The sequence below is a fragment of the Colossoma macropomum genome, unplaced genomic scaffold, assembly GCF_904425465.1.
Source record: "Colossoma macropomum unplaced genomic scaffold, Colossoma_macropomum, whole genome shotgun sequence".
Lineage (NCBI taxonomy): Eukaryota > Metazoa > Chordata > Actinopteri > Characiformes > Serrasalmidae > Colossoma > Colossoma macropomum.
The window spans coordinates 22373835-22444842 of NW_023494786.1; the positions used below are offsets into that span (position 1 = coordinate 22373835).

Consider the following 71008-nt stretch of genomic DNA (forward strand, 5'->3'; position numbering starts at 1 on the left):
CTATGTGAAAATTAAATACATAAGAATTTTAAACAAAGTCTACATATGGAGATTAAGCTACAGCTCATTTTGAATTCATCATGGTTGTGATGTTACAACACCAACACATTCAGCCTACAGCAGTTTAGCCACTCGTCCATGTTGCAGCACTAAGGGCCTAGACACAACAAACTAATGTGGAAGAACTTGCTACTGAGGTTGAATGATGATCACTTTTCATCTCCTATGAAAATTTTCCACTCTGAACACACTGCTGACGGCTGACACACACGCAGCCAGTGCATCTGTGTGAGAGAGAACAACTCTCTATAGCAGCAGCTGCAATAGTCGGTAAAACTGAAAACTGCAACATTCAAAACTGTTTAAATGTCTTACAGGCTTTAAATGCCTGTGTTTAAGCTAAACATAGAGCATGAAAGTAAAAGTAAACCACTGTTATCTGGGCTGGGTGTGAGTGAATGTCTTGCGTTTTGTTTCATGTTGTTGTGTTATCAGAGCACCTTTAGACCTTTTGTGCATCTGAGTTAATACATAATTTTTCTCATTAGGAGTAGACTAGTCTAACGCTGTTTGTTTAAAAATGTTGACATTCGAATAATAGATGATGTGTTTATGTAGTAGTGATAAAATTTTGCTAACTGTACTGACACTAAAAAAATCAGGCTGTTCTCTGGGTTTGTCCTCTGGACGCTGTTGTCTGCTCGCTTTGTTTTCTTTCAACTCTCTCTCACTGCTGACCGAGCATGCCGATTTAACATGGTCAGTCAGCCAAAACTGCACCGACTAGTGCAAGACACACGGCACAAACTATGGGCGACAGACGCTCTCCAACAGACTGACCATATCTGATGGCTGGCTGCTTGGTTTGTTTGTCAGGGCCCTTAAAGATTATTTCAGCCTGGACTCACAACACAGGACAGCCAATGAGAAAAGAGGCTATTTTTTCTATATCTATCTTAAAGGCACAGTAACAGAAACAAGCTGTTTAATTAAGGGATAAAGATGGTGTTGGAGAGATGTAGATTATCTCCCATAATCAAATTTGAATCTTTTTAATATAGAATATTTTGTTTAAGAATATATTTATTACACTTTGGAATAATAGTTCATTGGCTTTTGTGTCTCAGTGAGGTCTGTGACATACCCTAAGAAGGATGCTGTGACCTGAGGTAAGGACTTTATGCCTATCTCCAATCTATCCCACCAGACATGGTGGCGGCCTGTACTGTAAACTTATATTAGTTGACTTCAAAAAAAATAATGCAAAATTATTGCCTCAGAAAAATTAGGTAAAGTTACAGGTTCAGGCTTAAAGAGCTTTATATATGAGTTATAGAGACTTCCTAATTTACAGTAATACACGCTTTTGTAGCAGCTAAGGAAATTCAAACAGCCCATTAATTATAAATGTTTTCTGCTAAACAGGCAGTACTCTGCTTTTTCAAGTACTGTTGAATTACTTAGCCTTGAAGCAAATATTTATTTTTGTGTATATGCTGTATTGGCATCAATTTAAACAACCCCTTCATATTAAATATACTGTTTTGTTCAGTAACAAATAAATGGCTAGATAACACTAGAATCCCCCATTTCTGAGAAAGTTTGATAGCTTAATGCCGTTTTGCCATCCTGATAGCATTCATAGTGATAGACTGAACTTGTAAACCTGAACACAAAAAAACATCATGGTGAGAATAACAAGCACATGTAAAATGCATCCAAACTTTACATTCAACATGACAGTATGCTGTGATACAAAACTAACATTTGCCAAGAGAATTATATTAATAAATTAGAAAAATAAGAGTTAATTAACAGAAACCAACAAAGCTAGGAATGCTGGGAAGCTTCTTGGGTACCAGACTCAAAAACAAATTAACTGATCTCAGCTAGATTTACCATAACTAAGGATTACATAGGAAATAGCAAGCATTACTAGACTTGTATTAGTCATTATCTGTTTAATTAGTTAGTGCGAAGTTAGTGCAATTATTTCGCTTTACAGTGTGTGTGTGCTACAGGACTTAGAACTGGGTATTTACATCTTCACATAACTGGGTGAAAAGTGACCATTTGGGAACCTTCAAGGCCTTTGGCCTGACTGATAGAGACTCTTGTTGATGTATTTAAGAGGGACAGTGTCTTTGTTAACTGAATCTCACCAATGACAATGTGTTCAGTTTTATTTCTGAACCCATCCAAATCTGCATTATAGTCATTTTTGATTTGTAATGATGAAACAGCAATTGTATAAGTAGAATATGTTTAATTTACATATAATTTGCATAAAGGTATGATTGCTTTGACCAAGTCTGTGTTAAGCAGGAAAGACACCTGCAGATGTTCTCACCCCAACCATTTTCTCTTTCTCTCTCTCTCTCTGCTCTTAGTTGTAGCCTGCTGATTTCCCTTAAGCTTTTGACACAGTTAAGCCTTAACACGTGAGGTCATGTGGGTTTGTGCGAAGGTGTCAACCTGTTGAGATATTTTTCTATTTGTTTCCTTTTTATGTTCCTGGAATACTGAAAAATATTTTTCTTAGTAAATGTTAGAATCTATTTTACTTTTAAAATTCAAAGTGTGGACCTCTCTGCTTTTTGGGGTATATTGCATCACAGAAATTATAAATGATTGTTTTTCAGTCATTTCAAAATTTTTATTTCAATCAACAGTGTTGAATGTGATCATTTATGAATTGTGACTATTTTTGGTACATAAACTCACACAAACAATCAAAGCGGACTTTAGGAAAAGAAATCAAATAAAACAACCTTTAAATACTAAAAATGCATAAAAGTGTAGGCCATAGCCTTAAGTAGTGCACTGAAAATAGTGCAAGGAAGCCAAAATGCTTCTTACTGCTGATTTAAAATGTTCTTCTATTTCTTGTGTGTTGATAAAGAGAAGGTAAATCTTAAGACCAGCTCTAACAGTTAAAGCACACCAGGCCATGTTTCCAGTTTTCGTGGTGATTACTGTTAGTTCCTCAAAGAGGTAGGTTACATCTAGGCATTGTTCAAAACTGCTGATTTGGCACAATGTTTCTGTTATAATTTGTAAAGCTGGATGTAAAAGAAGAAATTTTCTGCTGAGACCAGCATATCAGGATAACTTCTACCAGTCAGGCAAGATTCCTGTTCACGAGTGCCATATCCTTCTCAATGTGTAGAGTGAGACACCTCAAACTTCCTCATGAGGAAGCACCTGGTTCACTGGAAAAAAGTATTTGCTGAAGCAAATGAAAAGTATTCATCAAGTCCCCAAAGGACCGGATACATGTCTAGTGGATGACTGAAAAATTTACAGCTGAACACTAAGAGCATTCCCTGTTTGTTCTCTGCAAATGGTACATGAGCAAAATCTCAATATCATTAGTGATTATATATTTTTCCTCACAAAGAACTTACAAGATTTTAATAAAGCATTGTTATTAAAAAGACTGCCCGTTACTCTGTTGAGTTTCCAATACAGCTTTACTATTCAAAAGAATGACTACAGAAGAACTCTTCACATAATTGTGCCTTCTATGTGTTTCAGTTTCCAAGTACTTTTGTATTTAGTATACAGGAAAGTCTACTGCACTTAGAGCTGTCTAATGATATTTTGCGATTCTCCCAAAGAAACCTGAAGATCAACCCCTGGCACCATTCCTACATCACACCACCTCCACCCTCTGGAAAGTGACTCTGAGACTGACAGTGTGGGGTAAATCATTTCCCTGTTTAAGTCAAATGAAACAAAACAAAGACTCTTTGTTCTTTTATCTCTCATCTTTTCTTAAATTTAGTGTTTGTTTTCTCTGAGAATATTACTGGTATAAAAACTTTACAGACAGTAAAAAGTATCTGTTTTTTTTTATTTATTTATCCCTGCATGTTTAGGTAGAAAACAGAGAGGCAAAGAAAGCAAGGAGTCTGTGTGCACATAGAACTGCAAACAAAAACTTACTGGCTATTTTTCATTATTAAAAAATAAAATAAAATAAAAACATGATTTACTGTGATGATGTCTGATAAGTAAATGTGTGATTTTTTATTTGTGTGTTTGTAAATGCATGTGTATATTTATATAAACTTTGCACTTTGTACTGAAGATAAAAATAAACTGAACACTCCCCAAACATGTAGAAGTTTCCATGTAGAACAAAAAAAGCATTAGTCATGGCTGCCATTTTTAGCGTACAGAAAGATAAAACATTCTTCTGTAGTCATTATTTTCATACCTTCAGACGTTATCTCTTTGCTCAAGCTGTGGGCCTTACCTGTAGCACAATGAACAGACCATCTAAGAAAGAAACAAGCAAACAAAAACAGCATGTAGTTCAGACAAAAGAGAGTAGTTCGACATGCCTGGACTGTTCATTTACATCACTGTGTGCTCTTAAAAAAAATCCACCTGTTCTAGCTTCCACTAAAGTTGTATCTGGCAGAATACAGCAGCATTTAAAAGTAGCTGTCTGTCTCTTATATAGTCTAGTAAGAATTTAATAGAGCTATACCTAAACTCCACATATATCATTTGTGTGGGTAGATGTATAATGATTCATGTCATGATTCATTTTACCCAAATATTCTCCTATATCTCTTCATCTCTTAGAATTGAACCGAATGTTTTTTGTTACTGTGACTTCAAGGCTGATGTATGTAAATTACCTCTGTTTTGAATGTTTTTCATGTATTGTGCCCCATTCAAAAAGCAGTCCAGGCTAAAATGTTTAGAATAAGCTCTTAAGTTCAGACTGAAAACATAACAGAGATGTTTGGGGGGGTTGGGGGGTTGCGTGTGTAATCACTCTGTTTGGATGTATGAATCTTTTGGAAGTTTGCAATGATACACTTGCTTCCTAATAGCCAGGAAAAGCACAATGTTTACCACTCCAATAACCCTGCTAAAACTTTGTGTTTATCTAGCCTAACTGCCAGGAAAAAAGAAAAAAAATCATATTCTATGATGTAGCCAAGACACCCTTAAACCACACAGTTTTACTTGTGCAATATTTGGGAAATGTACACTCTCTTACAGCATTTCAGTTGGATTTAGATCTGATGATAGTACTGCCTAGAAATCAAGGCTTGATCAGAAGATCCACTCAAGCCACATGACATTTCCTCCACTGTCTGCAATCTCGGAGGTATATATTTAACCCCACACTCTCCTTTTATTCATTTGCATTGTTGTTCATTTCCACCCTTCATTCAACATTCATGGTGTTTTAAACTCTTATCCATACCTTCATGACTCTCATCCCACTCTGAAGCCAGATTTCTCACCCAAACCACAATTAGCTCACATAAGCAACTTCTTCTACACTGGCTTTCCATTTCAGTGTGCATATAGCCCAAAATACTCAGTACAACTAACAAAGCACACCTTTTTTAATCATTACCACAAAATCAGTCTTCACAATACTATTATGTTTTATTAGGTGCTCTGAGCACCCTGACCAATCACAAATGTTCTTTGGATACTGGAAAGAATAAAGCCATTAAAATCTGACAAACATTAATAATTATGGTCAAAAATAAATGCAGGCAAGTCATGCTTGCTGATATATTTTATATATCATCAATGTCCAAAGAAAAACCAGCATCTCCAAAACGTTAACTAAATGTTCTTTACTTTCAATTTAAGTTGACATAAAGAGATTTTATTTGAAGCCGTTTTGATGCACTTAAATCAGTCCAATCGTCATGACATTTCCATACATTGTAAAGACTGTTGAGCTCAAATTATGCAATGTATAAAACGTTGTGTTTTACTAGCACAAACAACCTGGGAAATATGTAGAACATGATAAAAGTAATTGTTTTAGTAATGCTACTAGTGCTGTTAGTGCTGATGCCATTACTTAATGCCTGGTAATGCTGACAAATCTAAACAAACTCTGATAGGCACCATCAATACTCGGAGCTTGCTTTGTGTGGATGGACGGGAAAGGGAGGCAGATCCAAAGGGTAAAATCATCACTAGAAATCATTCTAGCGTTGTAGTTCACCTATTTAACCAGAGGAGGCTGACTATCTTTAATCTTAACTAATGCACCTTTAATTCCCCTCTAAATGTATGCTTTCAATTTTTCTGGGTAGTATTGCTATGACCTTTTTGCAGTATCATTCAGCCATCGTCTTATTCTTCATCCAAACACTCCCAGGCCCTGACGCTCGTCTACCCACCATGTGTCTTACACCAATTTCCTCCTGGGTGGCATGTTGTTTAGCACAGTAGCTTAAAAACTCACTGAAATGTACTTCTCCACCACATCTATCATTAGTCCTTCTATTTGAAAGCTCGTCAACATACCTTTTCACACAAACATAACTCATACCCTTATCTGGAGTCTCTCTCTCACCCGTTAAGCCTTCCTTGTCTTCTTATCTTAACAAGTATGCATCTTCTACCCTTTTATCTAGTGCAAACATCTGTATTTTGTCTATGCTGTTTGTATCTACTGTCTTAGTCTTTCCGTGTAAAGCGTCCTAAGGTGTGAGAAAGACACTAGAAATACAGTGTTTATTCTTAAAGCAGAGGTAAAGCAAGAAGCTGGAAGGGGGATTTAAAGCTGGAGTTTTTGGACAGGAGAAATCAGTGTCCTGTAGCTCTCTACTAGATACTATTTTGTGATGTACACTTGACTAGCAGTACAGAAAATAGTAAGGTACACTTACTATGCCCTGGTGCTAAACATTAGTGGACGTTTAGCCCAGTCATGCTGATTTTCAGTAATGTTGCATGACCAGTCTTGTCAAAAGCCCACTCAACTCAATTACACCCACTCCAAAAAAAAGAAAACCTACAGATAGGGGTGGGCAATAGGGCAAAAATTTTAATAATATGTTATCTTTCTCAAGGGAGTACCATGATATTATATTGCATGGTGAACATATAGTTGTACACAAAAGTTTGGGCATCCCCTGCAATATATCACTTTTAACTCAACATTTACTCAAAAGGTACTGTAATACAGTAGCATTCAAAAGTCAAGGCATCAGTACTTTTATCGATGTCAGAAAATTTTGAACAATATCCAGATATATTGTGATATTGTCATATCACCCACCCACTCATGTAAAGGCATTAATAACAGATCGTACCTTCTTTGAGCAAGGAACAAAAACCGAAGATATTCCAGTCTGTGCCTACTCTCCCTGCTGCATAGAAGGGGGGCTGCAGTTAATCACTGGGTGAAAATTAAAAATTAATACCACCCATATGGCAATATTAAAGATGTTAAAGGTCCAAATGACTTGTCACAATAATGAAAATGAATCTAAACTTGCACTTTACACACCCAAAAAAAAAAAAGTCATCTGAATATTGCCTTGAAGAGCATTCGCTTCAGCCTTTTGCAGGTGGCACAGTTCTCATGGCTCATGTTTCAAAGGGTGCGAGAAAGAGGGATTCAGATGTAAATGTGCTGCTTCTCCTCACAAAAGGAAAATGAATCTACCAATAACAAGTTTGCACAATGAAGCGAGAGGCACAGAATGAGTACAGTCTGTTCACACGCAGATCCACAGGGCAAATGTAGGGGAAATATTCTGAGGCCTAGTGTAAAGGAATGCAGTTTTGTAGGCTATTCCTCAGTCAGTGTTAAGCATGAGGAACAGGGCAGATACAACTGATACAAGCAACAGAACATTCATGTATTCAACTGAATACAGAATCTATGTATTCTGAATAAAAGTACATATCAACCTGAAAGTGTGTGATAAATAATACACTGCTGATCATATTCAATCTTTTTACAAATGTGTACATCATGAAGCTACACTAGATTTTTTTTCTCCCTCCTTGATGTTTTGTTATTTTTTACTACTGCAACTGATTTCAGCCAATCATAAAACTGTACATAAAGTTAGCAAGTATAACTGTACTTATCATTACAGCAGGGTCCCGAAGATGCACCACCCTGCAGAGTTTTGCTCAAAGCCTAATTTAACACAACTGATCCACATAATGAAGGCCTTCATGAGCATCTGTATATTAGAGCCAGGTGTGTTGGATCTTAACTCTCCAGGGTGGTAGATCTCCAGGATCTGTGTTACATTACACTTTACATTTCATGATTATCAGCAGTAAAAAAACACCGATCCGAACGCATGTTTAATTACAAAGAGAGCATATTTAGTCCTGTTTATCTGGATCATCTCAGTACATAAAATATAGAATGTGACAAAAAAAAGTCTAGAAGCATTGTGATATATTTTTCCATGTAGCCCAGCTCTAACTGTACATATGTTTACTACTAATAACACTAAGATAGTACAAAACAGTAGCTATTACACCTTTAAACGCATAGACTAATAGTGAAAGTAATAAAACACCAAAAGAAACAGGTGTGACACTAGCCTGTAGATATCAACAAAATGAGTGTGGGAAAGGAAGCCAGTTGCTATCCTAGCTCACTCTTACGACAGCTAAGTGGAACAGAGGGAAGAGGCCTTGTCAGTTTGGATTTATGGGGTGTAGCTGTAACAAAGGAAACCACGTGATGCACAGTGGCTGAACCCACATTTCCACCACCCCCCTCCCTTTACACTCATTATTTTAGCATTATAGTCTATCAAGAGGGGAATATTTAGGTCTGCTGCCTTCACAATAACTACATTTTACCCTCTAGGGCCAGAAATAAGCATGGTTTCAGAGCTAAACAGTAACTTCTGCTTCCCTGTTCACCCAAGTGTTAAAGAGACTACAAGGTATGTCACAGTGTAAGCAATGATATTTACTCAAACAAGAGGGCGTGAACTCTACAGGACACTGGTCAATATGGGTGTGAACATAAAACACTTGTCAAACGGAGACAAAAAGTTCAAAAGGGCCATATAAGGGCTTATGCCTATGGCACCTACAATAAGTACACAAGTATTGGGAAACATTCATTTATTAAAATTTACTTCAAATAAATGTATTGCAGTATAAAACTCACGTGCAAAACATTTTCTTTCAATCTTCAGATTAATATTTTTATATTAAGTCAGTCTCAGAGTCATTCAAATAAAGGAGATCATGACTAAAGTGCTGTAAAGAACTTACATAGTTACAAATATACAGGAGAGAAAACTAGACTGTGACACAGGAAAATAAGAAAGCAGCTGATTCTTTTCCCAGAAAAGTTTTCTGGGAAAAGCATTTACAAGTACAAAACCATTCCTACCCAAGAAGGATGCACGATAATATCAGCATCATATCAGTATTGGCAGTTATTGCTTACTGGCAATCACTGGCATCTGACCGATGTTCAAAATTTATTGAAATTTTTATTGTTTTATTATTATATTGAACTACTTTGCTAAAATGTCTGCATTTTATTCATTTATGCATTTGCAGTCATGTATAAATATTATATTTGTTCAAAATGCTAATACAGGTGGATTTTGTCCCCATTTTGTCTTATAAATGTTTATGTATCAGCCTCAGCAGATATGTACATGAAAAATACAAGAGAGCAGCACTGGCCCAGTTCTCCCAAATCAGTACATCCCTACTATCAATTCCTTACTACTAGATATGAAACTATATAAGTAGTAATGTGTTATAACTTTCAAAGATAACAATACAGTGAATTAAAGATTCCTGTTGTTTAGCTGACCTGCAGTGTTCTATATTTACCTTAACCCAGAAAGGAAAGTTCTCAAATAATTTTGTTCTCATGACTAACACACACCTTACTACTCCCTTTTCCCCCACATTCATCCAGTAGGTTTCAGATAGGTCTGCACTTCTTACGTATGACATATATACGCACACATTTTCCACAAAATATCTAGTAATAAGATCAAGAAATGCAGTTTGCGCTATTTAGAACTACAAACTGTGTCTTTAGTGTCTGCTTTCATATGATAGGAACCTCCTTTAGAAAACCATGGGCTTTAATATGTGGTAAAATATCAGTCCGTGGAACTGATAAAACTCAGTCAACTGATAAATGTTCATACCTTCATAACACCTCTTCGCATAAAAGAAAGTGTTAGAAATAACACGTCTGTTCACTTCTTTTTCTGCAGTTTTAACATCTTCCTCCGTTTGAGAATCATGTCGTAGAGTCTTTCAAGTCCCTCTTTTAGACCATCACCTATTATGGCACAGGTTGGCTGCAAATGCCATGGCGTGGCGGCTCCTAGTTCACTGAGCGCCAGCATCTTCTCGACTTCCGTCACGGTTAGAGAGTGCCTAAGGTCCTGCTTGTTCGCGACAATAAGCACAGGAACGCCTTGAGTCTCTGAAGAGCGGGTAATCTTGTGCAGTTCAGTTTTGGCCTCCTCCATCCTCTCAGTGTCCACCGAATCCACTACAAACACAATGCCGTCCGTGCAGCGAGTGTATGACTTCCATAGTGGACGGAGCTTCTCCTGACCACCAACATCCCAGAAGTGAAATGCCACTGTAGAGCCCCCAAGCGCTAGTTTTACCTTCTCTGCATTAAATCCTTTAGTGGGGACAGTGTTCACAAATTCATTGAACTGCAGTCTGTACAGCACAGTGGTTTTCCCTGCAGAGTCCAATCCCAAAATAGCAATGTGGAGAGACTTGAAGAAGGGAAGATTTGAAAATATGCTGGACTGATCTGATATTCCGTTCCCCATTTTCCTCTGGTGTTGGTATCAGATCAACCAAAATAGATCCATAACTTTACCCAGACTCTGGCTTATCCTCCCAGAGGTTCTTAGGAAAAAGAAATAATTTAAGAGGTAACTTCTACCAACTATTAGGCATGTTAGTGGGCTGGATAACAGATCAGATAACACTATCAGACTATCAGACCAACAGAGAGCATATTAATAGCGACAACATTTTTTGCTACACTCTTAAAAAAAAAGATGGTTCTTCATGGGTTCTTTAGTAAAGGCAATGTTCTATTTGGAACAATGAGTTCTACGTAGAACCATTTCATGCTTAAATGATTCTTTGCATGGTGAAACGGTTCTTCAGATTAATGGAGAATGTGCTGCATATGGTTCTATACACAACATATATCAATCATCACCATCAATCTGAAGAACCATTTAACGTTAAGCATGAAATGGTTCTGTGTAGTACTCATCAATCATTCCCTTTAGTAAAGAGGTGTGCAGTTTTACAATACCAAGCCAGGTTAATTCACAATTTACCAGATTCAAGATCAGACTTCACACCTGTTGTTGATACAATAAGCCTGACCGCCAGATTAACTCAGCGTGGGCAACAACATGTATGACGCAATGCTAGCTCTGCACTGATGTAACATCTCAGTGTTTTGTATTTTAGATTAAAGGGTCTAAAGTTAGCTAGTCAACGACCTGAGCACTTCAATCGCAATGAAATAACGTTAACGCTAGCCATGATGTCGCACAGCTAGCAATGTGATAAGACACAAGCCAGACGTATCAACAAACGTATTATAACTATTTCAGTTATAATGACCTTTTTTATTTAGGAATCTGCTGCCAGATGTTTAACAAAGGAAAAACGAGATTCTGCACTGTTCTTCCACTTACCACTGAGACTTTACAGCCGGTTAAAACTTTTCAGGTGACTCCAGCAGCAGCACTTCTCCCCCACACCACAGCGCCGCTCCTCTCACACTGAAACCGCGACTGTTGGCACGTAGCTGCTCATTTGTTTACCTTTGAAATGATTGGTGGACATGCTGTGACGTAAGCTGCCACTCACGAGGCGTGACGAGTCGAGAAACTACTTTATTTGATAACATACAATGGAAAAAAAGTGTAATATAAATAATTATTGTTTTAATTTTAAGGTAAAAAAGTGTCATTTAAGGTATTACATAGAATTTATCCAGTGAGATATGTTTTGGAAAAATTCATTTAGATATGGACGATACTTTTTTGTTTGTTTGTTTGTTTGTTTTGTTTTTTTGTTTGTTTGGGTGTAGATTAGAAAAGTAAACGATTTTCCATTTGTTTTATGGTGGTAATAATAATAAAAAAACATATTTTTAAAGAGTTGTGAATTTGCTTCATTTGTTTTGGCACGGTGCTGATGAAAAGCTGTTTTGGAAAGGCTTGGATTTGTAATTGATGGTTCGTAGTGATGTTTATACTCATTGTGCTGTAAATTACCTCATACCACCTACTGCAACACCTGCGCTCATGTAAATACAACAAATCTGTCTTATATGCTATGTAAAATAAAATATATTCAAATAAAAAATAAAATAAAAACAATACATAAATGCATTGTAATATTGTCGTTTTATATAGCCTGTAAATACTGGCTACTTCCAAGTGACCCAATGAAAAGAATCACATACATAGTGCATTTTCTCCAATACTATCAGTGATGTTTAATTGAGAAAAATGAATAGTTTCAAATCCACGGCCATTATGAATTGAATCCCTTTTGCCCACTCCAGTTCCTACCATGCAGCAGGATAATGTCTGTGCCATAAGAGAAAGGTTATGTAATGGAAAGATTTTTTTCAAGTCCTGCAGGACCAGGTGAAAGATAGTTTAAACAATAAGTCACCTGCACCTGCCAGAACTGGTTTTGTCTGAATTGACTTGTGAATTTTTCCACAGTCAGAAAATATACTATTCTTTCATCCAAGATTTGGTGAGCTTCTCCTCCACACGGTCCATGAAAGCACTGTGCACTCCTCTTCTGCGCCGATGCCTCTGGAAAAAGTGGAGAAATGTGTATTTTTAGCCTGAAGATCATTCCTAAAATCACTCAGTCACTCCAAACTGAGGTTACTCTTATAGAAAGCTGCTGGGAATATTAGGCTGGTTGTTTAGAAGTAACTCCTCTGTGAAAGTGAAATATATTGTTGTGTGTTGTCAGTACTCCAAAACCTAAATAACATTGTAATGTGTTTTAAATACATTAGATGTCTTTTATGGGCAGAGCTATGCATTATTCAAATGCCATGTAGTCTTTTTAAAGTCCCTAAACACAGCCAGTCAAGCTGTGGTTGATTTCAGAGCCTGGTAATATATGTACATTCAACCACACCATACTCCACTCACTGTGTATGAAGCCGACTTGGGTGGCCAAGGAGGCTTTGGCAGTATGAGTCTTGGATCCCACTTAAGTTCTGCTGGTTTGAAGGTGTCCATGCTCCTTGTTGGCTCTCTTTGGGGATGGTCTGATTCAGCTCGGACTTCTGCAACTGTTTGAAATGTATAAATCTGTTATATTATCTCTTATCTTATATGCAACTTTTCCTCTGGTACAAAAGACATGAGTAGCTTTCCTGATACATCAGTGGCCTTCAATACATTTTGCTCAAAGGAATGCTTCACTGAAAAATCACAGGTTCTCAGTTTTCTTCTTTCTCCAAATGTAGATGATCGGCTAAGACATATCTGGGGTCTGAAGTTTGCATTTTTGGTTTTGCAATGGAAATATAAGGATAATGTAGCTAAAAGTAATGAAAGTATATATGCAAGCCATTCTGTTAACAGCTTTAAGCTGTGTTAAAAAATACTAAGCTTACTTGCACCCAAGGACTGAGTCTTAAACTTCAAGTTTCCAGGATCCTTTTCTATACAGGTCACCATATCAGGCAATTCTTCAGCACACTGCAGTTAAACACAAGTACAGGTAAAATCCTCTTAAAGGCCGCCATCTAGTGTTAATGTGGTACAATGGAGTGAAAAAAAGGAACAAAGCTCAGGGTAAACTTACAGGTCTGAAATTGTGAGGCTTTGGGTTTTTGTAAGGAATGCTGGGAAACTGTCCTGACTTCACAAACAGTATCCTCAATTCTAGCAAGCCAGGAGATCTGTATGATGTTATAAATGGTGGTTCTTTCCTGTTCTCTGGCAGTTTTGGTAGCATGAGTAGAGACATTTTACCAACCATCGAGAGACATTTCTGCTAAGCCATCTTTGAGTTTGGCTGGGTTGAGGGTTTTTTTCTTGGTCCGTGGTAAGTTTAGACACCGGTACAGTTTTGGGCTAAAGTCGGGTGGCTTTATTTTCCACAAGTCAGTCTGACTGACAGCTGTATTTGGAAGGATGAGCTTACGGCCACGGGTTGAGGTCAATTTTTGACTGGCGGAGAACAGGAGCTTTCTGTTGAAGTGAATGGATGTTTCTTGATCCGGTATATCCTCAGAGCTCATTGTTGCGTGCATGCTCTCCTGGATTCAATCAGCAGATAAAGGCAAACTTTGATATACATCTCATTTGTCAACAGGTTCAGTGTTTCTAAAGCACTTAATGCATACCAGATCTGTACATTTTTTATCCATTTAAATGTTAAATGGATGAAAATAATGGGATATAAATGTTCAGTGAAACCACTTTGACAACAACATTACACTCATGGATTCAAGCTAAAAATGAAATGCAACATAATTCATAGTTTTATGATTAAGGGCTGAAGATGTTAAAGCTAACACATCATGATATTCAATTATCAAGTGAACTTAAATATGATATTTATACAGCATACTACTCAGTCGTAGTGTAAAAAAACAGAGATGTGTGTAAAGAGTATGTGTTGACAGAACAAAATCAAAACTCTAGCAGTAAAAAGTAGTTGAATATTGGTTTGGGATTTTTTACCATTGAAAAAAGACACACATCAAATAAGGTTATATTTTAAAATAAAGCTAACTTACCCTCCCACTTCGGGCATCAATCATGTCTGAGGGCAGTAGGGAGTTGAGGTAGTTGTGTCTGTGGGTCTAAGCACAGCACAGCATGGGGCGTGGAGTCCAATACAAAGGTTGCTAGGAAGCCTTGGAGTTTGGAGCCTTTACTCAGAGAATAGGGTTATGAAAAAGCACTGTGGGGAGACTGTCAAGAAAATAAAGGAATGTCCTAGTAACTGCCCGACCATGCACAACGACAAGTTTAACAGCAAGTGCTTGAAACTGTCATGTAGCTATTTTTTTGGTGTAACAAACACACATAATTTAGGCTAATTTCACATTAAAACCAATAGAGGGCAGCAGAAGACACATTTCTATCATCTTCTTCTTTAGCTCTATGCTTAATATTTAATAAAATGTTGGTGAGTTTAGCTTGTTCCACTGGCAGTTCTGAGGTGGTTGTGGTTAGAATAGATTAATAGATTTAGATGGACTTTGTGACACTGTACATGTGAACATGGGCTATGCACATACCATCTTGTAGTGAGTGATGGGAAAAAAATGACGGTAACTTATCTTCAGGCTGTGGAATAATGTATAATCAGATGATTATCAGATTTTCAAGTGACTTTGTTACTGTAAATTGGACCTAAGGTGGAATTTGAGGAAACCGGTGCATTATATAGTCAAATAATTGCATTATATAGATGTACCAAGTTTAAATGAATGTACAGAATATATAGACCAACAGAGTACACAGAGTGCAGTATGCAATGCCAAATGAGGATGGAAGACCGGAATTGAGTCTAAAGTCTCTTCACAGGCTGTTCACTCAATAGGTCAGGGGTCACACCTGGGTTTTATTGGGTTAACGCTTAAGGGGGAGGAGAAGCCTGGAACAAACACTCATCTGCTGGTCACGGCAGACACACAGTTTTTGTGGTGCTAAGTTTATTTAGGAAGACCTGAAGTGCCGAATCAGTGTAGGGAAAAAAGGCAACTAGCCTCTGGGTCCTTTCAAGGATGAGTTACACTCAACTCCCATGACCTTCTTAAGCCTTTTGCCTTTAGAAGAGCTTGAAGAGCCATGCTTCAATTGACTTTCACAGACTTAGACAAGAAGAAAACGTACTTATGAACATTTTTGTGGGAGTTTGAAAACAAATTTACTGCACAAAGGTCACCATTTGACCCATGAAGGAAGAGAGGAAGAAATACACTTTACACTTTAATGCAATCCTTGGATTGACATACTGCATTTTGAGGCTGAGGAAACAGCTCAAGAATTTACCAACAGCCTTGGCCTTGGAAAGATAAAGGTGAAAGAAGGCAGTTCCACCATGCTGCTCATGAGGCTTCCTGTAACTGTGTAGGCATCATGACTGTGTTGCACTGTGTAATATGTATGTACATTTAGGTTGCCTTGATAACCAACAGCCATTTGGGCCCTATAGTCCTATGTCATGCCACTTTGGTGTATACAGTATATAGTGTATACAGTTCAAAGGCACCACCATAGCTCTGCCTGTTGTTGTAGCAGGGTTTAGGCTGACTTTGCCTTCTACTGAACAAAAGTTTCTTGGCAACAAGGTCACAACAGGACAGGCAGGGCATTGTCTGCCCCTGTGCACACACACCACTGAAAAGCAAAGTAATAACTAAAAGTAGTCATTGAACATTCTATGTTGTGGATAATTCCTGCATTTTCCTCTTATTGTTTATTGTGTGTGGAAACCAGCTTGCCAAATAACTTGTATCAGTCACACACTCTTAAAGGTCCCATGTCATGGTAGACTGAATGACCCTTTTACTTTTACTTTTTGAAAGTAAAAGAATTTTATGTATTATATAAACATGTTTGAAGTTTCCAAACATATCTTTCACTCCTTGGTCCATCGAGTCTCTGCACAAACAGTTCTTGCAATATATGAATTTACATATACATCTATTTAGCATACCACAGTTTAGCCCCCCCCATTCAAGCTGAAGTTATAAGGAGTGTTTCAGCCTGGACTGCTTTTTCAATGAAGCATGATACAAAGCAGCTAATCAGAATAGAGCTCATTTACATGTAACACTCATAAAGGCACAGTAATAAAAGCAACCTGATTAATTCTAAAAGGATGGAAATAGATTGGAAAATGATTGTGTGGAAATGAATTATGAATACTTTAAAAATAAAGATTTCTAAATGGTTATTGAATGGTCTGTATGGTTCTAGGAAAGTATTTGATAAAGATGTTGGTAAAGAACATTTACATTATGTGGAGGTTCTTTAAACTTTTAAAAAGTGTCTTCACACACATAGGCAAGTCAATTGCCTGATAATGCTTATTTGAGCTGATCACAATAATTTCCCCATTAGTTCGTTTTCACAATCATGAGTTCATGTCACAACAAACTGATTGTGAACTGGGTGCACTGTCATCAGTTGGGTTGAGGCAAATACATGTACATAAAAGAAAACCCATTTATTGAGATACATCATAGGTCTAACGAAAACAACAAAAGTTCTAACTTCTGACAGGTGATACAACACATTTAAAAGGCATCAGTGAGTTATGTTTGTTCGAGCTCAAGCTGTATCTTCAGTTGGTTTTGTTTAAAAAAAAGATGTTTGGAAGAAATCATGCTAGCTGTTAATATCAATCGTGGAATAATGAGGTCAGCCAGTAGATTCCTGACTAATGTTATGTTGGATTTTGGCAAAATAGACATTATTCTTGGATTATACCTTGGATTAACTTTCCTTGTCTGTGTGGATATACTATATTTTATGTGTGGCTTACTTTCTGATTACTAGAATAAAACATTGGGCCTTGTTCATCATCCAATCTTAAAAGGAAACCTCTTCTTAAAACCCACTTACGCAGTTTTCACTAAAATTCTTTTTTTAGTTTTTAGGTAAGAACAGAATCGACATACATTCAAGGGCACAAAGAAACAAACAATTCTGTGGTTTAAGAACACGTTGATGTGTCTGATGTAGACTGATGATTTAAGAAAAAACTTAGTAAGATATTAATGAATGAGGCCCATTGTCTTTGTAAAGAATAGTATCTCTTTACACTGAATGCAACCTTGCTTTGAAAGCCTAAAAGAGCCAAAACACATATGTGGGTATGTGCTGTACAGACACACAGTGCACCTGTCTGTATTTTGTATATCTGTGTTATCATAGACTTTGCAGTGTAACAACTGTGTCTATGAACATCTAATTGTTACAAATCAGTGCATTTCCATTCTGCTTATAAGTTTGATAGTGTGAATAGTGTGAGACAGTCATTTAATTAATTTCATACAGTGTATAAACACCCCTCGGTCTCAGAACAGATGGCTGCACGAGATCTCAGTATTCATCCTGTGAATGTTATTCACATCTTAGAGAGGGCCTGGGACAGCCCTGATAAAAACAGTTTAACAGATGCCTTCTGGTGATCTGACTCCTCACATAGTCTCATAGGCATCACACAACAGATTGTGTTCAGCTTTCCTTGAGAGAAAGTCTTTGGCTGCTGTGCAGTGTTGATGCATACAGTCAAACAATGAGTGATCAATAGTGTATAAAGCTGCAACAAAAGGTCACTTTGCTTCATTTGACAGAGCTGTTTTTTCTCTTTTATGGTCAAATCTCTGAGGTTTTGACAGTTTGCTTCCAACAAGGAAGAGACTCTCCAAATACAAAGCATTGTTTACTACTGATTTATAGAAGCCATTTGTGTCACTGTATCTTCCTGTAATCCACCATATCTGCTAGAGTACTAAAGCTGCTGAGACAAACTGAAGAGACTGTCATGTTTTGCCAAAGTCATACTCATATTTCCCTAAAAAGACACTGTGTGACATCTGGTTCTCTCTTTAAAATGTTACATGAAAATGGCATTGGATCAGGCTGAATATTAAAAAGAAAATTTGTGTCGGATTCATTTTACCAGATTACTATCCGCTGACTGTTTTATCAATACAGGCCTTTTATTTATGCCACTGTCTGTTATTCACATATTAACAGACACTTCCTGGCTGTCTCTGACATTGTGAAATCTTAAAAAAGATGGTTCTTCAAAGGTTCTTTGGATGAAAGTATTGTTTGGAGGAAACCATGCTAGCTGTTAATATCAGTTATGGAATAATGAGGTCAGCCAGTGGATTCCTGACTAATGTTATGTTGGATTTTGGTCAGACATTGTTCCCTTGGGGTAACTTGTACCTTGTATCTATGTGGAGCTAAATACTATATTTTATGTGCAGTTTACTTACTGATGACTAGAACAAAACACTGGGCCTTTAGTAGAGGGAATGGTTCCTTTCAGAACTATGAGTTCTATATAGAACCATTTCATGCTTAAATAGTTCTTTGCATGGTGAAATGGTTCTTCTTGTGTATAATTCTATATAGAACCTTTTCGAAAATGGTTCTACACAGGACCAAAATGTGTTCTTCTGTTGTTACAAGCTTGGCAGCAGAGCCCTTTTTGGTGTTATGTAAAACCATTTTGAAAAAGGTTCTATATAGAACCATATACCACACACTTTCCATCAATCTGAAGAACCAGTTACCATGCAAAGAACATACTAAGCATGCAAATGGTTGTATGTAGGACTCAGTTCTAAATAGAACAATTGCCTTCACTAAGGAACCCCTGAAGAACCATCTTTTTTAAGTGCGTGGGAGTTTAACTCTATAGCGGATAATTGAGCGCTTGTGATTCGAGCTCCAGTTGTGAATGGCTGCGTCTCGAATCAGGGAACACTGTGCAGAGCTGTGTCGATTCACAGCCGTTTTTACCTAGATTTGGATGTTTATGATACTTGTCTTCGTCACTGTCCTCATTATTTCACTCAAATCAGCCAGTAAACTGGGTGGCAGCTCTTGGACTAAGATCTCTGAACGCCGCTTCTGGTCAGGCGTTGAAAATCAGAGGACGTCGTGGTAGACTTCGCTAGTAACAGCAATGGATCTGAAAATGTGGCTGGATTACTTTTGCCTGGCTCTGATTCTTTACAACGCCGACTGCTCTCAAGCAGGTAAGTTTGATCGCTGAGCTGCATTACTATACATTACGACTTGATACCGAGCAGCTTAACATTCTGAAGACTGTTTTGAGCGCAGGCTACAACATGAAATACTGTCAGCTGGACTTTACATGAGGATTTCTCACATAAAACGTGAACCTGCCTCGCCTGTAATTAACTTCTGTCAATTATTCCACACTTTTCCCAGTACGTCGATGTCAGTTTGCATGTTTTGGAATATGCCAGTCTAGTCTAGCTCTGATAGATTTCCAGCATCTAGGAGAAATCTATTCTAAACCCACCAAGCTATTTCATCTACCTGTATAAGGGTGAATGAGTCTTCTCATAGTGCACTGCATACTGCATTTCAAACAAGGCATTTCAGCAGAATTGCACTTTAAAGCCCCAGAGGCATTTACTGTTTACTATATATAGCCCAAATAGATTATTCCTAATAATCTAATAGGTATTTTTGAAACACGTTGTCCAGTTTATGGTCAGAATGTAGATTCAGCATCATTTTTATTGGTTGCCATCAGTGTCTTGATTGTGACACCCAGATTATATCTCTGTGGTTCAGCTCTTAAGTTCTGAAAGGGGAACTCCATCATTTTTTCTAAATTTCTGCATAAATAATTGGTTATGATATAAATAAAGTCATCAGTAGTTTGATTTAAAATTCTTCATCTCCCTCACAGAAATTTATTACATGAAAGTTAAAAGCCTGCCTGATGCCTGAGACATTGTCTTGCAGTAGTTTTGAGAGGAAGTTTTGGTTTGAAATATATTTTTAAAATTCATTCATGGCAGAGAGGTACATGCAGAGAGCTGTACAGCAAAACAGTCCTCAAAGAAAACTTAATTTTTCAGACTGTTTTACCTTTATCAACATAGCATATGAAAATCCAGAAGACATGCAAATTCATTGGCTGTTTTGGATAGTAAATATAAAGTAGACTCATGGTTCCTACAACCACTGTAAAGAAAAGTCTACAATGCACTGTTTCACATCAAACAACTCAAAATTTCTTTGTTTACGTACAGAATTCTCCTTTAATCTGTTCCACTGGTGTTGAATGGAAGTCTCTTTTTTACCTGGTTATACAGCCAAATCGTGTGCCCTACAGCGGAGACGTTGTTCTCAGGGTATGCTGGCATTTAGTTCCATGAGTTTGTTTCCATTTTTTGGGTCTGTTCAAATGTGTGGCATCTTTTCCTTCAAAAACTGAAGTCTCTCCCCCTCACATGCGTCTCTGTAAATCTGCGGAGTTACTTCCAGTGTTCACGTGTGCATACTCATCATCCCTTTGGTTTGCATGCTTACAAAGGATGTCCAGTATTATCTACAAAGCGTCAGGGTGGCTACAGGTTGTTTTTCCAAACCAACAGGATCACACCTGATTCCATAAGTTTATTATTGATTTTGGTCTTCAAACAATTGATCAAATGTGGCCCTGATTCAAATGAAAACCTGCAGACACAGCGGCCCTTTGCAGAAAAGTTTGGACACCTCTGCCATAAAGCATCAGTATTGTCAATGAACAGTGAATAGAAATAGTCAAATAGGCAACATGAATACATGTGTATGGTCAACTTTTTACATGACAGTGTTTTGTAATTTGTTTTCTCTTCATGCTAATTTCCTTTATGATTAGACTTGACAGCACTAGAACAGACAGGAGTTTACTTTAGTAGACTTTGCTGACAATGTCATGTGCACTGATGCCAATGCTTAAACAGTGACAAACAGTAGAAACTCGCACTGGGACCGCAGAAACAGTAGAAACTGGGACTGTATTCACAAAACTCCTCAGAGTAGGACTGGTGATCTGGAATCAAATTCTTTTGTCATTTAGGTTGACTTTACTGACAGAAATGGATCCTCAGATCTACAGATCAACACTCATACTCTGCTTTGTGAATATGGCCAGGATTAGCATTACAGAACATTATCAGTCAAATCTAGTCATCTGTTCGGTACCATTCTCCAGTGAATACCTTTCTCCGTCTGTCAGTATGTTGGCTAAGCTTAGTGACTCTGGCTGCCTACTCCCTTTCATGTTGGTCATTCCACCTCATCTGCTCTCACTCCTTCTGCTGCCAATTTCTGATAGGTCTAGAGGTCTCATTGGGACAGAAGAAGGTTCTGATCTGACATTGTGCTGAACATGGCTTGCGGTTGCTTTCATTTAAGCCCCTGTTTCTTACATTTTAGTACATGAGAAAACTTTATGGAGACGTTTTTCCAATTTCAGATTAAGCACGACCTTTGTAGAGGTGCAAGAACAGCCTGGTATGTCTCTGGAGGCAGAGGTAGACATTTTGGTTTCAGAAAGTTAGTTAATAGATTTGTGTGGTGGAGGATTTTGACGCTCGTCAGATGTTTGTCAGATGGTTTGGAGTGTTCACGAGCTTCTGTCTCAGAGGGAAACTCTTTCTCCAGTCATGTCTAATAATGTTTCTAAGTCTATGGGCTTTGGATCTGTTTCCCCTGTTTTGTTGGCCACCTGTCTTCACACAGACTTTGCCTATGGTCCCATGTTTGTTGAAGACCTGAATGGACCAAATCATTGAGTGTAATTTTTTCTGATGCTGTTCAGTACCTGTGCCAGAAGTTAATCTTTTTTATCCTTGTTTCCTTGTGTCCTTGTTTATATGTAAATGTTTCCATTTTCAGTTCATTCAACATTATAAAAGTACAACATTTGAGACCTCAGAATGGGGCAAAGGAGTTCTACCTGGTTTCTTAGTAGCGTAGAAACTCTAAACAAAAGCTGTTCTTTGTAATGTAACAAAATCAAAATCAAATCAAACAATCACAATCAGATTTGGTATGAGAAACAAACACAAACAGCAGGAAATATCATCTAACAAACACAGCCACAAACAAATGCATTAACAACAAGCTAATGCTTTAGCCCTGTGCAAACGTGCTAGCCACAATACAGCAAAGCAGTATTACATGATGCATTATGATACAACATGATGCATTGCGTTGTTACACCCTAATAAATAGAATAGATTCCATTTCTCTTTGATTCCAGGTCATTAATTCCACTAATTTGTGCCATTTCAGATGTGGTCATCAAATACAGTTTTTTTTTTGTGTTCTGTGTGATCATCGTGCTGTCTCATTGGTCAGATATTGATGGAAATCCATGCATTCTGCATTTTAGAATTTGTGTACATGTTTCATTTGTGGTGTGCGTGTCTGTGTGTACCTTCTTAGTACCTCCAGTGGTGCCTCCTGAGTGCAGTCCAGGGGGTCACACTGTTCTTCAGAACCCCTACCGGAGCACAAGTTTCACCTCTCAGCAGCTGCCCCAGTCTGCCCTGCAGGAGAAGCTCATCTGTGACCACTCACTGGCTCCTGGGTGGTACCAGTTCCAAATCTTTGATAAACCAGCCCGTATGCCCACCAAATGTGTGGAGGTGTGTAAATATGTTTAGTTTGCCCCCGCTGAGATCAAAAGCTAATATTCAATGCAAATGTCCTGTAGCGTTACTTTGCTTTATGCCTAGTTGTAAAATCAGTAGCTGGTAAATGCTCAAGTGCTTAGATGTTAAAAAGAAGAACATTTTAGCTGTTGATTAGAATAGAACAGCTTATCATTCAAGTGTTCACACTTGACGGTCCCATCATTGCTTAGACACAGATTCAGAACCATCATACTACTTCAAAGGTGCCAAGAGGGCAAGCACATTGTGCTCATTCAGCAGCATTTAACTTTTCAGTTTCCTGCAGTGGCCTGGTCTTAAATTTGCATTGCATTGGGCAGTGGACCAGACATTACTGTCCTTTGAAGAAGAGGGTTGCAGTGGATATCAGAAATGTTTTAGAAGTGTTTCTAATTTAGCCACAGTAGGGGTAAGCCTCCTACACCTAAAGGCTTGGTCTTACTAAGTATAGTAGCCTTTTATGTTACACCACCAATAAACACTACCGATTTTAAAATGATTTAAAATCAATTTATTTGCTGATAAATAATAGTTCCAATACTGTATAACTGCATAGGTTTCAAATAGTTAGCAGGAAGCAATGAAACCTCTGGTGTCTAGTTTATAATGTTTAAATTTCACTTGTAAGGATGCAGCAATCATTAATTTTTTGTGGCCCATTCTGATTATGATTTCTTAATAGCTGATTTTTTTGTTAGTATTTAGTTTTTTTTTAACCCAAACGTTTTAACACTATGTGGACTAAATAAACATATGAAACACAGTAGCACTTTTTCAGTACTTGCAACTTAAACTTCCTTTGCATTTAAAAATCAGTTGCTTATTTAAATGAATCAAATAAAGCGCTGCATTGAAAATAACTGGTTATTTAACAGTTACTTTCAATGTAGTGATTTATGGTAATTATACCATGACATTTTGGTGTTGGTGTAGCAGAAGCATACACATGCAGCACCAGTGCACTTACTTGGCTCATGTTATTTACCTCATAAAATTGCATCACAGACAAATCGACCAACTGCTTACTGCATGATTGGAGTAAAAATCTACTGTTTCCAGTCTAGACTGATTTCAGTCGTGCCTGCTTTATCTCAAAGGTGGATTGGTGAATGTTAGGAATAATTTTGTTTATATACACATTCAGAGCTTTACTGTAACTGTAATATGACTGCTATCTTTTTCCAAAGCCGTATGTTACTGGCCCTCTCAGAGAACGCTTAGAATCGGACATATCTGTTTTTTTTCTATGATCTCACTAGGTGAATCACTGTGGAACCCAGGCTCCTGTTTGGCTCTCTCTGGCTGAGGGGGAGAGTCTCCCAGAGCCCCTAGAAGTAAAGCAGCTGACCGCTTGTGCTACCTGGCAGTTCTTCAATGGACCCAGTAAGGACTGCTGTCTGTTCCGGCTGCCTGTGTCTGTGCGTAACTGTGGGGAGTTCTTCGTGTACCTGCTCCAGCCTACACAGGGCTGTATGGCTTACTGTGCTGAGGGCAAGTCATATGGGTTCACACTATTCCACAGATAACACATTTAATAACTTTTCCAGTCAAGTTTGTTAATGCATTTATTTATTCAATTTTATATGCACAGAAATGTCGGACTCCACACAGCCGAGCTGTGAACCAGCACGCAGGAATATAGATGGAACTTGCAATGGTAAGCAAACCAAATAACATGGCCATTGCAGCTCATTTCATCTTACAGGCTTTGCAGAGCTATGAAGACATAAAATGTAGAGGAAACTTAGGAAAAACACCCCCTTAAGCACAGTGCCCGTTTACTGTAAAGCTAAACCATATCTGTGCATGAGTTTAGCATTTACAGGATGATGATGTTGTTAGGGAAAATAAACTGGAACAGCAGACTTCGTTGTTATGCTACAAACAAGAATATATTTACAATGGCCCTCTTGCCCCAATAGTGGGCCTTCCTACCTGTGGTAAGAAGCCCCCCTGGCAAATCTGGCATCAATTTGTTATCTAGGTTTTAAAGAATGTACAGTTTAGATGTTAGTTGAAACCTCTTTCAGTTTATTTCTTAATGATTCTACTTAATTTTAATACATTTTGACAGATGACAGTAAAATAGAAACACTTGAAATGACAATTTGTCAATTGTGATTTTATTGAATACAAAATTATATGTTTGAATATTATTATTATTATTATTATTATTATTATATGTACATGTAAATAATTATTATGTACGACAGGACAGATCAGGTGTGACTGTAACTCTGCTGAACTGCAAAACTCACAAACAAGTTCATCTCCAGCACAATGCCTAAAACTGGTGTCTCATTCTTGCCATCACTCTAGATAACATGTAATGTTAAGACTAGGTAGTCAGTAACACTCCAGTGAGCAACTTTGTGTTTTTATGATGAAAATCTTATAATAAAACATAATAAAACTTATGTACAACATAACTAAGGGGAACTTTGTGAATATGCACTGTATTTTTCAGTTTTAACCCTTGTTTTGATGTCACATTCTTTTGTTCAGTTCTATCAAGCTATTTTTACTAAGAATGTTAATTGATGTTTTTAGGCATGGAATATTCACTTGCCTTTCATTTTTGATTCTGATTTTTTGAAACACTTTTTGGTATCTGGATTGTTTCAAGATTTCATTTGTCTTTCAGGAGGTCTTGGTCATACAGGCACCAAAATAATTAGGGCCAGAGTTGCCAAGCCTGTGGAATGTTCCTCTCCTTAATGAGCTTAGCATGTGTGTTTGTGTGTTGGGGGCAGCTTGAGATGTTGCCATGGGATCCAGGTTATAAGTGATCATTCAGCTGGTGTTGATGGGCCCCAGTAGAGGCTCTCAGTCACTGCACAGGCAAAACCTCCTCACACCCACCTAGAGCTTCTGAACACTATGATCATGTCTTTTGAGAGCTTAGAGACAGTTATAAATTACAGCTTAATTTCACTTTTAGCAGGATGTGTGTAGAAATGGCATTGTGATGTCTTTCTTTTTACTAGCCATTTGCCTTGATTGTGCCTTCATTGGCAGTGTTGCCCAAATTCAGAACAGTCTTAGCCATTTCCCCATTTGTTTCTTCCCTTTGTTGTTTAGAAACTCAACATACATTAGATTCATACACATTATTGCCTATGTTAGCAACCCTGGTGGGGAACTTTGTACTGAGGACATTAATTGTATAAAATCTTTAACTGTCTTATTTCCTCCTGCAGATAAGCAGCCCCCATCTCCCTCAGTGCCTGAGATCGTGGCTGAGCTGTCAGGAACCAGTGTGTACCTAAAGTGCATGTTTAATGGTCTCAGTGGGAACAGTTCTCTGGGTTATGTTGTGACATGGTGGCGTCTGTCCCCGGACAGCAGCAAAGAGGAGCTCAGGCAGGAGACCACCATACAGACCTTTGCCTTCATTGAGCTAGATGGCATCAATCTGCGACTAGGAGACAGGGTACCCGCTCAATACAGTCATTTTTAAAGAGAAATCACTTTATCAGTGGCTACATACACTACATACACATACAGTTACATTGTATTAACAGTCAATGGCTATTTTGTCAGCTACATCTGTCATATGGCTTTAGATGTACTGACTGTAGCCTCTGTGTTGCTGCAGGATTTATCTTTTCTCTACCTCATCCATCTATGGAAAGGGACCAACACAAGTCCACCATAAACCAGATATTATTTGGAAGGTGGACCATTCTTTGCATAGCAGTGTCACTGACGTGACAATGGCATATTAGTGTGTGTTTAAACACCTCACTGCTAGACTGAGAGCCAACTGTTTAATAACGTTACTTTTCCAGTAGTATTATGCAATAATAATAATGCAGTCAAGTTTGTTGATGCATTTGTTTCTTCAGTTTTGTCTGTGTGGAGTCTGACAGCCAAGCTGTGAATCAGAACACAGGAATATAGATGGAACTTGCAATAACAATATCCAGCTAGCAGTTGTCCTGTGGTCAGAAACTGACCACTGATGAAGGACCAGAAGGTGACTAACACACACTGTGCATGGAAAAAGACAAAATATGAGTTATAGTCTCTAACAAGGTAGGTGTATCTAACACTGGTATCACTGCTGTGATGGATATTAAGTAAGAAAGTAAGTAAGTTTTATTTATATAGCACATTTAAAACCAAAGTGCTTTACAATAAAGCACAAAAAGGATTTCCACCTTCTGATCACATGGAAAGCAGACAAGTTACAGTCAGTAATTGTAAGTCAGCAAAGCACTCTTACATGGAAGGTGTACCTGATAAAATGGCCAGTGAGTGTGGACACAAGGTACAGTGCCATGAAAAAGCATTTGCCTGATTTCCACTATATTTGCATATTTGTCACACTAAATGGTTTCGAAATCATCATAAAAAATGTATTTGTAGGACAAAAAGAACATGAGGAAATGCAAAACACAATTTTTAAAAAAATATTTCCTTTTTTGAAAGAAAGATGTTTTGCAATGCCTGTATCACCCATCTGAAAAAGTAACTGTGTGTCCCCATGTAAACTTAATAACTGGTTGTGCCGTCTTTAGCAACAACACCTGCAACCAAACGCTTCCTATAACTGGGATTAGTCTTTCACATTGCTGTAGAGGAGGCATGTTAATCTGGCGACCTTCGGGGCCAAAGTGCTGCAGACATCAACGTTTACCCTCATCTAATGATCTAAATTCAGTTCATGAAGGCCTTGCAAATTAGCTGATGAGCTGAATTAGATGTGCTTAATAAGGCAGTGTGCTGAAGTCTGCAGTGTTTTGACTCGTAAGGACTGAAGCCTGTGCTGTCCAAAGTGGAACTTTGTCCCACTCTTTTTGGCAGAATTGCTTTAATTCAGTCACATTGGAGCCACGTTCGAACATGAACTGCACATTTAGGGTCCTGCCACAGCATCTCAGTGGGGTTCAGTTAAGGACTTTAACTAGGTTACTCCAAAACCTTAAATGTATTTATTTTTGAAAATGACTTTATCTTAAGCTCCGAATCATTGTCTTGCTGCATAACCCAACTGCTCCAGAGCTTCAGATTATCCTGTTGGTAGAGAGCAGAATTCATGGTTCTGTCAATTATGGCAAGTCATCAAGGCTCCCAAGCAGCAAAGCATCCCCACACTGTTAAATTGCCACCACGTTTTACTATTTATATGATGTTCTTATTGTGGAATGCTGTGTTAGCGTTATGCCAGATGTAACAGGACCTCTTTCTGCCCCCAAAACATTATTCCTAAAGGTTTGGGGGTCATCAAGGTGTTTTTTTGGCAAATGTGAGACAAGCCTTTACATTCCTCTTGGTTAGCAGTGGTTTTCACCATGCAACTCTCCCATAGATACAATTTTTGCCTGATCTCTTTCTAACGGTGGAATCATGACAGCTGACCTTATCTGAGATGAGTGAGGCCTGCATTTCCTTAGATGTTGGTGTGGGTTCTTTTGTGACTTCCTGGATGAATCATTGCTGCGCTCTTGGAGGTATTTTATTAGGCCAGCCACTTCTTGGAAGAATCACCACTGTTTCAGGTTTTCTCCTTTTGGATATATTGGCTCTCACTGTGGTTCAGTTGAGTGACGGAGCTTTTGAAATTCTAAGAAACTTTCCTTGTCATCTCTTCTGGAATTTTTACTGCTTGTTGAGGCCTTTTAACCTACTTCACACTACTGGAAAGGTTCTATTTAAGTGATGTTTAGATTGAGAAGGGTTAACAGTAAATACTGTGCGGTTGTGTCTAGTTTAATTGATTCCAATTGTCAAATAAATTGGTTAATTGAATATTTAAGGTTAAGGTTAAGTTACTTTTTCATATTGGGCCAGTTGGTGTTTTTCCTTCGGTAAATGAAGATCAGAAACACAATAGTATGCAAAATATTTATGCAAAATAGAAGAAATCAGGTGGGGGCAAATACTTTTTTCACGGCACCACAAAAATACCTGTTTTTTGTAGAGTTTGTACCAGGTAATGTATAGAGGTGCATGCATACTGAATTAAGATGCCAGATTCCACTACAGCATTAACTGAGGTCACCATAAACTGTGGTTTTCTCTGATCCCTGTCAACATGTTCTTTTTCCATCCTTGCTCTCTTTCACTCTCTCACTCTGTGCAGATCTATTGCAGTTGCTCTAGTTTCTTTCTGGATGTTCCAGATGTACAGGGTCTCTCAGTGGAGAGTGAAGAGTTCTTTGCTGGGATTCGGGTATGTTACCTCATATTCACTTTTCATTCTTTTTTTCAGTGTGATTGGACACTGCATCACAACTTATAACATCATAGCTTCTTTGGTCTGGTTGGGTTTTAGCTGAAGCCTGAGTTTGCCGCCATCTCAGAGGATGGGAAGGAGTATGAGCTGGTGATTGAGAGCACTGTGCCTGTGCCCTGCATTTCAGAGACATGCACACTTCCATTACAGCTCAGCACCAGCAGCCAAGGTACACATATATACCACCCTTCACTCAGACTATAACTGCATTTTCCTTGCATTGCCTTGTATTTAAAGTGGATAATTAATGATCATTGTGAAGTTCACCCATGTGCAACACTTAAAGCAGTATAGTAAAGAACAATAAAGTATATTATTTATTAAGTAGCACTATATTATTTATCATAGTGTTTGCAGAATTTTAGCTTTTTGCTGCAGCAGTAGGACCTTCCAGGCAACCCTGCTACCAGTAAATTATGTAAAATAAACATGGTTAAATAAACTATTGATCTTACCATACACAGCACTTTAAGCAGTGCTTGTGAAATATTTATGGCACGTTATTGAATGTTCTGTTATTCATACTACGTTTTACAAATATTTGCTGCACATTCCAGTGAATTACTTTGAAGTAACTTCAAAGGGCCTTGGCCAGTCCATATATGGAAACTAAGCTGCAAAAATAGTCTCTTTTGAAATCATTGGTTTCGTGCTGTCATGAAAACCATCTTATGTACATATATCCACCTGTTCGGCCCATAGCAGTTTAGCTCCGCCCATTCACGCTGATGTTATAAGGAGTGTTTCAACATTAACTGCTTTTTGAATGAAATGCAATACAGGGCAGCCAACCAGAACAGCCTGTTTAAGTCTAAGAGATAAAGAGAGGTTGGAAAATGGTCATGTAAAAATGAATTATGACTGAAGAAAATTGTAAGATATGGGCTTTTAAACAATTTTAAACCTATAATTCATTTGTTTATTTGTTCATTCATTTATTCCTATTTCATTTGTAGTGTTTCTCTCTATAGCATTTCTGACATAGAACATTATCATTATTATCCATGTGTGTTCACCTTAACACCTCAGATTGACATCTTTTGTTAAGTCAATTTCAAACATGTCTATTCTGTCCTAATGCATTATTATGGGTCACTAAAATATTGTGTGTTGCTCAGATGAGGAGTCTTTAGGTGCTGACCTGGTCCTGTCCTCCTGTGAGGTGGAGCTGTCTCAGGCTTTATGCCACGAGGGAGTGTGCAGTCAGGCGCTGCTGCACTACAGCCCAGTCACTGACACCATCAGAGATGGAGACAGAAGCACCCAGATTTACATTAAGCCTATAGTTAACACCAACTTTCTCTGGAATGGATACACACCTCAAAACGTGCAGGTAGTTTTATTAATTATTAATGTAAAAACATTCTATTCTATTTAGAACAGCTTTTTTTTAAGATGTTCTAAATAGAAAAATAAAAATAAATGATGTTGTTTATTATATAGTCATGTGCAAAAGTTTGAACACCCCTGGATAGTTTACACATTCTTCACAAGGAACAAACTTAAATACAGTTTAACATATGGGAAAACAATAAAATATAAAGGTGCCATAACTATTTGTACAGACCACGTTTGTTTTATTTTTATTTCAATATGTTAAATTTAGCAAATAAACAGTATTAGAATTGTGCATTAAAATGTGCAGAAGTTCTCTGTAGAGGATGTGTTCACTTATTTTTACTTGGAAATTCAACAACATATGTCATTTGACCAGGGGTACCCAAACCTTTGCATACAACTGTACTAATTTATCATTGAATCATGTTTTGTTTTATAAAATTTATACTACATATGTATATTTTTACATATTTATTCATATAATCTATTAGCTTTATTAATGTTTTTTTTTCAGATAATTGTAAAAGACATCCCACCTGCTTACTGTTATGTTTTCACTGATCCACACATCATCACCTTTGATGGCAGGTACAGTAATGTGTCTATAATCATAATTACATCCTTATTCCTTCGGTGTGTCTTCATAATCATGAAGGGCTGATATTTGGCTATTTGTCTTTGTTCTTAGGAGATATGATAATATCCAGATAGGCACTTTTGTGCTGTACAGGAGCTCAGCTCGGCCTTTTGAGGTGCACGTGCGTCAGTGGGAGTGTGCTAGTATGACAGCCCACCCCACGTCCTGTGTGTGTGGCTTTGCAGTCGGAGATGGGGGCAGTGTTATCACTTTTGACATGTGTAATGGGTTGGCTGGAGAGACAAAACCACGTCTGACAGTGAAGAGTGGAAGCCTGGTGAAGAGCGGAATCCGCATCACTGAGTCCTATCAGGGTCGCAAAGTCACTGTAAGTCACCATTCCCTGAACTATATCACCTGTGTGTCAACAGTGTTAATCTTCTCTTCATATTGAGTTAATGTTACTGTGTTTCTCCACTCTCTCAGTTATGTTTACATTGGGCAAATACGTGGCTTTAGGGATGAGACAGTTACCAGTTTTAACGAAAAACCATGCTATAAAACACAAACTCAATTTAAATAATTCAGTTGATCAACACATTTTTAAAAAAATGACAGTAAAATTTAATAGTCTATAGTTAGTCTCTCTACAAATCACATGCCACAACAAAAAGATTTTACATGGTTACAGTCTGATCAGTAAACAGTAGTAGTGGTGGTGATACATGTAGATTTCATCTAGTCACTGTCCAAAAACAAATGCATTTCCAAAATAGCAACTTTTCACAAAGTGGCAAAGACAATTTTAATGTATGTTAATGTAGAAAAATGTATTCCAATTAGTTTGGTGCATTTCTATTGGTCCATTTACACTGTCAGAAAAAAAGGTACTAAGCAGGTACAGTTTTTGTTCATCAAGGTGCAACCATTGTAAATGTACCCTCAAAGTTACAACAGTGGTTTTAAGGTCCAACTCTGTACCTTAAAGAAATTGTTCCCAGGGGAAATGTTTTCATATCCTACTGTTTTAAAACAGAACAGTAAAATAAAAGCCTTGAGAGCAGACAGGGTGTGTGTGGAGTCAATGCAACTTAAAAAAAAATGTATTTAAATGTAATATGGTGCCATTAGGTTCCCTAACTTAACAATGATAATTTGGTGCCTTTTTTCTGAGTGTGTATCATGAAATGTTCACACAATATAAATGTTGCAGAAAATAAAAATAGAAAAAATACAGGTTTATTTTCTAAAAAATGCAAAAACTTACTTTAGAAGTGAAAATAAGTTACTTTCACTTAAAATCAATATCACTTAAAATCAACCAAACATTTCATTTGCACATGCAAATTTGCACATGCAAATGTTTTTATATTTATATTATATGTTATATTTTGTTCATATTGTAGTTGATTTTTTGGCGTTATAATTTCCTAAGGTAGGAAAGGTAGGTAGGTAATAATATCAAAACCTGTGATGCCATGAAGCCAATATTATATCATCCCATGTCTCTGTGGCTTGTATATGAGGAAAAGATTAACCCACTTCCCACTTCATTTAATCATCTTTATGTGAAGAGCTAAACGTATATGTTTGGGGAAATAATAGTCTTTAGAGTACTTTAAATGTTCTCTCTCGGTTCTAGCTGTCATTCTCTTCAGGCGCATTTGTGCGGGCAGATGTGGCTGACTGGGGCATGAGCCTGACTGTGAGGGCCCCTGGATCTGATAGGGGCCATACTGAGGGCCTGTGTGGAACCTTTGATGGACGACCACTCAATGACTACCACAAGGAGGGAGGAGAGGCCGTGGAAGACAGCACTTCTTTTATTAACACATGGAGGTGGTTAGGACTTTTTGTTAACCATAGATTTAGGAACTTTCTTTCTTTCTTTCTTTCTTTCTAGTTTAACAAATTATTGATTTAATTGATGAACAGTTGTATAGTTTGTAAACAAAACATCACAACAACATCATTGCACTTAGCTGGCTTAAATAATCACTGATGATGAGGCATGAATTTTCATGAATTTGTTTATAAAATGCTGTTTCCCTCTTTAAATTTGTCATTCAGTGTAAATCTTTTACTGGCTTTAACTGTAACTGTGAGATTTTAAGAAGCATGTGTGTCATTTGCTAGGCAAACACCAAGCACCAGCCTTTTTGACAAAGTCCCACCCTATGAAGGCACCCAGAACATCCAGCCCTACTGCCACTGTAATCAGGAGCCCCGCCAGTCAAGCCTTAGAGCCCGACCTCAGTTTAGCCCCTCCCCCTGCTCTCATTTGGCACGCCTCCATTCTCCTTCCATCATCCCTGCTCTGGATGTCACAGTGGACTACATCAGCTCTAGGGAGCCTTTCAGGGAATCCCTTGTTCCTCTGGACAGGCTTAGACAAAATCCTCAGACATGGAGAGATGGGACAAGCATCCAAAACAACGCCAGGGGCCAAGGAAGGCGCCAGACCCACAAACAAGCCTCCTCCTCCTCCTCAGCCTATCAGAGTCTAAGTCAATCAGACCTGGAGGCCTTTACCTATTTTTTCCCTGAGGACCATGTTGTATCTAACCAGCCTGAGCCGTCCGCACCAGCCTGGCCCACTGAGTCTGGCCTGACAGAGCCGGCTGCCCGGCAACTCTGCGAGGGAGCCCTGCGGAACTCCACTGCTGGACTGGGTTGTGGTGATCTCCTGGCTGGAGTGATGGAGCAGGCCCTTGAAATGTGTGTGCTGGACCTACAGCTGAAGGATGACCGGGCCTGGCTGGGAGGCACTGTGCCCCTGCTGGAGAACGAGTGTGAGAGGAGACTAGTGGAGGAGGTGGGAAGAAGGGAGGAGCTCCGCAGTATACTAACGTTCCTCAGGTGCCCTAACCTTTGTAGTGGCAATGGACAGTGCACCGAGCGGGGCTGCACATGCTTCCCTGGGTTTGGCTCATATGACTGCAGCCTTGTCTCTGGTGAGTGTAGAGGCAGGCAAATGTTCTGTGAAACAAGTAAACGCCCTCCTAGGTCCCCCATGGCATGTATACCGTAAAATGCCTTTTCCTGCATTTTGTTTATTTGTCATAGCTGCTTAGAACCAAGCATAAAAAATGTGATTCTGAACTTTCAATCAATACCACATTTGTGTTTGTAAGTAGAAAAGGAAATATTTTATGACTTGAACTAGGTGAAAGCATACAGTCTTGTACTGCATAAAAAAACTTGTACTATGCAGAATGTAAATGTAATTAATGGTGTAACTAACAATGCAGTTTAGCATGTAAATATGTTGTAATATACACTGAAAATAATTATGTAATGTAAATTTAATGTATAGAAAAATGATAATAATTCCTATAGAGCTGTGGGTGTTAAAAGGTACGAAAAATGCAAACCTTTTTTTTTTTTACCATCACCAGTCATTTTTTTCCATTGCATTGAACGTTGAAACACGTACTGAAATTTGCAGGAAAATGACATGTTCAAGTTTGTTCCCTGTTAAGGATGTGTTAACTTAGAGTGATTTAGAAAAGTAGAAAAAAAAAACAAGTAATTTGACTGAGGATGTTTTCTTTTTCACATGACTGTGTGAGGCATTCTGTGTACATATTGGGAAAATGGAACAGTATTTCCAACAGTAGATATATTTGTTTACGCACCACATCATATATAATTACGTTCAGACTCATGTTAGTTTATGAAAGCTCTGTTGGCATCTCTGGTACATATCATCTGTTTCTTTGTTTTTTTCAGATGAGTCCCCAGAGATCACTGAGCTGGAGGGTGGAGGACTATGTGATGTTGGACACAGCTCCTGTTCTGCTGTCCGAGTTCTGGGACAGGGCTTCAGAAACGCTTTTGAACTGAAATGTGAGGTTATGAAGGAGAAGGTGAGATTTTTCTTCCCATCCAGTTTGACTGAGGAAAAACTGATTTCTGTAACTCTTAATATATTCTTCTTACAAATATCTGCAATATGCATATCAAAGGTTATTTTTCAACTATTCATATAATTCAGTTATTCTCTTATCAAATTATTTTTCAGTACGTATTTAGATAGTTATGAGTGAGGGACTGATGTGTTAGGATAATGAAACCTTTTACAGAACCTTTTTATGTTTGCTGTTTGTACAGGTAGTAGATGGTGAGTGGTCACTGGGTGATCCTCTGATGGTTCCTGCATCGTTCCTCAGCTCTTCTGCATTAGACTGTCAGCTCCCTGTAGAAGACATGCAGTCTGCTGATGGCCCACATCCACCAGTAACTCGCTGGCAAATCAAGGCGAGTCAGCACTTTTAGAATAATGCCACTTAAAATACTGTCACAAAAACAGTAACTCTATTGGAGAAGAAGAGTGTTTCCATTTCACCTTTCATCCATCAGCCATAACATTAAAAACACCTCCTGCACTTTGTAGTTCTACAGTTACAGACTGTAGTCCATCTGTTTCTCCGCAGACTTTGATAGCCTCTTTTACTTTGTACTTAAATGGTCAGGAGCCCTACAGGACCACCACAGAGCAGGTATTATTTGGGTGGTGGATCATTCTCAGCACTGCAGTAACACTGACGTGGTGGTGGTGTGTTAGTGTGTGTTGCGCTAGTCTGAGTGGATCAGACACAGCAGTGCTGCTGGAGCTTTAAAACACCTCTGTGTCACTGCTGGACTGAGAATAGTCCAGCAACCAAAAATATCCAGCCAACAGCGTCCTGTGGGCAGTGTCCTGTGGCCACTGATGAAGGACTAGAGGATGACCAACACAAACTGTGCAGCAACAGGTGAGCTGCTGTCTTTGACTTTACATCTACAAGGTGGACCATGAAGGTAGGTGTGTCTCATGTAGTGGACAGTGAGTGGACACAGTGTTTAAAAACTCCAGTCGCACTGCTGTGTCTGATCCACTTGTACCAGTGCAGCACACACTAACACACACCACCACCACATCAGTGTAACTGCAGTGCTGAGAATGATCCACCACCCAAATAGTACCTGCTCTGTGGTGGTCATGTGGGGGTCCTGACCATTGAAAAACAGGAAAAATAAGGGGTAACAAAGTATACAGAGAAACAGATGGACTACAGTCTGTAATTATAGAACTACAAAGTGCTCCTATATGGTCACTGGAGCTGATAAAATGGACCGTGAGTGTCAAAACAAAGAGGTGGTATTAATGTTGTGGCTGATCAGTGTAAATGCACATTAATGTATTAAAATTTTATGAAAAGTGATTTATGGTCATTTCTATTGGTCCATTTATCATAAAAAGTGACAAACTAAAGGCATTATCCAGTGGTTTAAAAAACAGAGTATTGAGTTTTTTGGATTGTGTTGAAGTGAAGTGTTTCTGTGTTGCGGTTGCAAGCTCCCATTGTTTTTGTTTGTGTTTACAGGTTTCCAATGATGGCTACAGCTTCAGCAATGCCAAGATTCTTACTCTGTTTGATGGAACATGTCAAGAGTGCACACTCAGCAGTGGGGTTCACTGCACTTTGAAGGTGTGTGTAGTTTATTACCTTTAAGTTAAGCTTTTTTGGTCCTGTATGAAGCTACTTTTGCCTATAAATAAAAGAGCATAAAACTGGCCAGAAGTGTACTTAAAATGCTTTGAGCTGGTCCTATTGGTCCTGTTGGCCAATGTTAGAAGTTAAATGTTTTCACAGAACTGATCCCAAGCCATTAAGTGTGTGGCCAACAGGAATGTGTTTACATTGTTTTCTGTGATCAAAGATGAATGATTTAGTAAGTTTTTTTTTCCAGCTGTTGACGTAGCCTTTAATGTTCATTATGTATATTCACTCAGTTCAGGAGCTGCCCTTTACGTCATCTGAAAATGTCATGATGAATGGACCAATAGAAATGCTCCAAATTCACTTAAAAGTTGAGAATGTTTTTGCCTTCTTCTGTAAAGTTGCTGTTTTGGAGATGCATGTTTTTGTCTGGACAGCAACAAAATACTTTGTAATTGTAACTGATCAAAAAAAAATATATATATAATATATATATAATATATATATATATATATATATATATATATATATATATATAAAACCAATTTACATTTATGAGTCTGGGTCTGGGCTTCTCCACCCTCCTCTGATCACTGTATTTGAAGGGTGTGTTTCACTGCAGTAATCTGAATAATCTTATTGGTGGTTGTTCCTTGGTTTGTCTGCTTCACATCCTCAGAACAGAAGCTGTAACATTGATGGCCAGTGTTATGGAGAAGCCGAGCGCAGTCCCAGCAGCCCGTGCCTTACCTGTCGGCCTGAGCTTGCCAAATATACCTGGTCCATCAGTGAGAGTAAGGTCTAGAGACACAGCTTAATCTAAAAAAAAAATCCTCTATGATACCCATATTTCTGTCTGACCACTACTGTATATACTCTGGGGCCACTCATCTCCATCAGTGTAACCTAAAGCTGGCATTTTTCATGCTCTTACAGTAATGGTATGTTCAGCTACACAGTTTCCTGAATTAAAGAGGAATGCCATTTACTCCCTTAGTAATCTGGAGAGGCAGTCATGTAAACATTTATGGTTGTTTACAATGGGTAGTAATTAAGTGAGCTTTGCACATATGGCTCTTGGCCCTGGACTCTGTTTAGTGGTGTAATCAACATCAAGACCTAAGTGTACACAGTAATGTGCAGCTTTAGGTTTCTCTCATTATGTTCCAGAAAACGAGCCTCCAGTGTTCCACTCAGAGCAAACCCACCTGCGGACATTTTATGGGGAAAACTTTGTGTACCAGTTTTTAGCCACTGACCCTGAAGGTTCTACAGTTCTGTTCACACTGGTGTCAGGACCTAGAAATGCGGTTCTCTCTCCTGCTGGTTTGCTCATTTGGAAAGCCCTGTCATCCTCCCCTGTGACCTTTGAACTGGCCGTAACGGATGACTGTAATGCAGAGACTCAGGCCACAGTAGAGGTGAGTGAGGAAGGCACACTTGGTCTAGGTTAGCCATTTGGCTATTCGGTTAAGGTAAGCCTTATGATGAACATTTGTTCTAGAAGAGTTTCCTTTAGATGCCTCTGGATCTCAGGGAATCTTTTTTATCTCTTCAGATAATGTTTGAGGATTTTTGTCTACGATGATCAGATAAAGCAGTCTAAACAAAGCAATTACAATTAATATCTTCAGTTTTTAACTTCAAAGCATTTTTTACTACATTACTTTTTAACATGCAAGATTTCATTTAACTTGACATTAAGACTGAAACTAGTCTCAGTGTTGTTTACCTGCTGTTTATGCTATATATTCATCATGCATGTGTATATTTTTTTCATGACCACGAGGGGGTGCCATGTGGCTTCCTGCAATATGAATGTATCTAAGGTTTCTACATTATTTCTGTCATATCTAGTTTTAAACGAATATCCTAATGTTTGTTAATTAAATGTTCTAACTGCACATCTGCACATCATTTCATTTACCTAAATCACATCACATATTATATAATAAATTCTCTTGGTCTTTTCAGACCACTGTACAAAAGTCAGAGACCACCCTTTATTTATTTAATTTCCAGTTAAACATACCAGAAAGAACAAGACGTTTTTCAGGAGATCTTTCTGAGGAGATTAGATTTAAGATAATCCACTTGCATAAGGAAGAAGAAAGTCAAATGAAAATATGTGAAAAACAGTACTTTCCAAAACTGGAGTTCAAAAACATTATAAAAATATAGAGAAAATGGGACTCCTCTCAACAGTGGAAGAAACCTGATGTTAACTGCATTTTGACTGGACAGTAAGTAAAAGAAGGGTGGTTTCTGGCTTTTGCAGAGTCTGTCAGTGTCTCTTGTGCTAAATAATCTCGACCTTTGACTTGTGACTGCATAAAAAACACTGCTCTTTGACTGACTGCTTTATCTGAGTGATTTAACCACATATCTCACAGGTTTCAGTTCGTCAGTGTGAGTGCCATCATGGAGCCTCCTGTGTTACCAACATTAACTTCCCTCCTGGCAGTGGAGAGTACCTGTGTGTGTGCCCAGCTGGTCTAGAGGGAGAGAGATGTGAGACTGATAAGAATGACTGCAAATCTAACCCATGCCGGAGGGGTGAATGTGTAGATGGGCTGAACTCTTTCACATGTCGCTGCCCAGAGGGTTTCACCGGTAAATACATTATCTCAACCAAATCACTTTGTGTAAAAGAGACTGTGGCATATGTTCCTATAGCTTTAATAAATACATTTTTGGCTTCAGTTTAGTCCTTCTGATGCTGTTTGTCTGGCAGGTGTGATATGTGAGGAGGACATTGATGAGTGTCTGTTAGCTCCATGTTTCCCTGGAGTTGCCTGTGAAAACACACTTGGGTCATTTAAGTGTGGACCCTGCCCTGACCACCTCATTGGGGATGGAAGAAGCTGCAGCCGTGAGTTCTTTTCTGTTATCTCTCTCTTTAACCCTTGAGAAATCTGCAGTTTAAGGTTACTAAAGCCTTCAGTTTAATCCTAAATCTAAGTACTATGGAGTTATTATTGTCATAACATTTTTGTTACGCATTACAATTTAATCTTTAATGACAATTAATTACACAGTTACACTATATGGCCAAAACTTTGTGGACACCTGCTCATCCAATGTTATTTCCAAAATCAAGAGTATTCAAAAGGAGTTTGTCCCACTCTGCTGCAATAACTGCCTCTACTCTTCAGAGAAGGCTTTACACTAAATGTTGGAACATTGCTGTGAGGATTTGATTGCATTCAACAGCAGAAGCACTAGTGAGCTCTGGTATTGATGATGGATGAACTCCTCTTGCCTACGCTTTGCATTGGACATGATGACCATAGGCTTATGTGCATCTGCTCCGGAGCATCCTGTTCTGTTGTCTGTTGTGCACCTTAATGCATCCAAATTCACTAATAAGAATGGGGTGTTGGACATAATGTTACATTTACATTCCAACAGGTTCCAATCTGCCTTCTTTCCATTTGTTTCGATGTAAGAAAATTGCAAAAACAGCAAAAATGTAAAGATTTTTGTTTTGTAACAAACACAAATATAGTATTGATAGTTTAGAATCTGCACATAACTTCTAATAATATAATAGACATGATTAATATAGTGTACGTAATTTTATTAATAATTTAATGGATATAATTTTTCTACTAAGATACAATTTTAAAAAAAGCTAATAAAATGTAAAAAGAGGTATAAAATGTGTTCACCATGGGGACCTAGGAGGCTTATGAGAGAACACTGTGCACAAATACTACTTTGGTATCATGACCATTATTAAAGTCATTCTAATTAACGGAACGTATTCTAACAGAACTCACTCATCCTGTTTTGAAAGGTAAATCGGGCCTTGATGTGGATAGAGAAGACCTGGGAGCTGACAGGGGAGTTAAGTTTGGGCTCTCCAAACCCAACCTTGGGCGAGGTAGGATAATTTACCTCAACATAAAACAATGGGAATATTACAAATTACACTTAAAATTCTTCTGTTTTGTCAAAGTATATGTTGAAAAATGTATTGATACTAAATGCTCAGTCACCTAAGATCAAGAACGTCTGAAAGTAGTTTGGTCTCAAATCACTTGACCATAGCCTTTATATATATATCTCTCCATTGTTCTGCTTGCCTTCCATCGTTAATGTTTTTTATTCTGTCTGCTTGCTCAGTAGCTCAGAGCCCATGCTCCAGTCGGCCCTGTCATCCAGGAGTCCAGTGCTTTGAGAGTGTGTACACGTCTGCTGGCTATGTTTGTGGTCCCTGTCCCCCAGGACTCCATGGCAATGGGCAAACCTGCACCTCAAGATCAGCAAACAGTGAGTGCCAATAGCATAATGATGGAATAACATATGAAAAGCTGTAGTGCGAAATGCTTGGAATTAAGTTTGGAAAAATAGTGTGATGCTATCAGCATTCATTATTTCAGTTCATCAAGCTTGGCCTTCTGACCTTCAGTGTTTTGCAGGGCAAACACCAGGCACTAGAGAAAAGGACAGGCCTGAAGTCATTTCCCCCACTTCCTCCACCTCTCAGAAAGCTGCTGAACCCTCTGTGAGATCTGAAAGACCTCCCCCTAGCAAGAAGAGACCATCGCTCACTAACAGAAAAACCTCTTTAAGCAGTACTGACCAGACTATCGATCATTATAAAGCTTCTGGGACTGGAGAGCAGCTGCATGAGGAGGAATTTGTGCCTGTGTTGGTTGAGGATGGCAGGACTTGTGCAGACTCCCCCTGCTTCTCGGGTGTGGCCTGTGAGCCTACATCCACTGGACATTTCAAGTGTGGCCGCTGTCCCCATGGCTATAATGGGGATGGAATCACCTGCAAAGGTTAGCGCTAACTCCTAAGGCTAACCCAAATGCAGAAATCGGGGATTGTCATAATATATACAGTTTTAGTCACCAGTAATCTGAAGCACAGGTTTAAATGTTATTCTGTAATTTAGCCCATTAACTCCTTTAACTCTAGGCTTATTACATAGTTAATAAACTCAGGACCTTGTATGTTGCATGTGGTATTGACATGTAATTGACAGGCATGTTTTATAGAGATGCACTATTATGAGACATGGGGGACAATGCCAATATCCAATATTGTTTATGTACAATTCTGCCAGTGCCAATACATAACCATTTATAAAACATATAAATTTAGAAGTAAATCTGCACAAATTAGCATTAGCATTAGCACACAGAAGTAGGACATTTATTTCTGTAGAGTAGCAAATGCAGTACAATGAATACCATGCAGACATTTTAGCACAGTAGCCCAGCATGACTTGAAGTACAATAAAAGCATCAAATATCGATTTGAAGTATTAATCAAATCTAAACATCCATTGAGTGCCAATACGTTTTAAGCAATTATCTGTTGATATTGTTATGATCGTGATATCACTGTGCATCTGTAATATTTTAACATGTAGCTGATTGTGACTTTGTGACTTTGTCTTGTGTGCACAGCGGTATGTCGCTACCATTGTGGTGAGAACATGGAGTGCACTCTGCCTAATACTTGCACCTGCAAAGAAGGATACACCGGCTACAACTGCCACATTGGTGAGTCACATTCCACCTACTAGCCAACAATTTTCATAAACCTTTACACACAATACACCACCTTTCAAACCATGATATTGATTTCCTCTTGGCAGCTGTTTGTCGTCCTGACTGCAAGAACAGAGGGAAGTGTGTAAAGCCCAACATCTGTGAGTGCCCTGCAGGATACAGTGGCCCAACCTGTGAGGAGGGTGAGCACTGTCATAGACATAAATTACTGTCTTAACTGTTTTAAAACCTTTTAAAACCTTAGAACTGTTGAACTTAATCTGCATTAGGTGTATTATTCAGTTATTAAGAGGAGTTCCACTGATTGTTCAAATGTCAGTTGCTGAGATATACAAAGTAATTTAGAGTGGCTTAATGTGAAATGGTGCATTGTAGAACGACTTACCAACTCACATTTCATGTGTGACAGGAACCAGGCTGTACAATGTCTACAACATATAAAGCCATTTTACTTACTATCCAAAATGATCAGTGAATCTAGACGTGAATCTATATGGTACGATTTTGCCACAACACCCTGCTTGTCCACCTAGTGGCCATTCCGACGTGGAAATTGATTTTTTTTTTAAGTAATATAATCAAATAAAATAGTTTAATTCAAAATATAATTTCACTTGAATTAAAACATTTTTAAAATTTCAATTTTAATTGTATAACAAATATTCAAATTCAGACCTTCAAAACAGGCTGGAATTGCATTTTATGGCTCCTGTGAAAAGGGATTAAACGTACATTTTAGTCCAAAACTATCACAAAATAATGTCACAGGAATTAGATGTCATACTCAGAACCATTTCAAGTAATAACGTTCTGTGAGGAAGCTTATAGAGGCAATAATCTCTTCAAACATCTGGTTCCTTTCACCACCACTGTGAACAATACTGACTCAAGAAGTTTCTCTACAGTGGTGCTTTCCATGTTACACCATTTCGATTGACTATATATGTTATATATAATATATTGAGTATATGTCATATATAATATATAATGGTTTAATTATGCAGAAACTTTGAAAAAATGTGGGAATTTTCTTCATTTTGTAATCTTATTATTCAGTAACTGCTATAAATTATTTGGCAACTAAGATTTAAGTGTTGTACTTGTGAAAATGAACAATTTAAGGGTTGGCCCATTGTATTGTTGTACCATTCCTTGCAGTTTAGGGGGGTTAACAGCAGCAGGGCCTTCACCTGGCCTATAGGTGTACAGGTGTCCTTCCAACAAGAAGAGGGAATTTGTGTTTTTTATATTTTTGTTCAAATACCCTGCTACTTTTACAGTAGACCACAAAAATGGGAAAAGGTAATTTAAGAAGCTGTGTGTGTGTAGCTGAAAGTCACTGTGTTGTTGGTCTCTACTTTGTTATTCAGTGAACTGTGATCCACCATGTGAAAATGGAGGCAGCTGTCTGTCCAGAAACCTGTGCACTTGCCCCTATGGCTATGTGGGGCCACGCTGTGAAATTAGTGAGTGTTATATGTCTTGCAGTGTGTTTTGCTTTAATAGATAACATCTTTCAGACAGTGAGATGCAGTGAATTGGTTGCAGTGAGATGCAGTTACTGTACAATACAAAAATTTACATTTTCATTTTCTCAGCTGTTCTTAATGCACATGACTGCACTTTGTTTCTGGTGTCTGTATGTGTTCAGTGGTGTGTAACAGACACTGTGAGAATGGCGGGGAGTGTGTATCTCCTGACGTGTGTAAGTGTAAGCCAGGCTGGTACGGACCAACATGTAACTCAGGTACCGTATCTCTTCTCTTCCTCATGATGTGTTTTCAACAGACATTTTGGTGGGTTTAATTTACCCGCACACTTGTTTTGCATTCCAGTCTAGGCTGCATCCCAACAACATAATTGATTATGATCATTTGCAATTTGTTTGTCTTTCAGCTGATTGTAAGCCTGTGTGCCTGAATGGCGGCACCTGCATTAAGCCTAACATCTGTGCATGTCCCACTGGCTTTTATGGATCACAGTGCCAAATAGGTATAGCGCAAGAACATCACTGTTGTTAATGACTATTTAGAGCTAATTGACAATTAGTTTAATCTAATAGTAAGTGACATAAGCATTTAACATTAATTTTTTTATCACCAAGATTTATTAATGTGATAATGTACAATGATATGTGTAAAAAATTGTGTAAAGCTTCTCTTTGCTAATACAGTGACAACACTGTACACAGTGTGTTGTGATTGGTGTAAAGGGAAGAGTGCCTAAAGAAGAAAATAAATTGCAATGTGTTGTCACTGTGTTCCAAAATGTGAACATAAATTAGTCATTTTTTAGTATAAGGAAAAAGCAGAAAGTGTTTTTTTTTCCAGTATTTAGTGTGTTCACCCTTTTTTGCCTTCCATTCTTTTCATTAGACTTTCTTTTAGTTTTCCAAAGAAATCTGCAAGGACGCTTATCCACAGCTCCAAAGCCCAGTCTTAGAAGTTGGTTGCATTATCTGCTTCTCATGATCCAATTATTCCCAAACACATTCAATGATATTGAGCTCTGGACGATGGGGTGGTCACTTTGAGAACACCAGCAGCTTCTTTGTTTGGTTTACAATTTTTTTGTCTATTTTTTTTCCCTGTGAGGGCTTCTTAACATCTACAAATCCTGTCAGACTCATAGTGTTGAGTTGTCCTTTCACAGTGGAAGTATTAACAGAAACACCTGTGATTTTTTAAAATCTGAATCAAGAGTGGAGCTTGATTTTCTCCTTTCTCTGAAAAATGAAAGCTTTAAGTACTATTGAGAGTGCCATTTTCTCAATAAGTTTTAATCATTTTTTGGACACTTATATTCCTTTGGCCTCCCTCCTAATGCAAGTGGATTATCTTGTATCTGATGTGTTCAGAAAAATCTACTGAAAAATGACTAAATGAATAACTTGGCAGTGGTGGTTTTGACTGGAAACCTAATAAATAAAGATGGTCACTGGCCTTTATTATATTTTCAATGTGTAACATTTTTATGAGTGACCAAACTGAAATGGCACACTGTGTTCTGTGTTATAGCTGTGTGCAGCCCACCCTGCAAAAACCGCGGACAGTGCATGAGAAACAACGTGTGCTCCTGTCCTGAAGGCTACACTGGCAAGAGATGCCAAAAAAGTGAGTTTGGTATTTACTGGCAGGCATGATACACTGTTTAATATCTGGCAATTAACAAGCATAGACAGTGGTTTAGTCTGGATTTCTGCTACCTTGAACTCTACAGTGACTTTTGTCTGAACAACCAGGAAATCAACTTGTTTTCCGATGTGATTTTTATGGCTAGCCAACTGCATGTGCAAAATCTTTGTGTTTGTATTTAGGTGTGTGTGATCCCATGTGCATGAACAAAGGAAAGTGTGTGGGTCCAAACACCTGTTCCTGTGCCTCTGGTTGGCGGGGAAGCATCTGCAACATCCGTGAGTGAACTTTTATGTATAAAATATCCTCCTCTATTTAAAGAGCTTGGCATCACTGTTTTCAATAATAATACAATAAGAAATGTTGTTGCAGGTACAAAAATAAAATAAATTACATTTATATTAAATAATGATGTATCCAGTATGATGAGCAGAGCTGTACTTGATTCCGTAATGACCAAGAAAGCTGTAAAACATTGAGAATAATAAAAGTAACATTCAGAATGTCTCATATTGGAAATGTGGTGATCAAATCTCAGACATATAATGTATCAAGAAATATACATTATAAGTACACAAGTAAAATAAATAATTACTGTACAGTATTTATCATTTAACTACCTCTTGGTGTTCCCAAAGAACTTGAAATACTGAAAAAAAGACTTGAAAATCTCAAAATGTGGTATGTAGCTTTTAGTATGTCAATCTATGTTGTGTAAGTTGTCATTGAATCAAATAACAGCAATTCTTAACAGGATTCCAAACTTCTGAATGCTACTGTATGTTTGCCATGTTATGACTTTTGATACAAGTTTGAAAAACTGAATATTTTCAGTAGTGGTTTCACTTATTTTGAGCAACATTCAAAAACATTTTGAATACTGTATGTGTAATAATAAATATATTAAACATAATATATGTGATCTCTGTTCTTTATATAGCGGTGTGCTTACAGAAATGTAAAAATGGAGGTGAATGTGTGGGTCCGAATACCTGCCACTGTCCTGCTGGTTGGGAGGGCCTGCAATGCCAGAATCGTAAGTCCAGTTAATGTCCTATTAATAGCTGACCTCTAGTGCAGTATATTCAGTTCAAAAACTTGGAATTTTGATTGGAACTGGACATGTTTTTAGATAGATAATGACAAGTAAGGCTGTTCCTGGCTCCAGATGCTTGAGATGTATGTGAATATGTGAGTGTATCAAAGAAACTAACAGTGGCATTGAATCTAATGGATTTTAATGAATGCGGTAACTGTCTCAGCCATCTGCAAGAATAAGTGCCTCCATGGAGGAAGGTGTGTGCTGCCCAACTACTGCCACTGTCGCCCGGGGTACAGTGGGCCCACCTGTGCCACTAGAGTAAGCCAAGCTTCAGTCCTTCACTCTTACTTGCAGCTTTGTGATAGATTTAGATAGATTCATCTGTCTTGTTAAAATGCTTTTTGTGACTTTGACAGCTGAACATTAATTCTGCATTTTCAGACCAGATGATGAGAGAAGACCAGGAGACCAGACAGACTTGAGGAACTGGCTTTGATGAAGGTCCTGTCTGTGGTCTACCTCAGAGAAACTACGAGCAGTTTAGTAGTGTGCGTATGAGGGTGTTTGTCATACAGACACTACTGTTCAAAAGTTGGAATCACTGTTTTCAAAAAACAATTTTGTTGCAGATTCATGCATATAGTTACTGAAATATGATGCTAATATTACAGGTTTCAAATGTGTCCAAATCTCACTGATCAAATAACTATTCATACACATTTTGTAACAAGAAATGACTAATGTGTCACACACACATATATACACTCAAATGCAAAACTTTGGGCGCTGGTCGAATGACATATTTTGATGGTTTTCTGAGGAAAAATAAGTGAGCTCTTCGCCTCATTATCTCTACAGAGAACACACTTCTGCACATTTTTATGCACAGTTACTGTTTATTTGATGGATTTAACTGTATAAAACATAAAATAAAACATAAAACTGTGCAAAAGTTATGGCACATTTAATATTTTGTTTTTTTTTCAGTATGTTAAAATTTGCAAAAAAAGGCATATTAAAAATTGTTCCCTGTAGAGGATGTGTTAATGTATTTGCACTTAGACAAAACATCAGTATAAGTCAACAAAACATGCCATTTGACCAGAGTTGTTCAAATTTTGCCAACAATTGCATGTTATTATTTAAGAACATTTGCTGTTTGTCAGAACATTTTGATATTCCCAAAATACGGTACATTGGTGACTAGTTTTGGTGTCTAGCTTATAACATTTCACTCTAAACTGTATAAGTTATTATCAAATAACAATTACTAGTAAGACAAGCAATTCCAAACTTTTCAACGGTAGAATAAACTGAAAAAAGAGTTATTCACTTCAGGACTTCCGCACTGCTTACTGTTTCAATCTGTGATGTACTGTTGCTGGAACTGAGTATATGCCAAATGCCATCTGACACTCCACAAGTTGCTATCATTGTCTGTTTTCAGCTGGTTTCACTAGATTTCTTAACTTGGAGATTTGTAATGTCTTTTATCATATTTTGCAATGTGGAAATCTGCACTGTACAACCCAGAACTGGTTGAACATAGAACATGTAGAACATAGAACAAGAATTGAATCAGTAGGAAAGCACAGTGTACATGTGGCTTACACAAAGAGCTTTACATTTATACAGGTAAATTTCTTGAACAAAATTGGAATATACTGTATTTTACTGGCATATTTTGTTTCTATTTTGTAAAATCAGGTATAGAAAAATATGTTGAATGGTTAATGTTTGTGTATATGATTCCTTGAAGTCTGTAAATTAATGTTTTTATTGGTTTCAAAATATACTGTTGACACTGGGAATATGTATATGTAACTCCTGTATCAGTATATATAAACTTCTATATCAGGATTTAAGTTGATGCTTACTAAAATGAAATAAAGTACAAAAACAACAATAGACGTATTGAAGTTGATTTACATGTATGTCTTTTATCATCACTGTCAGGACAAAACCTTGTATCTCCATTTTTGTTATTTTTCATTTTTGGCATAATCTGAAATTGCCAGCTGCCCTTTATATTGTGTCAAAATTTCATGATGAATAGTCCAGTAGAAATGGCCCAAAATGCCTTGGAATAACTGTTGACTTCCATTAAAATTGAAGGAGGTTGTTTAGGTCTACCTTTTTGGAGATAGGAGGTTTTATTCTGCCAGTAATGATATAGTACATTAAAATAGTTCTGAGTGCAGTGGTCAATAAATCTCCAAATGAACTCTCTCACGCACACACTCACAGTCTCACAGTTTTTTAGTTACCATGAAGTACAGGAAATCATCAATTACACAGCGTATTTTGTACCAATTGACATAATAAGTCCAGTAAATGTAAACACATAATAAGTAAAACATCAGTCACATAGTCTAATGAACAAGCACAATATAATAGCACCATTTCGAAGAGGCTCCAGTCCTGGTGTGTGAGTGACTGTGCTGAGGTTAGAAGAGCTTTTTCTTCTCCTCACACTGGGGGCCGGAGAATGGAGCACGACAGCGACAGGTGTCAGGAGACACACACTTCCCCCCATTCAGACACGGCTTCTTGCACACAGCTGTGGGGGGGAGACAGCTGTTAAAATGTGTTACTCTGCCTGCTGCTGCTCTGAGATCTGTTTTGATTGGCTAAATGCAGCACTAATTCAGCAAAAAATGTTCTGCCCATATCATGGAAAATGAAAGTTTTAAATAAAAGTTTGCTGCAGTACATAAACATTTTCAAATCGTACTGTTCACTCATCAGCCCATACAGTTAATTTATGGAAATTAAGCTACACACAACCTAGTTTTGAATTAATTGTTTTTGTGATGTAAAGAAAACCAACACATTCACATTTGTCTATCTCCTCAGTGTACAGCAGTTTAGCTCTGCCCATTCACACTAAAGTCACATTGAGGCACAATACAGGGCAGCCAGACACAACATAGATCATTTACACACAGTTGTATGCAAAAGTTGTATGCAGAGGATGTGTTCCTTTGTTAGTAAAAACAAAGGAACACATCCTCTGCAAAGAACACACTTCTGCACATTTAACACAGTTACTGTGTATTTGTTGAATTTAACATATTGAGGAAAAAAATAAAACATGTAGCCTCTGCAAATAAATAGAAACTGTGCACAAAAATTTGCAGAAAGATGCCATATTTCAGTGTGTTGTCTGTAGAGGATGTGTTAACTTATTTTCACTTAGAAAATCAACCAAACATGTAATTTGACAGGTTCAAACTTTTGCACACAATTGTACATCAGTCTGAATGACACAGCAACAAATAACAAAAACAGCCTGTTTAATTCTATAGGATTCACAGTTGTTTGAAAATGCTCATGTAAGAACGAATTATGGCTGCTTTGGTATTTAAACCCACATGAATATTACAAGGGATAAAAATAAATAGAATAAAAATGTAGAATATGGGCCTTTTAAGTGGGTTTGAATCATTGTTCTAGCTAACATCACAAAACATAATGACTATATACAGTCATTGTCAGAGTTTATGCAATGTTTATGTGATCTGACCTGTGTGACAGGCTCCCCCTAGCCATCCCTCTGGGCAGCTGCAGATTCCTGGAGCCACACAGCTGCCCCCATTCCTGCAGCCCTGTGGACAAATCGCTGTAGAAAAAAAAGAACACATGCTCAAAACATCATGTAGTCATTAATCACCGATCTGGACAATTAATTTGGACCCCATAATGGGGCATTCTGAGGAAATGTTTCAAGATGTGCATCAGGGTTCATCACTAAAACTCATCACTAAAACTACAGTGAACTGCATAAACTAAATGATATTGATTTATTCCTGAAACTGTGTGAATGTGTGTGCGTGTGTGGTTTGAATACATTAGTAGATAACGTCATCATACCCTCCTGACATCTGGAGCCAGTCCAGCTGGATGGACAGATGCACTTGGCTTCTCCATTCACAGCAGTGCAGTCCCCACCGTTCCAGCAGCCGCCATCACACATCACTGTTAACCCAAACACTCAATTTACAATCCTATCTACCCCCACCCCTTACCCTCTCACTGCTCCCCCACTCTCATTTTTCTTTTTCTTATGTCTGCTGTAAATGATAAATCCCTCCCCTCAAGCATCACTACATTTAGAAATATACATTTCAACATTTCATTCCAAAATACTGTATATCTAACTATAATTTAGGACATAAGGAGTTTTTGAAAAGAATAGCAGCTGATGTATAATGAAAAAAACATTATTTTTCTAATTAAAGTGATATTTATCGTAATATAGCTTTTATATTTCTTGTATGTGTAAGCCCACTCCCAGCTACGTATATCATGAAAAAAGGAAATTCTTGAAAATGGTCTATGGTCTTTGAAACAAAATTCTTCATTTACAAATATACAATGAAAAGTATTAGGAAAAACAAGGTTTAGACTTATATCCAAATACCTTTGTGACAGTATTTTCCCCCAAATCCTGGAGGACATCTGCATTTCCCAGGTCGAAGACATTCACCCCCGTTTTTACACTTCGGGTAGCAGTTTGCTGAAATCAACAAGCGTTTCTGTTCAGTTTAGCTCCTTAGAAAACATGTCAGTCTAAAAGAGAACAGGATCACTGTACTTCACTTTAAACTGTTAAGCTTGTTCCTCAGAGAGGATCACAATGGAAATCTGATGCATTTGTACATACACATACAAAAACTCCTGACCTCCCACATTCTTTAAATAAGTAAACAACATGGAAACTTCACCATACTGGCAGGTCTCTCCCTCATATCCCCGTGAGCAGAAGCAGGTGTTGTTTCGGATGCAGATTCCAGCGTGTTTACAGGGAGGATCACATACTGCTTTGAGGTCGAAGACGAAAGGCAGGGAGACCCCACGGGGCGCATCTGACCGGCCCAGGCACACACCGGCCAACAGGGCCAGAGTGGCCAGCAGGAGCTGTGTCCGTAACAGGGTGGACGAATGGCTGAGCATGGTCAGGAATGGTCTCATATGCACACTCACACAGGCAACTGAGAAGAGTGAAGCTCCAGGAGCTGTGAACTAGTCCCTGCATATTCCACCCCACTCCACAGCACCCCTGCTGGACAGAGGAGAAAAAGTACAAAGCAGCAGCTGGGAAAGTCTGAACAGAGAGAAAGAGAGGGAAACATAACAAAGAAGTGATGGTTATTTTCATCAAAAGTAAGACAGTGTATATAGATCTACTGTTGGTGGGTTGGTAGGATGTGCATTTGTGTTCATGCCTCTATTTAAGATCTTTCCATCTCAGAAATACATTACATAAATGATACCCTAATATAAATAATGTCATTAGCATTTAATGAAAAGATTCTTATACCTAAAATTAATGTAAAGGCTAACAGTGATGATAAACTTTATATCTCTATGAGTTTCTGTCCACAAAAACAGGAGTATAGTCATGAAACTTTCACAGTCTCATTGTAAAGTATCACATTCCCAGATGTAAGGAAATGGTTTCTCCAGATGTGCACCAAATTATTCCCCCCAACCCAAGTACAACTCAATGTTTTCAGACCACTGCTGACCCATTTCCTTCTCTCAGTCAAAGGCCAAACTGTCTGCATCCAATATTCTTGCATCATGTATTAAAGACTAGTTAACTGTTATAGAAAGTGTGATTGTTCCATCTTATAATGATCCTTTTGACACTATTTCTCAATAATCGTCATAGTTCTATAAAGTCTTATTTGCTGCAAAGTCTTCAAAGTCAAAACACTATTTTTAAATACTGCTGGAAAAATCCACTGAGAATACAAATTAGGCTGTTCACAAATATTGTGTCAAAGCAGACAGAATGACTGTATATGGATAATCATTCATCCTGGAAATGGTTATAACCACTGGCTGTTGTTTCAGGGGTCCCATAAAGTGCAACCAGAATAGGCATTTCTCTTAAAACTGGCAGAGGAAGTGAGGAACTTCTCTAATGGCTTCAACAGATGTGCATAGTCCTTTCCTCAAGAGACATGCAATGCACTGCATTTCAGCATGTAAATAGCTGGCCCACTGACACAGCTACAGCCACATTAAAGGGCCCATATCATGGAAAACTGAATTTTTGTCACTTGTTTCTTTTTAAATAAAAGAGTTTGATATGGTATGGAAGCATTGTTTCAAAGTATATTCATTCCCCACCCCATACAGTCCATACATGGAAACTAAGCTGAGAAAACAGCTGTATTCTGTATTTAATTTGTTTCTGTGATATCATGAATACCAACACATTTAAGTATATCTGCCTATTTAGCCTACAGCAGTTTAGCCCCTGCCCATTCACACTGAAGTTATAAAGAGTGTTTGAACCTAGACTGCTTTTTGAATGAAACACGATACAGGGCAACCAATCAGAACAGAGGTCATTTACATACTGTTGCTGTCCAAAACAAACAAACAAACAAACAAACAAAAAAATTCAAAACGGGAACTTTGCAGAAGAAGCCAAAAACTTTCTTTACTTTTTATGTAAGCTAATGAAATGAGTTTATATTTCAAGCAATTTTGAAGCATTTCTACTGTTCTGTTGATCATGAAATTCTCAGATAATATGAAAGGACAACTGCTGTGCTCAAATGATGTAGAAAATTAGAGATATATATTTTTTGGACAATATAAAAGTCACAGTAACGTAAAACACTGTAATAAAGAGAGGTGGGAAAATGGTCATGTATTAAGAGGTTTATGTATGTTTTTGATACATAAACTTACAGAAGTGTTATAAGGGAAAAGAAAAGAAAAGAAAAGAAAAGAAAAAAGAAAAGAAAAGAAGAAAAAGAAAAAGAAAAGAAAGCAAATGGCCTCTTTAAAATGTAGCATATGGGCTATTGTATAAATGTGAAGAATATTCGCTGAACAAAGAACATCTGCTCTCAGCATAAAATTAATCCAGGTCTAGGCTTAACATGTGTCAGACAAACCACTTCACAATTAGAGACAGCGTGATATCTTCTTTCTTCTTTTTCAGATAGCAGTACTGGTACTGAAAGCCGATACTGATCTCACACTTTTTAATACAACTATTTGCCTTTAATTGAAGCACTTCATTTAAGATGAGCATCTAAAAGTAGTCTATCATGCTCAAACATCTCGACTAACCCACAGGAAGAAACACACAGCTAACAACAACACATCATATAAGACATTTTACAGTATTGGATCCAATTTGTCTACTTTTCTCCCTCTGATTTCTGATACAGCATTTTCTGTTGATTTCAGTGATACTGATATGGGGATTATAACTGAGTAACTACATCACATACAGCTAACAGGTAGTTTTAAGACAAAACACTAGTAGCTTTTCACTTTCATAATCACAGTGATAATCCAGGACCAGAAATATGAAAACCTGGTCTAGGCATTTTTATACATATTTAGGTAGATCTAAAGTAATGCTATAGATATATGTAATTGCTTACAGTCAATTTTTATATTGTTAGAAAAAAAATGCTTTATTTTGCTAAACGTTGCATTTTATTTTAAGGTTTTTGGTTCATTGTCATGTATAATTGACATTTGTCTAGCTTAAAGGCCATAAATTACAAACAAACTTAAACATGTCGTTTATTTTTGCTGGTCCATAGTGACACTCCTATTTAACTCTATGCAGAGTGTCAGTACAATGGCGCCATCTTGTGAGTACAAGTCGTACTTGCACCACACCTCTGCACACCATGCAGGCTCCATTTTTTTATTTGTGAGGATGTCAGGTTTTATACATACATACATACACACACACACACACACACACACACATATATATATATATATATATGTATGAAAATGTATACTGGAAGTATTGAAGGATCTCTCTTGCTTCTCCTGCTCTCTGTTATCACAAATTGTGTCGTTTGCACTTTAATTAGATTTCGCTAGAGCAAGTACTCAACATATGGAGCACATTCAGCACAAGGCACGTCTACAGTCGTGCTGGAAAAACATCCCTGGAGTCTCCTCATGAAGCTGCTTAAAAGAATGCTAAGAAGATGCTTCAAGGCACAGGAGGAGCTAGGGTGAAAAATAAAAAATAAGATAGCTTTAATTTCGTCAGTTCCGCATGTTTTTATTTTGGTGTCTTCACTGTTGTTCCAAAACTTGTGACTGGTAATAAACACTGATGTGACACAAGACTTGTTGAAATGCGTGATTTATATGAAAGTAGGGGGGGGGGTGGTATTTCTAATAGACTCTGAATTCAATGTTTATGGATGCTTTTTCCATAATCCTGTATTGTAAATTCAGTACATTTGTTTCCTAATTATATGCAGGTTTCCTTGTTTTTTGTCTGTCAGATGGAAAACAATTACAAAACAATAGAGCAATGAAATTCTGTTGGAAAAAAATAGAGCATAACTGTTCTCTGCTCATGTTCAAAGCCAATGCAGTCTTTTTGTGAGCGTTTTTGTGGTAGACATGTAAGGAGACTACAGTCCAGAATGTCCAACAGTGGAATAAAGCATTTTCCCCCATGTTTTGGAATTTCTTTAAAGAAATAGTGCTTTATGTACATAAACCTTCCCCTTCCAAAGAAGTGAGGTTTGTTTCTCATTAAATAGGAGTTCTAAAGGAAAACAAAGCTTTGGAAATTATCCATTTATAAGATAAACTCTGAAACTACTATCACATACATTATATGGTCAAAACTATATGGACACCCCTCCTAACTACAGAGTTCAGGTGTTTCAGCCACACCTACTGTTAATAGGTGTATAAAATCAAGTGCAGCCATGCAATCTCCATAGACAAACATTGGCAGTAGAATGAGTCATATTTAAGAGCTCAGTGACTTTAGATGTAGCAGTCATATCATGCCACCTTTGCTGTAAGTCAGTTTGTGAAATTTCTGCCCTGCAAGATCATCCCTGGTCAACTGGAAGTGCTATTGCTGTGAAATGGAATCTAGGAGCAACAACAGCTTAGCCATGAAGTGGAAGACCACGCAAACTCACAAGGCTGCGGAGTGCTGAAGTGTAAAAACTGTCTGTATTCTGTTGCGTCACTCAGTTCAGAGTTCCAAACTGTGTCTGAAAGCAACATCGGCTCAACTGTGTGTCAGAAGCTTTGCAAAATGAGTTTCCATGGCCGAGCAGCTGCACACAAGCCTAAGATCACTATGCACAAAACCAAGTGTTGGCTGGAGAAGTGTACATTACACTACCATTGGACTCTTGTGCAGTGGAGTAATGAATCACAATTCATTACATGGCACTCTGATAGACAGATCTGGGTCTGGCGAATAGCAGGTGAACGTTACCTACTAGAATTTATGGTATCAACTATAAAGTTTGGTGGAGGAAGGATAATGGGTCGGGGTTGTTTTTAAGGGTTTGGGCCTACAGCATACACAGACATTTTAGACAATTTACAAGTCTGGTGTGGGGGAACTCCAGCGCACAGATCTCTGACCTCAACCTCACTGAATACGTCTGGGATAAACTGGAATATCGAATGCAAGCCAGTCTTTCTCATCCAACATCAATGCCTGACCTCACAAATGCTCTCAATGGGAACAAACTACCACAGATGCACTCCAAAACGTTGTGGATAGCTGTTCCAGAAGAGTGGAGGCTGCTATGTCTGCACAGAGGGAAGAACTCCATTGTAAGGCCCACGGTTTCGTTATGTGACGTCCAATAAACACATATAGGTGTGATGGTCAGCTGGCCACATATTTTTTGGTGCTGCATATGGTGTATAGCTACTTAATAGTACTTCATAGTGCATAATTACTTAAACTGATTCATGAAATTCTTATCACAGATCAAATTACACAAATGACAAACACAAATCAAAAGCATTCATTCATACCACACTAGTATGAACCAACCTGTAGTTCATGACTTTATTGTAAACAGAACAGACCATCCTGGAAAACTGACACTGACACAAAGAGTCAAACATTTGTCTGTAGATTCTCTTCACAAACGACGTGGACTTAAAAATCACTCAGAATACCACACATGTCCTATATACAGTTACAACAGATGAATTCACTATGACAACACGAGCAGGATGGCAGCTGAAGATTTTTATCTTACAAAATTAACGTCTTTAACATGTCACTAAAACATGTATGTCTGTTTCTGTTTATGCCTTTAAAACTAAAGGCTTTTTACATTAAAGAAATGTGTGTAAAAATATATATAAAATATAAAATGCCTTTATTTCTAATGCGCCAATGTATTTCACTAAAGGCAGTTTACATTTCATAAAAACTCATAGCTGTGCCTGGAAATGGGCTTCTACACTTGCTTTAGAAATCTAATTGAATTTTTATTCTCTGTACATGTCAGTTCTGTGTAGAGTTCAGAAAAATGATAGTGGTTCATGACTGAAGCATATTGGTTTATGATTGCAGTCCATAACTGGCAATACATTTTGCATGTGTATGATTTGTTCAAAGCAAAACTCCTTTCTTTACAGCTCAAGACTCTTCTTGGATAAAGTAGGTGAAGAATGTTAAGGAGTAGTGGACCAACAAGTCACTAGGGATATTTCTCTAATGCACTCTATGGCATATATTGCAGTTCCTACCATGCTTCTATCTCCCAAACATAACCCTGAAGCCTGCTCTGATAAGTTAATAATGAGAACCTTCTGACTGAAACCTTGCAGTCTTCCTGACATCACCATGCATGGGCACATAAAATTGATCAGGGCAGGACTCCTAGTAAGTCAGTGGGTTTGGTTTCAGGGGGAAGAGGGTCACTGGATCACCATCATATGTCCATTGAGGCTGGTGGTGTTCGAGCCGCAGTCCACATACAGGTATCTCTCCTGAGATATCTGCTCGGCATGCCCAAAGTACACGGTGGTCACAGTCATCCTAAAGGGCACAGTCAGAGCACACAAGAACGTGAAGAAAGAATAAACCCAAGTACAAAGGTAGGAGTTTCTACACTAAATAAATAAACAACATTCCTCATTCACCAACACACTGGTTCCTTTGGTTTGACAAGTTTAGACTGACGAAGTTTAGACTGACGAAATTTACTCTGATGAAGTTTAGACTGACAAAAAGCCTGAGTGGCCTGAGAGGTACTATTAAAAACTGTGAACATGAGTACCAGGTGCAAAAAAATACCAGATACAAAACCTAGCAATCTCAAACAAAATGTGTTACAGTGAGAACACCAATAAAGATTAAGCCCAAGTTGATTTTACACTCAGATACATGGTGAAAAAAACAATGTGACTAGGACTGCAAGGTTAGCTGAGGTAACAGATGAGTAGCATTTATCTTTAAAGATTTTAGACTGACTGCCTTTATGTAAATTGCAAGCCTTTTGTGGCCTGGCTGAGAGTTTAACGCAGTAAAAACAAAATGCTGAGTAGCGTGCTTTGGCACTTCGAGAAACTGAACAGTGCTGGTAGTCGCTGAATTTGGCAGTGTTGTATGCAGCTTCATTGCAGACAATAGTTTAAAATTATTGGACGCAGCACGCCACAGGTACCTGTAGATACAACAAGGGCTGCACAATTTGGACATCAAATGCAACGTTCGCTAAAGCTGTGGGATGTGGGATCAGGATGACGATATGAGAAACGATAAATTATTATAAAATTATTTTGCCTCTGACTGGATGTGACAAGTACAGAAATCTAAACTGCCTCACCCATAGCCACACATCAAAATACTGAACTACAACAGCACCATTCACTATTGTGCAAAATAAAAGACACGAAATACTAACATGCTAACAACTTTGTTTTGTTATTAAATATGCTGTGACAGTAGCCATTACTGCCTCAAACACTTAAAATACTGGGTGTAAGAGCAATCGGGCTTGTAGTTCAGGATGAAGTAGGTCTCGAGTTGTGTATGTGTGTTTTGTAATTAACTGTTTAGCTGAATGGTTAAGTTACTCATCCCCCGCATGAGAGACCAGGGTTCAATCCCAACACAGAGAAACACTCATTAGGTGTCTGTCATTGCAGCTCTTTACAGTATGTGTATCATGGAAGCTAATTTATCATGAAGCCCAAGATTTAGCCTGAACAACATACACACTTAAAATAAAAATGGGCCTCATTCACCAATATCTCTTTTTTCTTACATCTGTTTTTGAAAAATGTCCTAACAAAGTCTACATCAGATTTATGACGTGTTCTTAAACAGAATTGTTCGCACCTTGGTGCTCTTGTGTGTAGCTTCCGTTCTAACCAAAGAACAAATCCCAAATAAGAAAACACTGGAGAATGTCAGAATCTTTTGTGAAAACTGCATGAGTTTCAAAGTAGACATTTCTTCTTATGAGTGGTTGGGGAATGAGGCACACTGTTCCTAACAGGTTCTTGGCTTGGATGTATGGTTCTAGCAAAAGTCTTTAATTAGTACAGAACCATCATATTATAACTTTGGAAAATTTCTTCACGATCACATATTTCATTTACAAGAACCATCCACTGAAATGTTTTAGTGAACTAAACATGGTTCTTTCATGGCATCACTGCAAATCTTTAGGAGCATATTTGACAACTCAGAACATACAAAATAACCTGACCCTGATGCTTATGTGTTACTTAGTACTAATGATTTGTAGTCTACAAATTTCAGCAATGACCTCCTAGCCATATATTTTTCCCCAAAGTAACTGCTAATAGACAAATAATCGCCACTTACTGCATCATGACCACAATATTGTGCACTTTTATGGACTGCATGGTGCAGAAGTCACTGAAAAACAAAGACAATTTTTAACACACGCAACATATCAGTACATATAGCTTAATAGACACAAGTCAGAACTAAAGAATACTTACAAGATGTAGCTCATCTCATTGGCTATGACAGTAGGAACAGAGAAGTCAACCTTAACAGGAACAGACAGAAATTCAGAACAGATATTAATTTTTAATGTTACTCACAGTATTTACACAACACTCAGATGTCTGATTAGAAAGTCACATGCTACAGGAAAAGGGAGCACTTTAGAAACTCAAAGGTCATTTGCTGAGGAAAAACACTACTATAACTATACAACTCTATACCACATTACTCCGTTTTTTGTGTTTGTTTAAAAGCCTCATAGCACAAAAGGAGATGTTGGGGGAAACACATTTCAATTTCTCAACATTGAAAAGTTCAGCTTATTCATAAACAGTCAATAAACATTTTTATTGTGTATTTATTATTAGAATTTACACAAGTGGATAGTGAAATAATTAACCAGTTTTGTTACTATAAACCTGGTGAGAAATTATGTCTGGAACATCCATATCTACTGTGCTTCTCCAGTGTACATTCTACTGTTATCACAGTTTCATGTTGACTAAGAGTTAATTGGGCTGATGACTTACTCTGAATAGGATCTGAAAAGCAGCATTCAAAGGCACTCCCTAATCTTATCTAGCATAGCATGAAAGCAGTGGCTGCATTCATGTCACATCCATAACCAGGAAGTGAAGACTTCGACATCTGATGCCAGAAAGACTTACAGTTACTCTTAACATACAATAACTCTTAAGATATTACAACATACTATAGGGACTTTTATGTTTCTTTTGTTTGTACACAATGAACAAAAAACAGCTTTTTGTTCCAAGATTAAAACTTTGCTAAAAACAAAAATTGCTTTCTAACATCCAGGTTATCTAGTACTGCTACAGAGATGCCCAAGCCATCGCGGCCATGTGTTACCATGCTATTTTCTGTGCCTGCTTAAACAGGTGAACAACAGGCTTTCTGGTTAGACACTTGCAACTTAACCTTGTTTTGGTGTGGTTTGGTAGTTGTTGGCATGATAGCTTTTGCTATAGGTCTAATACATTGTGTGTTTACATCTTATAAAATGCTTAAATTAATAAAAAGCATCAGCTAACCAGTGTGAAGTAGCCTAAAGATGTTTAGTGCAGCTATGTGTGTTTTTTGTTTTTAAAGACTGATGTAATAACAATGTAAAAATCTACCATTCACATTTGTGAGGGAAGCCATTCCATGTCTGGAAGGCTGCTGAACAGCATTATCACTTTAACAAGCACTACCACAGGTACCTCGCTGCTACAAAATGTTTTGAAGATGGACAACATACTGTGGCTGATTCAGGAGATGAGGTACCAGTATAGTTACTTTTGTGCATCTTAACGTCACTGATGGCATGTTTTTGGACATTTAAACTGTCCAACATCATCGACAATCATGACAGATGGAAACTACTTGATAACTACCATGTTTTTATTCCAAAATATGCCATTTCTTGTGCAAGATCATACTAGCCAACTGTAGCTAGGTGTGCATTAACAGCAGGCTGTAAGCAATGCTTAACTTTAATCTTTGAAAAGCAGGCTGTAACGCTCAAACCAGTAGTGTTTTTTTTTTCCATTTATGATTGTTTGCTGAAAAGCACACTAACGCAGACTAGAAAAGGTCAGTGATCGTATATTAAGATCACGTATGCATGGATATATGGAACAAAATCGATGTAAAACTTATGACAACTGAAATATGACATTAATACACCATCACTCATAACGTACCTGTTGCATATCCAGGGGCACAATAGTGGTCACGTTGCTCATGAGAGATTTTCCAATCACTGTCTTATAGAACTGCACCTGTGCTGTGATGTTTGCCACTTGTACTGGGTAGTAGTTGTTGTTAGTGATGTTGAGAGTGTTCTAAAGAAAGAAAAACAAACACAGATTCTTTAAATATAACTTACCATATCAAACAGTTTTAAATGCCTATTTGTCATGACTGAGTCAAATTAGGCTGGCTATAGCTACAGGGTGAAAGTTTCATGCAACTAGTTTCATGCAACATGTAGCCAATCCCACGCAACAATTTAACATCCACAAGGTATTATTTACATATTTGCAGCATTTTTATTATTGTTCTATTTTTATCATTTTTTGTATTTTTTTTAATCTTAACTTTTTTTTAAATAAGTACGTGTGAATTTTGTCTTTGTACGATTCTTTGTTAAATATTTGACTTTTTTTGTTTGACAGTATGTCTTGTTCCATGAAGTTAAAATACTTGCACCTGTTGTGAGTGAGTTTCAAAAGGGGTTGCAGGATGTGCAATTTATTCACATGTAGATTTCGAACAACTAAAGTTGCGTGGAAGTTTCACTGTGTAAACCCAGCCTTAAAGTTAATCCAGCGAACTGATTACTCCTCTGTGGGCCAGTGTTTCAGGTGAAGGTTTTAAAACAGCATCATTCACTAACTTACAGACATACAGATATAAGATCTTACTGTGATGTTGAGATAGACGATTCGATTATCTGTATCAAAAGTGACATATGAAGACTTCACGCCAATGTAAGAGACATCAATGGTACGGGGGAACAGGAAGAAGACAGCCAGGCCAGAAAGCAGGAGGCACATCAGGACTGACAAACATACATACAGCTTTCTGCAAGAATACAAGAGTCCTAATTAGAGTCAGATTGATCTTTCAGCAAGGTAACTGGAGTATAATATAGCTGAATTACACTGAAAAGAGATTATAAAGACTCAGCTGATGCATGTTTTTCCCATAACACTCTCAGGAATTGTGATGCAAAAATGTTATCATCAAATAATCAAATGGATTAAAACCTGTCACTATACAAATATATTGGCCGGGAATATGATTGGTGCACCAACCCATAAGTCAAAGTCCAGCCCATGGTCAGCATGGCTGTAAATGAGTTAACTTGTACAAAGGATGGCTACAGAAAGTTATATGACATGACTGAAGTAACTGCAGTCATAAATGAGCTACACACCTTAAAACAGAACAACAATTTTCATTAAGTTAAAAAACATTTTTGAAAAGCGCGTGCCACACATGAACAGACTTACGTTCGTCTTGGCCTCAGTCTTTGGTCACTGTATGGGATCAAAGCAACAAGCTGGTTTTCTTGTTCTAAGCAGAAAAAGAAAACATACCAGGAATTAGGTTTAAAATGCTTAGCTGCTCTCTTTGTCATTCACAAAATTATAGGCACCCTAATAGGTACCATGTAAGTATTATCTTGGTACTAAAAATATCATTGGCATTCTGTTCTGGCGTTCTGCAACTTAAAACAGCTGTTTTAAGTGTTACTTTGAGTTGGGAGCATAAATCAATTCATTCAATACATCAACTTAATGTGGTCTATCTACTACACAAGCTTCATGGTGGTCATTTAATAAACAACTGTGCAAGTGCACCTCGAGTTAACAGTAAACAAGAACTGACGGCAGATGAATTCTTACCTCTCGGTATTCTTCCTGTGCCTTGACAAGTGGGACAAGTGACACTGTCCCTGCCTGTAAATTCAACATATGGGAACTGTGAAATATCGTTCCTGTCCTTGTCCTTTTCTGGATCCGACTCAGGCTCCTTCGGTGTTAGATCCTCATGGCCCTCGGATTTTTGTTTTGGCAAGCAGAAAAGTGACTTCCCCATGGTTGGTTGATCCTATAAGAAAAAGGAAAAGCAATCAGCAAAATGTACCATTAATGTTTTTAGACCTACCCCTTGCTGAAATAACTAAGCCAGCTTTACAACATGAGTAATAAAACCACGTCAGGAAGCCACGTCAGGGAAAACAAGGCTTTGATTAATTAAAGCCACAGTTAGGTATTTATCATTTTTTGTTGACTTCAATTTAAGGGTATATATGTATTACTCTAGATCACGTCTTTTTGATGTCTCATCGTGTAATCTCCTAATTAATTACAACCATGCAATAAAAATCACCCTTTAGTGTTTTAAATCACATTTCACGTGTAAAGCCATAGTCTTAACGTGTAAATTTTACTCTCTGCTTGAAATACGTTAAAACAGGAAAGGCCTACATTTCGTGCAGATAAAAATCAGCACTGGTGTTACTGCTGTGTAGATGGAAAATTAAGGTGCGTTCCAATAAACGTACTTGTGTACTAATAAGAACGCTTAGCTAGTGCGCAAAGGCCGGGTCGCCACGAAATTATACGCACTAGCTAGGAGTTCTCGTTAGTACACAAGTTCATATATTAGGATGAAGCCCAACATCTCTATCTCTTATTCTGTTCACAGCGTGAGATATACAAAGTAGTTATTTCACTTTGGAACGAAAAATGCCTATCAAACTGCCCACACTATGTAAAGATTACGTTATTTGTAAGCAGACAAACAAAAAGGCTAACAAAAACATCGCGTGCTCGCGCTAAGAAAGCTGGGTAGCATAACGGAGGACAATACAGCCGGAGACGAGTCGGCCTGGGGGTGTAGGAGTTATGGCCGACTGTCAACAAGAACAGGGTGTACTTTTCCAAAGAAAAGACCACCTATCCACCTGCGATTCTCCTGTCAGGAGATTTACATACGTAGGTATACGTAGGTTAGTGGTTAGCGGCAGGTTAGGATCTGCGCGTTTATGCGACAACTAACCTGCGCGCTTAACGTTATTAAGTCGTCTTGACTAATAACCAAGCATTAAAATGTGACTGACAGAGCACGAAAGTCATGTACTACAGACCGTGTTAAATACATATAGTCTGAGAAACCAACACTAAACAATCCGACCTCATTTCTTACCTTTGCTGTAACTGCTATTCAGACTGTTGTCCGTATATTTACAGCAGCAAGACGCCCTCTCTTAAGCTCAGAACGCCACGCCCATGCCCTCTTCTTATTGGCTGCTGCGCGGCATGACCGGAGAACGTCACGTTGTTTCTGTGGCTTGCTTGCTTTACTGTTGTTTCCTAGGGGAGGTCAGTGGATCAGAGCAATACCACTGATTTTATTTTCGATCCGATAACAAGTAATGCCAGTGCTAATATGCCGATACCGATACAGATACCGATCCTTTAAAAGAACAACAACAAAGACATTCAGAGTGGTTTAAAGTGAAATGTTGCTCTAGAGAAATTACCTAAGTTAGAATTGTTCAAAGCGTTGATGATAGGAAACAGATGTTTTGATATAAGATGTTGAGCTGAAAAGGAATTTTAAATACATTCATGGTGGAGAGATACATAGTAAAACGTTTTTTTTTTTTTAGATTTTATTATTTTTTTTATCAACAATGCATATAAAAACTCAGAAGATGTAGGTGTAAAATGGCTCTATCTGTGTCTGTGACCCCTGCTTCCCATCACTGCCACTGTAAAGAATGACAGATTGTAGATTTCTCAATAATAAACCATTTCACGTTATATAAGTGAAAATGAGGCACAACCTAAAACTAATTACATTTTTAAATATTTGAACAAGATGTTTTTTACAAGCAACCTACACATCTCTGCTATACATTTCAAAAAGGTAGGCTCTTCCATCCATGATCAATTCAGCTGAAAGTGGTATGAGTGGGAATGAAAGGACTTCTGAGGTCAGTTGTAACAGGTCAAGGGGCTGGTTGGATCATTCACTAGAAAGGCTGATGCAAGCACAGCTAATTCAGTATAATTAGAAGATGTTTGAACAAATGAATTTCCAAACCCAAGTGCATAAAATATATGCATCAATGTAAATATGACCAGTGACAAAACACTGTCTTTTTATTTTTGACTACAAAATTAATTATCCAATATAAGCATATTAAAATGTTTTTAAATTATAATTTATTTACATGACATCAGTTTTTGATTAATCTGTAAATATTATATTAGATTTTATATATTAAATTAAATTGTTGTTTTTTATGTATATGGACCATTTTACTAATTAGATCAAACTGCAGTGCCACAACAAAAACTATAAGTCATCGTTTATAGAGTACTTTCTACTGGGAGGTGTCTTTCCCGAACCTAAGTACCAACTTGTGAAAATAATACTTACATTTTTTTTTCAATTTAGTTTTTAAAAAGATCTTTTGATTTCTTTTAAAGTGAAGTTAAAAAAGTGATTTATCACAAGTTTAATAAAAAAATAAATAAATAAAAAACTGCTGTCGCACCTTCTGATGGCACTACTGAGACACAGAGTTTTAGTCCATAGGTGGAGCCTTAGTTTAGCCACACCCCTGCATTTTAGAGCAGGAAGTGATTTTGCATCCATGTCTATCATGGTTACATAGTGAGCGTTCAGAGCCCATTTTTTTTTAAGTAAATGTGTCCCAAAGTTTGAAAATCAGGGTGTCATCTTAAGAATTGTCTCTAGTAAAACCATAGTTCCTGAAATTAAGTCATTCGTTTTAATAAAAAATTATGATTTTATATGTGTATGACTGTTCAAAGCTGTGTTTGCCAAACATATACTGACTAGCGTTTTTGAGCTCTGCTCAAAATCTGTTAAAATTGTCATTATCAAAACAGTCACAGAAACATTTGGTAAAGTGTCAGTAGTGTTATAACTATTCTAATTGATCATTGATCCTTATACAAATGTGGCCATTTCCGTTGTTTAGTGTTGTAAGTTGTTAACTATAGTTATGTATATGTGTTAGTCGTGTTGCTCTGTGTCAGGTGGTGTGGGTTTTGTGTGGGGGGGTTGGTGACCCTCAGGGTGAAACATGCGGCTAGTGGTGACTTTCCCATGGTTTCGGTGTTCTGCAGGTGTCCCTTCCTGCCGGGGTGTGTTTAAATTCACATTTTCTATTTGATGGAGAACGTGTTTATTTTACTGTGATTTGTAGTATGTTCTGGCTTCCTAGCATTATAATGAAGTGTAACGGACATAAATTGATCAAGTCTTTTTATTTTAATTTTAAAATGAACATTTAATGCTGTACCTCAGAGTAAAAACACATTTTGTGAAGAATGCAATAACAAGAAATGATTCAACATATAGCCTAAATGACACTGTGAAAATCATATGGCAATTGATGCCAGATTTCTCTCAGGGGCTTTCCTTCTTAAGGTAGGGGCACACCTTTTCCCAAAAACTCAAGTACAGATATGGTTTTTAACAGTACATGGACACAGCAGTGCTTTCTCTTCCCCCACGCTTACCTTTGTGAACAAGAAATCTGGCCTCATGATAAAAGACTACATTTCTATTATGTTATCTTAGTGAGTCTATCACTTCCCACCCGTTGTCGCACTGTTTCAGCAATCATTAACCTTTCCGCTTGTGTACAGGACCAAACCATTTTCACTCCTTTCGAGGACTGTTGGGCGTAGCCGGTTAATGCAGAAAGTGAAGGTTCCTAAATGTATGCCGAAAAGAGAAGACATGAACTAAATCAGCATAATATAGTTATTTTAAAAGAACTATTAGAATGATACTGCCTCGTAATTTAGAGATATATGTGAACTGTTTCCACTGTGAACCCCTATCAAAGCAGATAAGACCTTCCTGCTTCACCTGCTAAGTTTCAGGTTTCAGTCTCATACCTCCACAACACGATAGTGACAAAATGGAGGACTTACCTGTATGAGAGAACGACAAGTCGAGAGAACTTCGGATAAGTGTTTCCAAATGAGTGGTCGAGTTTTCCATTCGTGCTTTTGTTTTTAACGTTGAGTATTTTTCGTTGTTGAAGAGGACCTTATTTCAAAAAATGCGCCACTTTTTGATTCTAGCCATCTTCTTGATGGTAACAGGTACGGGCGTTTTATTTTCGGTTATCATGTTATCACATGTCTAGAATTCTTTTCTTAGGTTGTTTATGTCTGTGTAGAAATCTCTGGTTTAGGAGTTTCTTTGGTAAGACTGTGGCATGTAGGCAATGCCTAAGTTAGTATATGCTGTAACAGATTAGGCCTCATGTTGTGGTGTCAGGTGCCTGGTACTATTAACACCTTTTACTGGTATGATGACTTACTGTTGTGTGAAACTGGCCTTATACTGGCTTCACAGCAGAACAGACACACTTTGTTATTGATGTCTGATGCACTAATTAATATGCTGAAGCTCCACTGTTGGAAGTTAAATAGGGCTTTAACACATGACTAAAACTCGATTTGAATGTACTGTTTTTAAACACAAGCAGCAAATGAATCCCTAAAGGCTATACGGCTGGATTGTGGTAAAGTGGGGAGGTGCTTGGTACATGTCTCAACAGCTCAGTTTCTACAAAGCTTGAGTCATGTGCTGTGCAATCATATCAGTTTCGGCAACAATGCTTAAAAGTTGTATATCAGTTTGCAGTTTATTGAAACAACTTATTCTTGTTGCCAGAAGTAACACTATATTATTGTTACATCTTTAGAGGCTATGCTTCAGTGAGGCCGAAAGTATAAAGTTAGTTTTGTGGCAGAAGTTTCAAATAGAATATTAAAAAACCACAAGCAAAATTTAAGCATCAAAATTTCTAAAATATGTAGCAAATACAAATAATGAGTTAAATCAAACTTATTATTTAAAAAAAATTCCTCTCATTTTCTCTTATTCTGATATTAATGTTACTTGTTTTGCCATTCTTTGCTTTAACTTTTTCTATTTGTTGATTTTGATGACACATTTTTTTTTTTTGCTTGTGAAATCGCTCTTTTGCTTCTAAGTTTTGGCACTTTTTAAAAGGGGGCAGGTCTTATAAGAGCGTGTTCACCTGTACTGTCTAGTCTAGTCAAGTCAAAGTTTATTTATGTAGCACTTTTTACAACAGGTGTTGTCACAAAGCAGCTTTACAGACTGGGTCCGAGCCCCCATGAGCAAGCTGACAGTGGCATAGAAAAACTATGAGGAACAAACCTGGAGAGAAACCAAGACTCAAAAGAGGAACCCATCCTTCTCTGGTCGACACTGGATAGCAAACAATAGCAGCGGAGAATGTGGTTTGACCATCAGTATAAGATACAAAAAGGGGGAAAAGCAGGAAAAGAAAAAAAAAAAATCGGGAGGGTCAGTGGTGTGCAGGTGAGGTTTGCACAGCATTGTACAGCAGAAGTTCCATAAAACATTCTATCTATTGGTCAACTGATTTGGAGTGACAGATCTTCAGCACTATCTTGACGTAGCTACTCCCACTCTTGAGAGCTGTGATCTGCCGCAAACATGACGGAGCGCGTCATACTGAAGGTAGTCAGAGATGTTAGGGTGTAGTATTGTGAGAGCAGGTTGTGCTGGGATGAGTTTGTCATATTTATTATTGCAACACACGCTTATAGTCTTGTGTTGATCTGTGTAAAATATATATTTTGGAAACTGATGTATTTTAGGTAAACTTAGCTATTGAATGAAGCTGTACCATCTTTCAGGTCTGCAGCTGCTGTCACTAACTAGCCTAGCAGTGCCTGCTAAAGGGTGAACTAAGCAAGCTTGGCAGCTGTTCAAATCTTAACCCTGCTTCTGACAACCTACAGCTCCACACGGTTCAGGCTATTCCTTACTTTACATGTTCCGCTATGCTGGGGGCAGTTCGTGTTGAGTATCTATGTGTTCAGAAGACCTGTCACTCCAAATCAGTTGACCAATAGGGAGTGCAGGTGAATGCTATTTTCTAAGACCTGCCTCCTGTTAAAAAGGGCCAGAACTCAGAAGCAAAAATGTATTGGCAGAATCAGCAAACATGAAATTAAAGCAAAAACTGGCAAACTGAGTAATGAATGTATATCAGAATGAAAGAAAATTAATAGAAATCTTTTTGAAAAAATAGGTTTGATTTAACTCATATTATTCGCATTTGCAGCAAATTTTTGACATTTTGATACTCAATATTTTGTTTGTGGATTTTAAAATTTATTTGAATACTTTTGGTGCAAAATTTACTCGAAAGTCAGTTGAAGAGAAACCCCCACACAACATTCCTCACTGTATCCATTCAACAGCATATCTTGCCTTGAAAGAAAATGCTCTATTGTTCTTTTCAGTATACATATGTGTTCCTCTGAGGAGTGAAGTGACACAATTTTTTCTAGTTATTTCAGATTCTAAACTGATGTTTGGTGATGTATTTATTAATATTTTCTTGTTATTACATGGGCAACACTTAGTACACAGAAACTACTTAAACTATTCTACACCTCTTTACATCTTAGGCTAGCCTGTGGACAATAACAGAAATTACATAAATCCTGAAACTAGCTGCTGACCCTTGATAAACAGCAACAATAAGCCTGGGATTTATGTATTCTTTGATAGCCAATGTAGAAAGCAACAGAAGTACAGTATATCCCCTATTTGCAAAGAAATAATTGTGTAGCTGTAGAGGTGCTACACAGAATTGTTGTTAACTAAGTGAACAAAGGTTTTGGACATATTGTCCCTTTGGAATTATAAGGTTTTATATGCGTTCTAAATAATTTTGAGATATTGAGCTTCAGAGACTTTGCATTCCAAATAGCAAAACCGTAATGTGGAACATGTCTCTTTCATACATGAAAATGACAGATACCCTAATTGTATTCTAAATATACAATGTCAAAATCCTATCAAATTTGTAAATGAGTTTTTTGGAACAGACCAAAGGGAGATGGAACCTTCTAATCCCTTTCTGCTTGGAATGATAAGGTTTTATCTGGCAAAGCATGAAAAGAAGCAATGATTTTCAATAAACACAAACTCAGGAATCTCATTTGTTGACTTGTTTTTGTTGAACTTCGGGCATGCTTGGCATTTATTTTTCATGTATTGACATTTTTTTTTACAGTGTTGACTAAATCTGCCTCTTCTTTTGATACAGACTTCACTGTGGGAGTGAATGTCATTTGTCCGACGAAACGCTATGTGGTCATCCTATTTCAGCCTGTGACTCTTAGTTGTGATTACACCACCACAGCCACATCGCCTCCTATCATCACTTGGAAGTACAAGTCATTCTGCAGAGACCCAATTCAAGCTGCCTTGAACCCTGGAAGTGCAGAGAACACCTTGGCCCAGGCCAACCCCAACTATAACCCCAACATTGAGTGTGCGGACAGTGCGAGGACTGTACGCATAGTGGCTTCTAAACAGACTTCAGTCACACTAGGAACCGAATACCAGGGCCGCAAAATCAGCATCGTCAACAGTAAGTATCAGTGAGGGCTAAAATGAAGATACAGCCTCATTGAGGGAAAGCATGCTCATTCTAAAATGAAGTGACTTTTTCCTTCTGAGAGCAAGCACTAAATGCTGATTTCTTTTTTTAGCTGTATGAACTCTGGTTTGGGCAGCATTTGATTTAATGCTTGTTTTAGGCATCCAACAGTTTACAGTTAATAAAGTTACTAGGAACGCTACCTTTACCTTAGGTTTAAAGATTTCAAAATATTTCAAAATAATGCAACGGCAGCAGTGATTTGTTAGGGTTAGTAGCATTAGTGGTAAGATTGTGATAATAGTTACAGTTAAATCCTGCTTCAGCATTAGTCATTAGTTACATATCTGGACTGGATATTCAAAAAGAGCCTAAATACAAGCAGAATGATAATATGGTTTCACAGCAACATATTAATAAGTAAGTAAGTAGTAAGTAAAGAATATTTATAGAGCATATTTAAAAGTGTTTGCTGCCCAGCAGCTTGTTTCCATCAAAATGGGTTTTAGTGATAAAAATGCTGTGCATAATAAAGTAATTTCCTGAAAAACAATATTTCCAATGTAGGTTTTTGCAATATTGTAAGTACTGATTAAAATGTTCTACGAATGTTATAGCCATGTAATTGTAGCTGATGATTAATTGTCATATACATATTTGTGGTCAATGAGTTAATTAAAACACAAGTCTAAAGTGGCCAAATTGGCTGATAAGCCACGTTACGTGCTATTTATGTTTATCTAGTAACGAACACTGGTTTATACTGTCAAATCAATACTGTCCACACACTTGCACAAATAAATTAGAATTAGTGTAAAGAATACATGTTCTTCTGGAATAAAATATAAAAATC

The 71008-nt window shown here is 37.7% G+C and overlaps 6 protein-coding genes across 13 annotated transcripts in view; 2 read left to right on the forward strand and 4 right to left on the reverse strand.

The window, feature by feature from the left end:
• Positions 1-9965: 9965 nt before the first annotated feature.
• On the reverse strand, positions 9966-11575 carry arl4aa (ADP-ribosylation factor-like 4aa). The gene is made up of 2 exons (XM_036563992.1): positions 11478-11575; positions 9966-10665 (listed from the first exon to the last, which is right to left on the reverse strand). The coding sequence occupies exon 2, from the start codon at positions 10584-10586 to the stop codon at positions 9990-9992; it is 597 nt and encodes a 198-aa protein (XP_036419885.1). The 5' UTR covers positions 10587-10665; positions 11478-11575; the 3' UTR covers positions 9966-9989.
• A 958-nt stretch (positions 11576-12533) lies between these two features.
• On the reverse strand, positions 12534-13828 carry si:dkey-30e9.6 (uncharacterized protein LOC564083 homolog). Its single transcript, XM_036597224.1, has 4 exons — positions 13630-13828; positions 13439-13523; positions 12969-13111; positions 12534-12617 (listed from the first exon to the last, which is right to left on the reverse strand). Exons 1-4 carry the CDS (start codon positions 13804-13806, stop codon positions 12534-12536), a joined length of 489 nt encoding a protein of 162 aa, XP_036453117.1. The 5' UTR covers positions 13807-13828.
• A 5420-nt stretch (positions 13829-19248) lies between these two features.
• On the forward strand, positions 19249-47261 carry LOC118803506 (von Willebrand factor D and EGF domains). Of its 2 annotated transcripts, none has more exons than XM_036563999.1 (32): positions 19249-19567; positions 22785-22987; positions 24274-24505; positions 24606-24671; positions 26215-26447; positions 29103-29192; positions 29295-29424; positions 30374-30588; positions 31108-31181; positions 31282-31558; positions 32813-33009; positions 33307-34124; positions 34903-35039; positions 35284-35430; positions 36540-36644; positions 37336-37450; positions 37827-38077; positions 39050-39269; positions 39391-39528; positions 40456-40542; positions 40785-40931; positions 41081-41446; positions 42080-42175; positions 42271-42366; positions 43555-43650; positions 43836-43931; positions 44081-44176; positions 45202-45297; positions 45501-45596; positions 46259-46354; positions 46581-46678; positions 46802-47261. In XM_036563999.1, the coding sequence occupies exons 1-32, from the start codon at positions 19495-19497 to the stop codon at positions 46808-46810; spliced, it is 5196 nt and encodes a 1731-aa protein (XP_036419892.1). In that variant the 5' UTR covers positions 19249-19494; the 3' UTR covers positions 46811-47261. The 2 variants fall into 2 exon arrangements, with proteins under 2 accessions (XP_036419892.1, XP_036419896.1); XM_036564003.1 differs by having other exon boundaries at positions 40788-40931.
• A 1469-nt stretch (positions 47262-48730) lies between these two features.
• On the reverse strand, positions 48731-51429 carry LOC118796692 (von Willebrand factor D and EGF domains). Its single transcript, XM_036555728.1, has 5 exons — positions 51088-51429; positions 50784-50879; positions 50234-50338; positions 49887-49982; positions 48731-48920 (listed from the first exon to the last, which is right to left on the reverse strand). The coding sequence occupies exons 1-5, from the start codon at positions 51332-51334 to the stop codon at positions 48808-48810; spliced, it is 657 nt and encodes a 218-aa protein (XP_036411621.1). The 5' UTR covers positions 51335-51429; the 3' UTR covers positions 48731-48807.
• A 4758-nt stretch (positions 51430-56187) lies between these two features.
• Positions 56188-63964, reverse strand: tmem106ba (transmembrane protein 106Ba). The gene is made up of 8 exons (XM_036564014.1): positions 63852-63964; positions 62546-62750; positions 62150-62213; positions 61559-61718; positions 60836-60976; positions 59123-59172; positions 58983-59036; positions 56188-57185 (listed from the first exon to the last, which is right to left on the reverse strand). The coding sequence occupies exons 2-8, from the start codon at positions 62736-62738 to the stop codon at positions 57065-57067; spliced, it is 783 nt and encodes a 260-aa protein (XP_036419907.1). The 5' UTR covers positions 62739-62750; positions 63852-63964; the 3' UTR covers positions 56188-57064.
• Positions 63965-66577: 2613 nt separating this feature from the next.
• lsr (lipolysis stimulated lipoprotein receptor) overlaps positions 66578-71008 on the forward strand; it is a 10962-nt gene continuing 6531 nt past the window's right edge. For 4 of the 7 annotated variants that reach the window (XM_036564025.1, XM_036564030.1, XM_036564055.1 and 1 more), the window contains exons 1-2: positions 66579-66799; positions 69820-70146. In XM_036564025.1, the coding sequence (XP_036419918.1) occupies positions 66757-66799; positions 69820-70146 (370 nt within the window). In that variant the 5' untranslated portion in view covers positions 66579-66756. Of the gene's footprint in view, positions 66800-69819; positions 70147-71008 lie in introns of all 7 variants that reach the window. The other 3 variants (XM_036564038.1, XM_036564045.1, XM_036564052.1) reach the window with 2 other exon arrangements.

What these genes read in the sequence shown, in the direction of transcription:
- si:dkey-30e9.6 (XM_036597224.1), bottom strand. Translation starts at nt 13,806, where the DNA reads ATGGTTGGTAAAATGTCTCTACTCATGCTACCAAAACTGCCAGAGAAC. An exon ending in AGCCTCACAATTTCAGACCT is followed by an intron (nt 13,524 to 13,629) that starts GTAAGTTTACCC and finishes GTTTAACTGCAG; the next exon opens with TGTGCTGAAGAATTGCCTGA. An exon ending in GACTCAGTCCTTGGGTGCAA is followed by an intron (nt 13,112 to 13,438) that starts GTAAGCTTAGTA and finishes CATTTCAAACAG; the next exon opens with TTGCAGAAGTCCGAGCTGAA.
- tmem106ba (XM_036564014.1), bottom strand. Translation starts at nt 62,738, where the DNA reads ATGGGGAAGTCACTTTTCTGCTTGCCAAAACAAAAATCCGAGGGCCAT. An exon ending in TCGTCTATCTCAACATCACA is followed by an intron (nt 60,977 to 61,558) that starts GTAAGATCTTAT and finishes TTCTTTCTTTAG; the next exon opens with AACACTCTCAACATCACTAA. An exon ending in AATATTGTGGTCATGATGCA is followed by an intron (nt 57,186 to 58,982) that starts GTAAGTGGCGAT and finishes TGTGCCCTTTAG; the next exon opens with GATGACTGTGACCACCGTGT.
- arl4aa (XM_036563992.1), bottom strand. Translation starts at nt 10,586, where the DNA reads ATGGGGAACGGAATATCAGATCAGTCCAGCATATTTTCAAATCTTCCC.
- LOC118796692 (XM_036555728.1), bottom strand. Translation starts at nt 51,334, where the DNA reads ATGAGACCATTCCTGACCATGCTCAGCCATTCGTCCACCCTGTTACGG. An exon ending in TGGCTCCAGATGTCAGGAGG is followed by an intron (nt 49,983 to 50,233) that starts GTATGATGACGT and finishes TTTTTTCTACAG; the next exon opens with CGATTTGTCCACAGGGCTGC. An exon ending in AGGGGGAGCCTGTCACACAG is followed by an intron (nt 48,921 to 49,886) that starts GTCAGATCACAT and finishes TCCCCCCCACAG; the next exon opens with CTGTGTGCAAGAAGCCGTGT.
- LOC118803506 (XM_036563999.1), top strand. Translation starts at nt 19,495, where the DNA reads ATGGATCTGAAAATGTGGCTGGATTACTTTTGCCTGGCTCTGATTCTT. An exon ending in TGCCCACCAAATGTGTGGAG is followed by an intron (nt 22,988 to 24,273) that starts GTGTGTAAATAT and finishes TGATCTCACTAG; the next exon opens with GTGAATCACTGTGGAACCCA. An exon ending in CACCTCAAGATCAGCAAACA is followed by an intron (nt 40,932 to 41,080) that starts GTGAGTGCCAAT and finishes AGTGTTTTGCAG; the next exon opens with GGCAAACACCAGGCACTAGA.